The sequence below is a fragment of the Balaenoptera acutorostrata genome, chromosome 3, assembly GCF_949987535.1.
Source record: "Balaenoptera acutorostrata chromosome 3, mBalAcu1.1, whole genome shotgun sequence".
Classification (NCBI taxonomy): Eukaryota; Metazoa; Chordata; class Mammalia; order Artiodactyla; family Balaenopteridae; genus Balaenoptera; species Balaenoptera acutorostrata.
In genome coordinates, this window is record NC_080066.1 from 78752496 (window position 1) to 78824584 (window position 72089).

General features: G+C 40.5%; 1 protein-coding gene across 1 annotated transcript; it reads right to left on the reverse strand.

The window, feature by feature from the left end:
- Window positions 1-9831: 9831 nt before the first annotated feature.
- AQP9 (aquaporin 9) lies at window positions 9832-48569 on the reverse strand. Its single transcript, XM_007165942.3, has 6 exons — window positions 48247-48569; window positions 24623-24749; window positions 19272-19409; window positions 17777-17895; window positions 15778-15995; window positions 9832-10833 (listed from the first exon to the last, which is right to left on the reverse strand). The coding sequence occupies exons 1-6, from the start codon at window positions 48355-48357 to the stop codon at window positions 10659-10661; spliced, it is 888 nt and encodes a 295-aa protein (XP_007166004.1). The 5' UTR covers window positions 48358-48569; the 3' UTR covers window positions 9832-10658.
- Window positions 48570-72089: the final 23520 nt, after the last annotated feature.

Here is a 72089-nt window from a genome sequence, read left to right on the forward strand (position 1 = left end):
ATCAATCAATGTGATACACCATATTAACAAATTGAAGGAGAAAAACCATATGATCATCTCAATAGATGCAGAGAAAGCTTTTGACAAAATTCAACACCCATTTATGATAAAAGCCCTGCAGAAAGTAGGCATAGAGGGAACTTTCCTCAACATAATAAAGGCCATATATGACAAACCCACAGCCAACATTGTCCTCAATGGTGAAAAACTGAAACCATTTCCACTAAGATCAGGAACAAGACAAGGTTGCCCACTCTCACCACTATTATTCAACATAGTTCTGGAAGTCCTAGCCACAGCAATCAGAGAAGACAAAGAAATAAAAGGAATCCAAATCGGAAAAGAAGAAGTAAAGCTGTCACTATTTGCAGATGACATGATACTATACATAGAGAATCCTAAAGATGCTACCAGAAAACTCCTAGAGCTAATCAATGAATTTGGTAAAGTAGCAGGATACAAAATTAATGCACAGAAATCTCTTGCATTTCTATACACTAATGACGAAAAATCTGAAAGTGAAATTAAGAAAACACTCCCATTTACCATTGCAACAAAAAGAATAAAATATCTAGGAATAAACCTACCTAAGGAGACAAAAGACCTGTATGCAGAAAATTATAAGACACTGATGAAAGAAATTAAAGATGATACAAATAGATGGAGAGATATACCATGTTCCTGGATTGGAAGAATCAACATTGTGAAAATGTCTCTACTACCCAAAGCAATCTACAGATTCAATGCAATCCCTATCAAACTACCACTGGCATTTTTCACAGAACTAGAACAAAAAATTTCACAATTTGTATGGAAACACAAAAGACCCCGAATAGCCAAAGCAATCTTGAGAACGAAAAATGGAGCTGGGGGAATCAGGCTCCCTGACTTCAGACTATATTACAAAGCTTCAGTAATCAAGACAGTTTGGTATTGGCACAAAAACAGAAATATAGATCAATGGAACAGGATAGAAAGCCCAGAGATAAACCCACACACATATGGTCAACTTATCTTTGATAAAGGAGGCAAGCATATACAGTGGAGAAAAGACAGCCTCTTCAATAAGTGGTGCTGGGAAAATTGGACAGGAACATGTAAAAGTATGAAATTAGAACACTCCCTGACACCATGCACAAAAATAAACTCAAAATGGATTAAAGACCTAAGTGTAAGGGCAGACACTATCAAACTCTTAGAGGAAAACATAGGCAGAACACTCTATGACATACATCACAGCAAGATTCTTTCTGACCCAGCTCCCAGAGAAATGGAAATAAGAACACAAATAAACAAATGGGACCTAATGAAACTGAAAAGCTTTTGCACAGCAAAGGAAACCATAAACAAGACCAAAAGACAACCCTCAGAATGGGAGAAAATATTTGCAAATGAAGCAACTGACAAAGGATTAATCTCCAAGATTTACAAGCAGCTCATGCAGCTCAATAACAAAAAAACAAACAACCCAATCCAAAAATGGGCAGAAGATCTAAATAGACATTTCTCCAAAGAAGATATACAGATGGCCTACAGACACATGAAAGAATGCTCAACATCATTAATCATTAGAGAAATGCAAATCAAAACTACAATGAGATATCATCTCACACCGGTCAGAATGGCCATCATCAAAAAATCTAGAAACAATAAATGCTGGAGAGGGTGTGGAGGAAAGGGAACACTCTTGCACTGTTGGTGGGAATGTAAATTGATACAGCCACTATGGAGAACAGTATGGAGGTTCCTTAAAAAACTACAAATAGAACTACCATATGACCCAGCAATTCCACTACTGGGCATATACCCTGAGAAAACCATAGGTCAAAAAGAGTCATGTACCAAAATGTTCATTGCAGCTCTATTTACAATAGCCAGGACATGGAAGCAACCAAAGTGTCCATCGACAGATGAATGGATAAAGAAGATGTGGCACATATATACAATGGAATATTACTCAGCCATAAAAAGAAATGAAATGGAGGTATTTGTAATGAGGTGGATGGAGTTAGAGTCTGTCATACAGAGTGAAGTAAGTCAGAAAGAGAAAAACAAATACAGTATGCTAACACATATATATGGAATCTAAGGGAAAAAAAAAAAAAAAAAAAGGCCATGAAGAACCTAGTGGCAAGACGGGAATAAAGACACAGACCTACTAGAGAATGGACTTGAGGATATGGGGAGGGGGTGGGGTGAGATGTGACAGGGTAAGAGAGTGTCATGGGCATATATACACTACCAAATGTAAAATAGATAGCTAGTGGGAAGCAGCCGCATAGCACAGGGAGATCAGCTCGGTGCTTTGTGACCACCTAGAGGGGTGGGATGGGGAGGGTGGGAGGGAGGGAGATGCAAGAGGGAAGAGAAATGGGAACATATTGTATATGTATAACAGATTCACTTTGTTATAAAGCAGATGCTAACACACTATTGTAAGGCAATTATACTTCAATAAAGATGTTTGAAAAAAAACAAACAAACAAAAAAAAACATAAAATCAGAAACAAATTAGGTGCAGAAAGCCAACCCCAAGTCTACAGTTGCTCCCAATGTCCACTGCCTCAATTTTGGGATGATTCGTTGTCTATTCAGGTATTCCACAGATGCAGGGTACATCAAGTTGATCGTGGAGATTTAATCCGCTGCTCCTGAGGCTGCTAGGAGAGATTTCCCTTTCTCTTCTTTGTTCGCACAGCTCCTGGGGTTCAGCTTTGGATTTGGCCCCGCCTCCGAGTGTAGGTCGCCTGAGGGCGTCTGTTCTTCGCTCTGACAGGCCGGGGTTAAAGGAGCAGCTGAATCGGGGGCTCTGGCTCACTCAGGCCGAGGGGAGGGAGGGGTACAGAATGCAGGGCGAGCCTGCAGCAGCAGAGGCTGGCGTGACGTTGCAACAGCCTGAGGTGTGCTGTGTGTTCTCCCGGGGAAGTTGTCCCTGGATCACGGGACTCTGGCAGTGGCAGGCTGCACGGGCTCCCGAGAGGGAAAGTGTGGATAGTGACCTGTGCTTGCACACAGGCTTCTTGGTGGCTGCAGCAGCAGCCTTAGCGTCTCACGCCCGTCTCTGGGGTCCGTGCTGATAGCCGTGGCTCACACCCATCTCTGGAGCTCGTTTAGGCGGTGCTCTGAATCCCCTCTCCTCGTGCACCCCGAAACAACGGTCTCTTCTTGCCTTTTAGGCAGTTCTAGGCTTTTTCCTGGACTCCCTTCTGGCTAGCCGTGGTGCACTAGCCCCCTTCAGGCTGTGTTCACGCAGCCAACCCCAGTCCTCTCCCTGGGATCTGACCTCCGAAGCCGTAGCCTCAGCTCCCAGCTCCTGCCCGTCCCGGCGGGTGAGCAGACAAGCCTCTCATGCTGGTGAGTGCTGGTCGACACCTATCCTCTGTGCGGGAATTTCTCCGCTTTGCCCTCTGCACCCCTGTTGCTGCGCTCTCCTCCACTGCACCGAAGCTTCCCCGCCGCTATCCCCCATCTCTGCCAGTGAAGGGGCTTCCTAGTGTGTGGAAACTTTTCCTCCTTCACAGCTCCCTCCCAGAGGTGCAGGTCCCGTCCCTATTCTTTTGTGTCTGTTTTTTCTTTTTTCTTTTGCCCTACCCAGGTACGTGGGGAGTTTCTTGCCTTTTGGGAAGTCTGAGGCCTTCTGCCAGCGTTCAGTAGGTGTTCTGTAGGAGTTGTTCCACATGTAGATGTGTTTCTGATATATTTGTGGGGAGGAAGGTGATCTCTATGTCTTACTCCTCTGCCATCTTGAAGGCGCCCCCCTGCACATACATATTAGAACCAGCTTGTAAATTTCTACAAAAAAAACATGCTGAAACTTTGATGGGAATTGCATTAAATATGTAAATCATTTTTATTTTTGATAGATTTTTGGATAAATTTGGTAGCTCTATTAGGCAATTAAGTAATTTGGTTAGCTTCTTTATTGAAGCTAGACTCTGTAATTCATGAACTAAGCATGGCCCTGTGCAAGTTCTTTGCACCTGAGTATATGAAGAAAACTGTCAAATCTAAGTCAGTCACATGACTTGGATTATTTAAATATCAACAAATTTACACTCCTGGAGATTTTTCTGCAACTTTTTTTTATGTTAGCAAAGCAGATATACAGCTGAATTTGTAAATGTGAAATAGTAATAGAATCAGCTGACACTTATGAAGAGGAAAATAAATTCCAGGCTCTGTGTTAAATGTTTCACAGGCATTTTCTAAATACTTTCAACAACACATAGAAGGCGAGTGCTAGTATCATTCCCATTTTATGGATAAAGAGGCTGAGGTTTAGAGGGTCACACAGCTATTCAGCAGTGGATCAGAATTCAGTCTGGTTATCTGTAAAGCCTGACCTCTTGAGGACTAGCCACTCAGCCACCAACCTGTGTTTGCACAGACTCCTTCCATGGTCTTATTCCAGAGGTCTGTGATTCAGCAACAAAACATCTATTCCCTTCCCTTGGCCCCAGGCTAAGAGCAGGCTCCTGGATCATCCTCTGCGGTGCATGGTCCTCTTTGCTCCTTGATCCACAGAGGTCTTTTTGGCTATAAATATATCATCTATTAAATTAGAATCTAATTCTCTGTATATCAGCAGATGAGATCTGCCAGCTGAGGACCATCAGAACCGCCTTTGGTAGAGGTAATTTCCTTCAGGCAAAAGTTGGGAAGTATTGTGCCACTTTTTATTAGCTTTTATTTTTAAAGGTCTGAAGTCATTGGGCAAAAAGTATAAACAAAAACAAACAATAAACAGGAAGTATCAAATAAACACCACTACTCCAGGTGGAGAAGCTTCAGTCACAGTGACTCCCTTGCATAGGGCTGCATGGATGTTAAATATTTGGATTTCTTTCTACAGTGTGTTTTAGCTTTTAAAGTATAAGCAGTTTATGGAGTGTGCATTTTTTGATGTAACAATAGTCACTAAAGGCCTTTTCTGCAATTCAGGTAAATTCAAGACTTCCTCTCTTTCTAAAAATAATTTCACTCCTGGCAGATGGCTATTTTTAGTAATAGTAGACAAACACATTTTCCTTTTGGTATAAAAATGAAAATATTTTGCAAAAATCTTACAGAAGACTCCGATACAAGGGTACAGAACTGAGGTAAACTTGTGCTACAAACTGAGGTAAACTTGTGCCCCATGTTCTCCTGAACAATTAGATATCAGAGTAAATCCCCTCTTTTCAGTTTTCACAGATTCCACATTATTAACTGGGGTTGAAGGACAGTCTCACTAGAATTGTGAACTGTGACTGGATATTTGATGATATTAAGAAATTATTGATAATTATTTTTATGTGTGATAATGGTATTTTGTTTTTGTTTCTGTTTTTAAAAAGAATCCTTATCTTTTAGATATACATATTAAATATCCATGAATACAATTATATCATGTCTGGGATTTGCTTCAAAAAATAATCCTAGGGAGAGTAGTGAGAAACAGAGAGGAGGTATTGATGAAACCATGTTGACTTTGTGTTGGCAACTGTTGAAGCTGGTTGGGAGTCTGTTATACTATTGTACTAGCATGATACTATTTCCTACTATGGTATATTTAAAAAATCTTCCATAATAAAAAAAAAAATGAAGGCAATCCCACTGACTTCTGTTAGAGTGGACAATAAAACTGGATCGTTAAGTATTTGAAAGATAGTTTTTGGAAGATACATGTAACTGAGAATTATTAAACTACAGAGAGTAAGAGAAGAGCTTGTGACCAAATTCTGATTTCCTCACTCCATGTCATCAAACTACAGCACATTAGAATGCCATTAATAATAGTAACAATAGCTGCTGCTACAGCAGCAACAGTTCATATTCATTGAATACATACCTTGAGCCTGGAACTGTTTTAAGAACTTGGCATTGATTATCTCACTATTTTTAGCCCCACTTAATAGATGACTAAACTGAGGCTAAGTAACTCGGCTACTGTCCTAGTAGTAAAATCCTGAGAAACCAGGATTTGAACCCAAAGAGTCTCACTCTACAATCCATTCTTTCATTCCTTCTCCAAACACCTATTGAGCAGCTACCATGTTCCAGGCACTGGAGCAGCAGTGGTGAATAAAAGAGCAAGAAGTCCTGCAAGCATGGGGCTTCTATTCCAGTGGGAGGAGCAGGCAAAACCCAACATGCTTAATAAGGAATGTGTGTTTTATTTATTTATTTATTTATGTTTTAAAAATATATTTTTTTTAAATTTATTTTTTGGTTGCATTGGGTCTTTGTTGCTGTGCGCAGGCTTTCTTTAGTTGTGGTGAGCGGGGGTTACTCTTCGTTGTCGTGTGCGGGCTTCTCATTGCAGTGGCTTCTCTTGTTGCGGAGCGTGGGCTCTAGGTGCGCAGGCTTCAGCAGTTGTGGCACATGGGCTCAGTAGTTGTGGCTCGTGGGCTCTAGAGTGCAGGCTCAGTAGTTGTGCCTCACCAGCTTAGTTGCTCTGCAGCATGTGAGATCTTCCCAGACCAGGAATCGAACCCGTGTCCCCTGCATTGGCAGGTGGATTCTTAACCACTGCTCCACCAGGGAAGTCCAGGAATACGTGTGTTTTAGAGATGGTAGTAAGTGCTGTGGAAAAAGATTAAGAAGGAAAGAGAATAGGGAGTGACAGGGTTGTCAGAAATACCTGACAAATGTGGTGACATTTGAGCAGGCCTGAAGGAGGTGGTATAGGAAATTTCAGGCAAGAGAAACATCAAGTGCAAAGGTCCTGTGGCAGGAGCTTGTGTGGTGGGTTCAAGGATCAGGACAGAGGCTTGTATGGCTGCAGCTGAGGATAGACAAGGAGTACAATAATGGCAAGACCAGGGACACCCACATATTACAGGGTCTCTGGAGCTTATGGCGCCCCAGGACCTCCCTGGTTCCTTCTCAGAAGGTCAAGAAGGCCCTTTCCTGCTCAGTGCTTGAGAAGGAGAGAGAAGGGCCAAGATGTGGATGGTCCCCATGGCCTCAGGCCTCAGACCTGGCCTCCAGAGTATCCTCACAACTTCTAGGACTTCCAAGGCTCTCCTCTGTTTCCATCCTTCCTCTGACCTTGGCTGTGTTTCCTGAGACCCCACAGGCAGGGTGTTGAGGACCCCAAGGAGGAAGAGGCTGCTGTATGACTGAGCTCTGGGACATCAGGGGGCGTGCTAGAGCCCAGGATATTTTTAGCAGACCAGGAAAATGTTTTAGTGTCTTCTAACATGATATAAAACATAATAATATAGTCTAACTTGCCACCAGTGCAGTCACAAAACATAATTTAAGCAATAAAATTTTCTGTGAGGGAAGGGGCCCATGAAGGCAAACATGCCTAAAGTCTACAAAAGACATAATGTAGCCCTGGAGAGGTGATAGAGTCAAGCTATGCTTGGACAACATGTCCATCCTCACACAGTTCCGTGGATTCTCTCAGCTAACTCAGTTCACTTATTCATGTTCAGTTTTATGGGGGCCTTCCTTTATTTATCTTGAGACTACGTTTCTTGATAGAGCTATTCCATTTCCAGCAACAAGAAAGAAGTTGGGGCTTGGTGGATCAGTCTATCTACCTGTCTGTCTGTCTGTCTATCTATATCTATCTATCTATCTAAATATCATTTATCTATCTATATTTATCTATCATCAACTATGTACCTATTTATTTTTATAGAGACTTAGAGAGTCAGTAAACCTGACCAGGTCTACCACTGTTTCTCTCCATATACTGTGATAAGTAAACAAATCCTCAGTTTGAGAATTGATAAACAACTTGATATAAAAAATTTCTTTGTGGGTGATATTTGGTAGGTTGAGTAATTCTGTTTAACTTATCTAAATACACTTACTAAGAAGTCTTTGACAAATTACCTGAGATTGAACTAACATCGCTTTTTGTAGGTTCTATACTTGAAACTTTTATAAAAATTTTTAGTAACAACTTGTCCCAAATTCTTTATCAATGGTTTTCAAATGGTGTCCCCCACCACACACACAGAGTTTCTCTTCAGAGACCCTTCAGTGGCTGCATTGGGGGTGGTATGTGAGATGATATCACAGGCAGGATGAAACTCACATCCTCTTCCCTGCCCTCTTTCTATTTATAGCAGCTCTGGTTTACTTGTGGATACCATATAAGATTTTATTTGAACAGTAGGTTCTGTGGCTAAACAAAACTTGTAAACCATTCTCTATAACTGGAAGTTGTAATTATTTTTCCATGATGACATTTTTGAACACTGACATACCTTTAAATAAGGCAAGTGTGGGTGTGTAAGCAATTTAAAGGAAATAATAATTTATATCTTAAGGACTGGATTTTTATTTTTATTTTTATTTTTTTTTATTTATTTTTTTTTAATAGGAAATAGAATAAAATTTATTTAAGTAATATGCTGCATTCATGCAGGGTGTATTTGTGACATTTCAGTATGGTTCAATATTAGACACTATTAATTTAATTAAATATACTAGTAGGTTAGTGGAGGAAAACTATATGATCATCTTTTTTTTTTTTTTTTTTTTTCCACACACACACACTGTATTTTATTTTTACAAGAAATAGATAGACTGACACCAAGCATTGTACATGGATGACCACAACAAAAGCAACAATGATTGCAATTACCAAACATGAAACACACTTATACTATGTCATAACATTGACATTCAGTAAGGACTGGATTTTTAAATGTGACATTTTTACCCCACATATTCTGTTCAACAGCTGAGTATTAACTCTGGCTCTTAAAGGTTAGAAAAGTCCTACAACCCTTGGCATGCTCTGAGATCTCAACTGGTTGGGGAATCATAGAGAAATTCCATCTTTGACATTAAAATAAATGCTTCTATTACGTTTTGTGATTGACAAGGAAGAGAGGAGGAAAGATGTTGCATTTCTACCTCCTAAAGAATCTATTTTTTAAAGGTAGGTAGGCTCTAACTGACTTCTGACACATGTCATTCAACACTATAGAAACTCTCTTGGATAAGAACCTGACCCAGGCACACCCACTTGTAAACTGGGGAAGGGGGAGGATTTGAGTGTAAGCACCTTGAACCAGAGGACATTTTTTTTCCATTTAAAAAATCCTTCCTGGGGTTAATTTCCATAAGTGTACATTTCCTCTTCATAATTCTAGTCATTAATCACCAAGTAGAGTTTAAGAGCACCTGCGTGGATCACAGATTCCACAGTCCAACCTGAAAACTCGAATTTGGGATTACTTCTTGCTCTAAGAAGTATAATCCATCCCCAGGGTCTGCCCGCGACTCATCTGGCATCTCTGTTTTTGAAAGAACTTGGATCAGGGCACAGGATTTCAGTGTCTTCTCTTACTCCTCTTTTCTTGAATCCAGGGTCTCTTAACCTCTGCGCTGTAGACACTTGGGGATGGATACTTCTTTACTGCAGGGGAGGCTGTCCTGTGCGTGGTGGGATGGTTAGCAGCGTCTCTGACTTCTACCCACTAGGTGCTAGAAATGCTTCTGCCCCAGTTGTGACAACCAAAAATGTCCCCAGACATTGCCAAACGTCCCCTTGCAGAGGTAGTAGGTAGGACTGTGAAGGAGCAAACTGTCCCCTACTGAGAACCACTGCTCTCTGATCCCTGAGGATCCCAAAACTGAGGATCCTACCAGGAATTACCCGGTCACCACTAGACATGGTTCTCAAGGATACCCATGTACTTTAACCAAGTCAGTGTTCTCAACACTGGTTGCACATTAGAATCACCTGAGTTGTTTACCAATGACCAACTGAGCATTAGCATTTTTTTAAAAGCTCCCCAGAGATCTCAATTTGTAGACAGGACAGACAACCTCTGAACTAAGTGTACTTAGCAATCTTAATACTTATTAAAACTCCAAAAAAAAACCTCACCCCAAATTTATTTCAAATAGGAAATGCCAAGTAGTTTCAGAGAAATAAAAAATTCCATATATCAGTCTATTACAGTCTATTATAGGCCCCTGGAGACATTCACATGTGCTTTTTGTTGTTTTGTTATCATCACAAAGCAGTTGAGAAACTGGATAACTTTGGGAATTCTGAGCTTTATAACAGTTTGACTGAAGGTGCATCACTTGATGTAGAGCAATTTCTCTGGCTGGTGCTTGTAATTCACAGACTCTTTTGACCAAAGTGACAGGGAGGAGCCTGACCAAGAGGAAGTTCCTGGAATGTACAATGTTGGAATTGACAGGGAAGGAAGATCAAGACTTAGCAAGACTAAGCGTGGCCTAGGAAGGGAGGCCTCTGATAATGTTCTTCAGCAGATGAAAAATATGATCTAATGGCTACCTCTTTCCTTTGTTAGTGCTTCAGTAACAGTGGGAATAAAACCAGACAATGGCGGTCTTCGTAACTTAGGATCCAGAAGAATGATGCCCAGAAGGTGTACATGTTCTGGCAGCTGCCAGTCCCACTTCTGGCCGGCCAGGAGGGGCTGGCCAAGGTTTTCATCCAGTTATTAATCTTCTGAAAGGTATAGGATGCATTCAGTGATGTTCAGCTTTCCATGTGACCTTAGGCAACTCAACTTCCCTGAGGTTTTGTTTCCTTATTTGAAAGATGAGCAGCATGATATTTACCCCAGACAGTGACTATAAGGATTAAATTAGATAATGTGTGTGAAAGTGCTTTGTGAAATGTAAGGCCCAGTAGGTAGCCCATTGTAAACCCAGAACTGAGCGTGCTATTACATTATCACATTAAGTTCATGTTTCTCTGGTTTGTCCTCTGACTGTTCTTCCTCATAGTCTGGGTTAGGATCCGGGTGGTGGATTTCAATGACAAGAACATAGATGAGGCCTCCAATGATAGCACCAACAAAAGGGCCCACTACAGGAATCCACCAGAAGTTATTTCCAGCTCTGAAATCAAACAAAGAAATTAGTGATACACCACTTGGCCTTCTTCCTGGTATTACTGCTAGTTATTCACTAACCAGCTAGTCATTTCTCATGCTCATGACTCCCTTTTAAATCAGCAAGAGCTAAGTATAAGGGCACTCACTGTAGCTTGGCAACCATCATCCTAGATTTTGCAGTATACCTGATTTCAGATGATCTATTCCATTCTCCTATTAGTACTTGTGAGAGAAATGACCCATTTATTTTCCTTTCAGAAAATATAGTCCCCGAACCCATGGCTACAATTGAGGGCATTTAGGGAAAGTTCAGGTCGATTATTCAGGAGTTGCCTTCCCCTCAAACTGAAATAATGAGTCTTGGGAATTATGAATGGTTGGGAGATGTGGAGAGATTCCTGGACATGATTGGTATATGAGGGCAATTACAAAATAAACAATCAGGAAATATTTGCCAATAAGTGAATTTAAAAAAATCAAAGGTAGAGATATGAATTACCTACTAAATATAATTTAGTTCAGTACTTATATTTTGAGGTCACAGCTTACTTAAACGTACTCTCTGATAAGGACTTTCTGCCATGTTTCCCTCTCCCCTCCAGAAATCCTCAATGTCAACACATTGTATTGGAGGTATAGTTCTGAGAGAAAGCAGGTGCCTTTGCGAATTGTCACCATCTCTTTTGAGATAGAAAATCCATTTAAATAATTCCGTAGAAAGGACCATGAGTGGTCAGAAGCAAGTAAAACTATACAATATGTTGTTTAAGGATATGTGCATTTGAGATAAAACTTTTTAAAAGCAGGATAATTATGAACAAAAAATTCAGAGTAATGCAGAGGAGGCAGAGGAAACAAGAGGAACACAACTACGCATGGGAATTTCACAGTGTTCTATTTGGGGGAAGGACTCATGGCTGCTATTTTTATTTTTATTCCTAACAACTATACATATTTCCATGGGACCTTTTGTTTGTATCAGTTTTTTATTAGAAAGGATAATAAAGGAAATAAGCACAAAACAGGGGGCCTGTCCTAGAATTCATGAGATTTAGTTCTAATCTCAGGAGGGTCCAGAAGGTCTTTGGGCAAGTCACCTCATCTCTGAGCTTCGTTCTTCCATCTGAACAGTGGTCCCTTCCACCTGTATCATCCAAGCACTCTCTTAGATCCTGAATCTTATATCATCAATGCAGGCTCACAATAAGATAATAAATCTTAAGACCATAAACGCAGGCTCCGGGGAAGAGCACCGTGATTAAGCACAGTGGCCAGCAGATGTCACTCTTACTGCACTGGAAAGAGGTCACTGCACTCAGCTGTTCTCACAGCGCCCTTTCCCACGCCTCCAAATCCAGGCGGAATTTTCTATGAGAGGCACCTGGGCTTTAAAGAATTAGGAGGCTTCTCTTCAGGTAAGCACACGAAGCAAGTTTAAGCCACTTATTTGGTCCATCACTTCCTTTCTTCCATCACTGGTTTGTGGCAAATCTCTTACTGTCATTTAACAGATTAGGGTCCAAGATATCTGCCAGCACACATGTCCTCCTTTCACTGGCTGGACCCTCTTGAGCTGGATGTGTTGCACGAGGGTCACAAGGCTTAAATGGAGGAGCTCTGATGCGGTTCCCTGCCTGGCCTCACAGGTAAACAAGGTCATTTGCACACTGTGATTTGGGGGATGCCAGAAATATGTCTGTGTTAATTGCTTACGGTACCGTCATCAGGGATTCATTCCTTTGGTTAAACTATTTTAAAAATTAACAATACCCCTGAGATCCTTCATCCACTAAGTTATCAACACTTTAGAGTGAATTAGTGAAGACCACTTGCTTACATCCTAATACTTAAGGGAAAAGCAAGAGTCAGCCAGGGTCTGTCTTGCCCTTGTCAGACCTGCTGGAGCCCCGCTCCCGCTGTCATCCTCACTCCGTGCCCTGCAGGGGTAAGTGAGGATCCAAGGCAGTCTCGGTTTTATCTGAGACCTTGAGTGTGGATCCAAACTAGAAAGTCCCCTGAGATGCTTAGCTTGGATGTAGAACCCTGAAAGGATGGGACACTTTAGGGACACTTTGGAGTCCTGTTATCCCTCAAAGGTTTCCTTGGGAACTTTTTGGTTGAGGATTATCAGTCAGTCTAGCTATTTCCTAACTGGTTTCTGCTGCCTCTACTCATTTTTAATCTGTTCTATATAATAATGTTGGATCAATTTTGCTAAATTGAAGTTCTAAACATGTCAAACTTCTGCCCTAAATCCTTTGTTGCTCCCTATAACCTACAGAAGAGGGAGCAGCAAAAAACCCAAAGTCTCGTTCTGGGAATCTAGGTCCTCTAATGGTCTGAAACAATTGCCCTTCCAAGCTTCTTCACGCACCCTTCCAACTAAACTAGATCATGTGTTATTTTAACATTCTGTCTTGGGATACAGAATCCTCTCTGCCTGAAATATCCTCTCTGTCCCCTGTTTAAGCATGTCCAAATACTACAAAATGCCCCTACTTCCACCCCAATAATTCTCAAATTTGGAGCTACAAACCTTCTCTCAACTGTTGGAGTTAATTAGTCAAATCTCTTTAATGGCACTTGACAGCTTCAACCTGTGTAAGAGCCTATGCTCACTACTCTGAAATAGAATGTAAATAAAGCAGTGAAGGGCAACAACAGTGAAGGGCATCTTTAGCACAGGGCCTTGAATAAGAAATCAGGTAGCTGTATGGATGAATTAATGCATGAATGAGGGGAAAAGACCCTGATGCTAACAAGGGACATGGTGCTCAGAGTTTGGCATTAGGTGATTTCAGCATTCTCCCACAGACATGGTCTCCTGCCGTATACTCAACAAAGCAAAGAAAACAGGCAAGATCTCTACCTCTTTAGAACCACCATCACTCTTAGAACTTTGGGTGAATCACCAAGCAGGGCTCAAATAGAGGTCACATCACTATGGGGCACCTTTGTTCTCGGTGTCTGTGTGAAGCTCACAGAGGTGTCTTGATGGTGCGGGCAGTGGTCTCCTGGAGTGAACCTCAGGAAATTGGGATTAAAGGAAACTCATGGGCCAATTCTGGGCTTTGGAAATAAGGAGATCTTTAACGTATGCTTTTGACAGTCCATTGGAAGAATACAAATGATCCTTCCTAGTTGTCATTTTGTTCAACCTTTTCACGTTCGAGTATGATCATTCTGGAAGAGAGCTCCTCAACTGTGGCACTCTTAACATTTTTGGCTGAGTAATTCTTAGTTGTGGCGATCTGTCCTGGATACTGTAAGATGCTTAGCAGTATCCCTCTACTGGCCTCTACCACTAGATGCTGGTGACATCTGCCCCCACCCTCCCCAGTCGTGACAACCCAAAGTGTCTCCAGGCATTGCCAAATGTCCCTAGGGGCAATATCACCTCTGGCTGAGAACCACTGCTCTAGAAAATTCACTGCATTGTTCGTTTCTTAAAGATAGGAAATGTTTCTTGATTCTTTTTTATCCCTCATCTCCTAGGACATGTGTGTCACATAGCATTTATCCATACTTTTATTCAATAACTTTTATTGAGGCTTTCTATGCGCCAGGCCCCATCCTAGTCACAGTGGACACAGCAGTGAAAACATGGTCAAGGGCTCTGTCCTCATGATGCTTACACTATAGCGTGCTGTCTGTGGTGGTGATCAGAATGGTGTCAGTGATTTCAGTAGCTTGTGTTTCATGATGGTGAAGGCAACCCAAACTCTTAAATAAAGTCATCACTTTTGTACAACTATATACAGGTCAGCATTAGGGACACTCAAGTGTTTTGTTCTCACAGCAGACATTAAACTAAAATTTGCTCACACATGTTTTCCCTGCTTCTCTTTCTCCATGTTAGAGCCCTGTTTCCTGGGGAACAAAGGTGGGTGGCTTTCCTAGAGAGAGATGTGATGAGTGGATGAGGACTGGCCACCATGACTTTAGTGGGGGGACAGTGGGAAGGAATTAACGGGCAAAGTTTGTCTTGGGAGCTTGGTACCAGCAGTTGGCATATTTCATCAGCACATTCTGAGGTGTAAGGCACGGGGTCTTGCCACTTCCTGTGCACAGGCTCTCTTTGATGCCTGTTCCGCCAGGAATTTCTTATGCTTCAAGAATTCAAGAACCAGTGATTAGGACTCCGCACTTTCACTGCCGAGGGCAAGGGTTCGATCCCTGATCGGGGAACTAAGACTCCGCAAGCCACATGGCATGGCCAAAAAAAAAAAAAAAAGAATAAGCTCAGCACTCACTTATTCTGTGGTGCCTCCCCCAACTTCCCTGGGCAGAGCTAGTCACTCCCTCATCTGTGTTCCCTTAGCACTTTGTTTCAAGGGTTACCAGAGCACTTGTTACATTGCTCAAGGCCAGTGTCTTATCTGATTTTGAAATTTCCTTGCCTGGCACAGTGACCACAGCCTAGGTGGTGATCAAGGAGGATCTGTTGAATGAATGAATGAAGCGAAGCTAGCATGACCCACTAGAAAGAGCCCTATAGTAGTATCAGAAGATAGAAATTCTACCCCTTTGTCACAAAGTGAATATGTAGACAAGTTCTACATCCAAAATAGTCACATAAAACCATATACCAATTGAGAAATTATTATTATTATTATATAGGACAAACCTATCTCTTTGAATCTATCTAGAGCCTCTCTATCTTTCTCTGTCTCTTTGTCTCTCTCTCTGTCTCTTATTATGTCTCTGTGTCTCTTTGTCTCCCTCCCCCTTCTCTCTCTCTCTCTCTCTCTCTCTCTCTCTCTCTCACACACACACACACACACACCGTATCATAAATCACCAGTGATATGTTCCACACTTATGATGAGGATGCCCTTAACCTCACCCTCCCATCTGCACTCTCTTGGATCTCCAGGTCAAAGCACAGCCCTCCCCATTGAGGCACAGTGTGAATCTTCCTCCCTCCTCCCTGACCGTTGTTACTTACGTGAAGACCTCAAACCCCCAACCTGCCAAGGCAGTGAAAAGTCTGGGACTCAGGTCTCGAGCTGGGTTCATGGCACAGCCACTGTTCATTCCCAGAGAGGAAGAAATGACAACAATCAGGAAGCCAATGACAATGGGCTGTAGGCCTTTGGGGACTCCCAAGTTTCTTGAGTCAAAAATGGCAAAGATGACAATGAGGAGGAACATGGTGGCCACTACCTGGGGAGGGAGAAAATATACAAGGGATTTAGCTTATATTCTTCCCCCTTGCCCACCTCAAAATGCACCCACTCTCATTAAAAACAAACCTAGTAATAAGTAACATACGCTGGGTGAGCACTCTGTGCCAGACCCTTATTGCAGCAATCCTAGACATGGGTGCTGATATCATTCTCCTTTACAGATTAGTTACCTGCCCAAGGTGACACAGTCAGTGACAGTCAGGTGTGGATCCAGAGAGTTCAGCTCTAGAGACTGTTATCTTTACTACACTATCCTGCTGAGCTACTACCAGCTAAATGGAGAGCAAGCTACAGGCTGGAAAAATGAACAAAGGGGCTCATTCAAATTGGTGAGAAAAACAATGTGAGACATCAATAGATGAATGAGCAAAGGAAATGAAAAGAAATTCATAAAAGAAAAATAGATTTAAGAAACAAATAAGAGGGAAAAACTGATTCACAGTGAAAAAAAGTGCAAACAATACCAAGTGTTAGGGAACTGATACCACTTCTCTCAGGCTTTCCTAATTAAACTAAGCACATACTACACTTTTGAAAGACAATTCATCAGTAATTTAGCAACATGCATTTAAAAAAATCCATAAGATTATGTACTGAATTTGACCCAGTTAGATATTTTGAGAACCACATCATGGAAATAATCTAACATATGGAAACATCATAAAGCAAATATGCAAATAAATAATTAAGCATCATTTATAGTATTGAAAAACTGGAGTCCACATCAATAGGGAAAGGGCTAACTATATTATGAAGTGCCCATTCTATAGTCTATTATACAGCCATTAAAAACAAATATAAGAGCTATCTGGTAACATTTTTAAATGCTTATGATATTAAGAAAAATATGTGCATTATATTTTATACTTGAAAACAACATAAAAACAAGTTGTAAGAGATTATACAAACAATGACAGCAGGTATTCTGAAGTGGTGTGGTACAGTGGGTATTTTCCCCACTCTCTAGTTTCTAAAATTTCCAAACTGTTATTTTACTTTAACAGCTAAATGATAGCTTTATTTACCAGACACTTATTATGTGCCAGGTACTTCATATGCTTTTTCTCATTAGAACTTCACACCAATCGGTGAGATAAATCCTGTTTATTCACAGTTTACAGGTGAGGAAATGTAGATAGAAAGAGGTTAAGAAACTTGCCCAAAGGCACACAGCTCATAAGCAGAAGAATCAGGATAAGAACGAGGCAAGTGATTTTAGACCAGAATAGTTGTGCTATTGGCTACACGACAGATGCTTGGATGCAGCTTGTTTAAATGTCATTAAGGCAGAGACACTTCTAGCTGCCTAGAGAGTCGGGATAAACCTATGCACGTGGGGAGACACAGAAGACCTGTGATACTCTTAAGCTCAACTACTACACTTCACAGTCCTTGAACTGAGATCACAATGTCTTTTCTTGAGGCCTCTACGTTTAGATCATGTGCACAAAAGAGACAGTTAGGTGGAACAAACCCCATTTGCCCCTACAGGGGTTGAAATGTCCAGTCATGCACTTTTCTCTGAAACTTGACTGATGTGGAACAAGTGTATGTATTAAAGAGGAGGCAGGAAACCCTTAGTGGTATCAACTTTGGCAAGGGCAGGAATTTGTCAACAAAGCTTGGGTTATGCGTAGGGACCTCTGACTTTGGAAACACAGCCTTTCCTTTCTGATAGGCCTATAATGTTCCTATGCATCCCCCTTATTAGATTATGTCTTTTCACCAAAGTTAGGTCTTTGTTGAATGTACACTTACTTGGTCTGCAAGTGCATTCACCAGAGACAGATACGGAGCTGGGTATGTTGCGAAAATGTGTGCTGTTGCGTTTTCTCCCACGACGAGCAGTTTTCCACCAGCAAAAGACAGAAATGCATCTATGGAAGACAGAGCTCTGGCGTGTTAGTGTCCTCTGGGCAGAGGGGAGGTAGGCCTATGCCAGGTCTTGTGCTGAACAAGTACAGGAGAACCCTCAGGTTCAGCTAGGCAGATCCATATCATTTGCCTCTTTTCACTTCACAGTATGGTAGCTTTAGAGATACCCAGAGAACTCCCAGGATAGCTGAGAAAGTCCCGGCTGCCTTTGATGGTTCACTCCACGTTTGAGCCAAATCTTTATCCAGTGGGTCTTGGGAACCATTTTTCTTTGAGGGGAATTCTTGGAATTTTCAAGATTGACTAAAAGCCAAAGTGAAGCTTGGACTTGCTCTAGGCAGAGTTCATGATTCCCAGAGGGTTCTCAGTAACCCCTAATAGCAGTCCAGAATTTGAGGGCATCAAGGTACAGTGAAGATGCCCTTAGAACAAGGAATACAGCAGTCCCCGACACAGCCAGTACCACCCCAGGTCTCTCTGGCCACAGCAGCTGGTTCTCTAGGTTTCTGGTCTGGTCTTGAGTAATTCTTTAGTCTTCTTGCACTCTAATTCTTAGGATACTCTGTGGGAGTACATTTCCACAATGTACCCCTCAGGCTTGGCTCATAAATTCTAGTTCCTAAGGGCTTCAGTTTGAGAGTCATAAAGTATTAAGACTCACCTTGGGTTAGATAGAAGGAACTACTTTAACACTTGATTTTATGGAACTCCAAGATTTTTTAGTTTGAAGGGCCTAAGAAGTCATCTAGTTCAATTCCTTTATTTTCCAGAGGAGGAAACTGAGACCAATAAGGTCAGATGACTTACTGAAGTCACACAGCCTCGTACTTAGTTCACATGGAACTAAAGTCTGGGTCTTTGATCATCAGTACTCTGTTTCCCCCAGGACTGTTGCAGAATGGAAGTCCTGGCTATTGGATGGAAGGGAGAAGAGGTTCCCCACCCAGCCCATTTCTCTGCTATGCCTCTTCCTTCAAAGACTTTATTCCAGATTCCTTCTTTAAATACTTACTCATCATTCTCCTTGCCACAAGTCAACGGCTCCCTTCCCAGCCAAATCAGAGAAAGCCATGGAGAAGCCAGTGGCCTATTGCTTACTTTGGCATTGTTCACACTGTAGTGCTGGTTAGGTCTAAAAATATACTTCCTTTAAGTTCTGCCCTCCATTTAAGTTGTGACCATTTTCATTAAGAGGCTTCCTGAATGTGCCCTGATGATAATGTTGGCCCCATTATTTAGAACTTAGGACTCTTAGAACTGCCTGTCAAGTGTAAAACGTTTCCTGTTCTTACCTCATCTCACCTCTTCCTACAAGTAATTCTGACTTTCAACTTATAACCAGCTCTCCCTAATCTCTGGACTCAGGGGCCCTACTCACCATAATAAATGCCAAAGAGGGTTGCAGCCCCTACAAAGGCTCCCAAGAGCTGGGCCCCCACATAGAAGGGGAATTTGAACCACTTCATCCGTCCAAAAAGACACATTGCAAAAGTCACAGCTGGGTTGATGTGGCCACCTGCAAGGAATATAAGGTGATAGGAAAGTCAGAGGGCAGGCCAGCCAGGGAGAATTATTGTGAAGAAAACCTTATCTAGGGACTGCAGGCAGAATTCAGCCTTCTAGGTGAGGAACTGTATGTGAGGAGACAGAGGGGTGTGTGTGTGTGTGTGTGTCTGTGTCTGTGTGTGTGTCTGTGTGTGTGTTTGAGTGGAGAGGAAGAGAGGACTAATAATCCCCATGGCATCATTAGACGCTGTTTAGGAATTTTAGCTTTCTCAAAAGAAAGTCAAATATATAAAGAAACTTGTACTCAAGTGGCTCATTTTCTCTCTCTCTCTCTCTCTCTCTCTCTCTATCTATATCTATCTACTGGGTTTTGCCTAACTATAAAGCAATAACCCCAAAGAGATTGATATAAACCGTTAACTTCAGTATATGTTTAAGTCAATATACTTATATACTTGTAAGATTTAAATCTATATCTAGTCCTCTCTAAGTCCATGTCCAGAGGATACAGAAACAATCTTAGGACTGAAAAGAGATATCTCTTTAAGGGGAAATGGCCCTTCCTTTGTGGGCTGTGCCCCTCACTGAGGTAAGGGGCTCAGTTTATTTTGAGGTAGTCACAGTGTCTGAGTGGATTTTCTGTAGTTTCTCTGCATAAATGATGTATATCTCACACACAGAAATGGAGCAACACTTCCTCCACTCCAGCCTGAACTCTGACTAGAGAAATCAGCTTCTTTGATTCTAACCCAGTTGCAAGGTCAGGTAGAGGGCTTGCTCTGGGGTAGGTTACTGATATCCCCAGCTGGCTTTGCTAGTAACAACAATAAAAACAATGCCTATTGAACACTTGCCAGATGCTGTCATTGGGGTATTACATGCACTTGATCCTCCTAAGAACCCAATGAGGTGGGTACTAGTCCAGTTAACTGCTGAGGAAACTGAGGCACAGAAGTAAAGTAACATTTTAAGGTCACATGGCTAATAAGTGGTAGGTCTAGGATTCAAATTCAGGTTTATTTGAACTCTTGGGCCTATGTTCTTTTCTAGACCTTCTTCACCAAGTTTATAAAGGTTTCTCTGCCTTAGAAGGCAGGGAAAAATTTTTCAAAGATCATCTTTGAGCATATGGGCTTGATTCCTAGGGATGAAGGACACTCATATGAAGCATGCCAATGACATTTAGTGTGGAGGGGGGGATTAGTGTAACTGTCAGTGTGACCACACTGAAATGTGGACCTCTGGGTTGTGGAAATAGTTGTAAACAAAGGAGTGATGATGATGATGATGACACTTTGCCATTTGACCCCCCACAGAACCTATTGGTGAGCTTGTTTTGGGAAGCCTTCCCCCCTCTCCCCTGTCCGTGAAGAAAGCTATGCTTTTCCTGAGTCTCTAAGCCAAAGTGGGCTTGAAATGGGGAGGGGTTCTGACTGCTGACTACACCGTGAGGGTCCTTTCTTCACCTGCCTCTGCCACTCTGGGGCTAATATGAACAAGAAAATGCCAATATATCAAAGCACAGGTGACTTCCTGAAGCCTTACACACACATCACCTGTTTTGTTTTACTTTTAAATCTAAGAGAGTCATAATTCTGGAGACTGGCAGGAGTACAGCTTACTAGGGAAGCTGGAAACAGGGGTTAGAAGAGGGGAGCACCCAGGGCAGTGGAAAGTTCCTGGAGCCAGCCCTGTTCCTCTTCTCCCAGAGCTGGTTGGAGGGTAGCCGCCCCCCAGCCAGCCTGGAGGAACTCATTGTGAAAGGACAAGGGGATGTAAGAAGTCACCTCCAATCAAAAATGTCTCCCCTCAGATGAGTCCACCAATGGGAGAGTTACTGTTTAGCAAGCTCCTCTTCCAAAATAAGACTTGCTGTAGGTAGGTCTTATTTAGCCCCTCAAAAGCACCCTGAGGCAGAAACTGTTGTTCACCTTGACCTTGACATGCTGCAAGGCATTCAGTAGGTTTTCAAGATATGAAAGTTGATATATGTGGAATCTAAAATATGGCACAAATGAACCTATCTACAAAGCAGAAACAGACTCATAGACCTAGAGAACAGACTGGTGGTTGCCAAGGGGGAGGTGGGGAGGGAGAGGGATGGACTGGGAGTTTGGGGCCGGTAAGATGCCAACTATTACATTCAGAATGAATGAACAACAAGTCCTAATGTATAGCATGGGGAACTATATCCAGTCTCCTGAGATAAACCATAATGGAAAAGAATATAAAAAAAGAATGTCTATATGTGTATAACTGAGTCACTTTGCTGTGCCGCAGAGACTGGCACAACATTGTAAATCAACTGCACTTCAATTTTAAAAATTGAAGGAAAAAAAAGATATGAAAGTTGAAGAAATAGAAGTCTTTATTCAGATAGCTCAGACTACAAAGATCTACAGAGGGAAGGTTGTTTGGGGGTCAGAGAGGCTGTGCCGGGAGGGTGCTTTGCAAAGCAACGAGGAGAGTTTCTCCTTGCAGAGATGCGTGATCACTTGGCTTACCTGAAGGACAAAGCAGAGCAGTGTAGTGGAAAGAACATGAGTGCTAGAGTCAGGGAAGGCCACACTCACATCTCGGCCCTGCCAAGGTGGTTGTGATGATCAGATTATTCACATAAAGAGCCCAGGGGGATAGCTGGATTCCCCGAGGCCTGAGATGAAAGTCTTACGTGAGCAAGGTGAACTCTTTCAAGGTTCTGTCCTAGACGAGTCTCCTCCCCACCTCCCACAGACAACTCTGTGATAGAGATCATCTTAATATTTTATTTGTCATTAAGCAAAGCTATTTTGATTTTTCAGTGAATTTTTATTGCTTATAAAAAAACTACATCAAAAACAACTGCCATAGTCTAGGTACAAGCTGGCAGTGTAAACACTTCGTGGGGGATGGTGCATAATTAGGGCATTATGAGTTCTGATTGGCCAGATTGGATTGCCAGACTATTGGCAAGTTCACGAGGGAGCAGGGTGTGGTAACTGCCATGCAGTAAGGTAATGCTTTATGTTCCACAACCAGATGTCAGCTGACCTTACCAGTTTGGACCACAAAGTGGGATCCCATTTATGTTTATGCCTAATATACATTGGTTATTTTTGGAATTCCCAAAGAGGGCCTCACCTATGCCCACAAACCAGCATGTTAGCTGCAGCCACTGTGAGAAAGTCACCTCCCCTATACAGTCTTCCTCTCCTGTTCCTGGCCTGCTGAAGCCAATACTGAGTCTGCACTGATGTCATCAGTGGGCCAGTGTGTTGTCTGTGCATGTTCCCCCCAGTTCTCAGGGAGCCTGAATATCAGTTCCAAACAGAGATGGGGAGATAAGCTCCTTTTCCAACTCAATGCTACCTTATATCAGCCAGGCTCAGAAACTGCTCTCCTTGCATTTTGAGATCTCACAGTCTCTCGTAAACAACTTGGACAGCTCCCGAGCCTCGCCCAGAAACAGCCTCTAGTGCAAACAGTCCCATCAATTGTGGCCCTTACTCCTCTGAGCGCAGGGGCTTAATCCCAGTCTAAAGGCCGGATGGGAAGACTCCACACCATCCTTTACTCCCTCTTCCCCTTCCTGCTGGTCCCTGTCACTTCCCCTCCTATCGTGACTCGAAATATACCAATGGATGCAAACAGACATTGACAGCGCTGGTGGTAAAGGGTGTTAGCTACATTGGTAGGGTCTGGGACCAATTTATCCTAAGTAAATATTTGATGAAGTTTAATTCAGGGTGTTATGCAGGTGAAATACTGCAAAACCACATCTCCACCTTAAAAAAAAATCACTGAAAATATACCTACATTTATATTGAATGGTTTGTGGAAACAACACCTGTGTGAATGTAGTTGGGAGCGTGAGGGGAGGCAGTGGAGCATCCTGCATGCTTATTTGAAGCCAGGAGTGTGTTCTGTGTCTGGTGTGAAGGCCTGCAGCTGTAATTAAGCCTTGGCACATTCAGGGTGTTCCCCTGGTTATTCTTGTGTCTTAGGTAGGCAGTACAGTGCTGGGATCACACCAAAGGCTCGGCAAGAGTTTGAACAGAAACACTGCTCATGCCAAACAAACCACATGTATGGGAATCTGTAACCTGGTCTGCTCCAGGATCTGAGTCCGCCTGTGATATGGAAAGGCTGACAGCTAGCAAATGACTGTTCCAAGTGCCCAGCCCGTGGATGCTCTGTGGGGGTCTGGACAATCATTCTTTAGTGCTCCAATGGCAGTACTTGTCACCAGTCCAGCCAGCTCAACTGCAGGATCCTCCAGCTGGACCGTACTGCCCATAGGCCCTGCCTGTACTGTCCTTCCCATAGTAGACCACTGGAAATGTTGTATAATAATGGGGATCTGTGCTTTGCTGTCGTATAGACCTGGGTCAAATCTTTGATCTGTCTCTTTGCCAGCTGTGGGACTTCTGGCAATTTACTCAATCCCTTGGAGCTCCAGTTTTCTCTGTAGAATGAACAATAATACTGGCCTCAGAGTGCTGCTATAGAAGTAAGAGGAGATAAAGTATGTACAGCACCCAATACAGTGCCCAGCATGCAGGGGGTCCCTTCTTCCGTTATCACCAGCAGTCTTGCCTTAGTTCTCTGAGCCCCCAAACAAGGCTGCTGAGGATTCTGCAAGCCTTTGGGAAGTGGATCATTTCCACAGTTCCTTCCTAAGGTCCCAGGCTGTATTAAATATCATTTCATTTTGCTTCTCAGAACCTTGAGAATGGCTTCTAATTAGCCTACCACTCAGGACAGAATTGGACCAAGACCTTCTGACTAGCCCTGTACCTCCATGAACACACTAGCTATTTTGCAAATGACCTAGGCTCTCTCTGATTGCTGTGGATAAAGGTCCAGGGAATTGCCTCTGTTGGAGTGATATTCACTGGGCTACTCACAGCATATCTGGGAAGTGGTTTCCAAGTGTGGCGTAGAGCTAGTAAAAGATTCTATTGATAGATGAAGAATACTATTCAGTAGCCAGATTTAGGAATCAGTCAGTTCTGAGTTCCAACCTCATCTCTGTCTTTTGCTAAATGTTGCCTTTGTGCCAGTCACTTGCCACTTGCTGGCCATTTAAATTTTGTCATCTATAAAAATAGAATCAAATACATATTCTTGCAGGACTGTTGAGATCTAGAAAAATTAAGGTCTGTAAAGTACCCAGAACTGCGCTAGTATATTGGAATGGTTGAGTTAATAGTAGCTATTATTATTATTATTTCTATTACTTACCAGAGACGCCTCCAGCAACATAAATGGCCATTACTATTGCCAGTGAAAATCCAGTATTGATAGTGATGATTCCTCCATGACGTCCTCGACTGAGGACAGCTTGGGCAACAGAGCCACATCCAAGGACCTGGAATGAAAGGGAACTCAACAAGTAAGTGAAGATGGCCACTATCAAAGACAATGGAAAGTCAGAGTAACAAGAAGCATTTTTCAAGCACACTCATGGATTGGACTGCCATAGGCCTCGTACAAATCAAATTATAATCTTCCAGCTGTGCACAGATAGCAAAATGATGGTCCCAAGGCTGCATCTGGCTTATGGATGAGTTTTGTTAAGACTGCACAGTGTTAAAATTTTGTATGAATTTATAAACCAAGTAATTTGGTAATCATTTCATAATATATATAAATATCAAATCATTATGTTGTAAAACTGAAACTAAGATAATGGTGTATGTCAATTATACCTCAAAAGGAAGGAATGAAGGAAGAAAGGGCAGGAGGAAGGAAGGGGGGAAGAAAGGAACATTTGGTGAGGGAGGGTTATTGGGAAAGATGAAACAGTCACATACAAGCTTGGTAGGAAAACAACAGGACAACGAATGACCATCAGCCTTTGTCACTCTGTGGTTTAAAGAGCCAGTGTGGTCCTGGAGGAATAAGTTCTAGGCTGCAGTATCATTAGATCATTGCTCTTAGATGTCAAATAGCCACAACTTTTTCTAGAATACAGGTTCTATTTTGGGTTTTATAACTAAAGAAGAGCAACCAACTGGAGGGAGGGCTCAGCATCAAGTAATGGATATTATTTAAGGGCATATGAAGAAAGGTTTCAGAAACAAACGTATTTAAGGAACAAGAGATTAAGAATGTGAAGACTTCTTATCTGGAAGATAATAACCAGCTCTTGTGTCTCTTCACAAAAGGATGAGAAAGGAAGTCTGAACCTGAAATACGAGAGGTTGCACATAAACCATTTCCTGATAGTGATGAATTAATTCTAAATAGCTCCCTTGGGACTCATTTGTGGAGTCCTTCAGAGAAATACAATTTACAAACAATGGATATTTAATACATATAGAATGATTTTGGTTTGCTCCTCCCTAAAGGCAGAGAAATTACCTAGATGATCTTTTAACATCCCCTCCAGTCCCTGATTCTAAGATATATTGATTTAGCTCTACCTGCTAGACAGTAGGGAGAAGTAGGACTTGACATCTCAAGGGAAGCACAGGGGCTGCATATCACACGCACAGGGCTGTCTTTGACGTTAATCACAGACTCCAGACCCTGCACTGAGAGCTAAATAAAGTTGCAGCAGGAACATGTTCCCTTTTCCCTTTTCAAAAAACAAAAAAATCCCCTGGGTTCATTTCACAGCCTACCAATTTCACCTAGGCTTGACATTATTTTTTTCTAGGATCCCTATCTGTTATAATAACTGTCAGAATTAAAACCACACTGCTGTCTTTCTTTTTAATTTGCAGCCAGTTAAATGCACCTGGCACAACTTCCAAGCTAGCTGGCATTTTGGTAACATCTTCTGAAAAAAGGAAAAAAAATTCCTGACAGCTGAGATGACCTGATTTAGACAACCAGGGGTAAGAAGAGACACATCCAGACACTCGCCAGTCCTGAGCTATTACTACTTTTCCACATAAGCTTCTTCCCTCTTTTATGATCTGATGTGCACGCACTTGTGATTGTCTACAGGGGGCATAAAAGCTTTAAATGGCCTGAGTGGACCTGGGGAAGCTTCTGTCCTGTCAAACTTCATTGTGATTAATACTCTCCTCTTATACCCTAGATGTTGAAATTGCTTTTTTGTTCTTTTCTAGAGAGGATAACTGATGCTGTGCACTGCAAGAAAGGAGCAGAAGGAGAAATGAACAAGGTAAGGACTTTAGTTACCCTAGTCAGAAATTGTTACTCAGAAGATTTCAGCCCAACTTCACATCATTGCTTCTTAATTTTTGAATACATTCATACAGCCTGAAAATCAATGAGGAAGACAGGTAATTGCCTGCTAGTATCTTTCCTTGCCTGCTTCATCCCACCTGCATTCAGAGCACCAGGGAAGCAGATCTGGGATATTCTAATGTAATCATGGTCTGATTGCTAGGGAATTGGTCACCCACTCTGGTTTCCTTCTTCTGTGTGCCCACTGTAATTTTTTTTCCTTAAAAAAATGAGAGAACTGTTGTTTATGGTATTACTGATGGAATTTCCAGCATGATTCCATGCTCTAACCTTTAAGAACTGCCATACTTTCCCCCTTCTTAGACACAGAAAGAGCCAACCTGTCTCAGTTTTTCTGGTCTCCCTATCTAGAAATCTTTTTTTGGACCCATCACCCTTGCTTCTCACTAAACCTAACCTCTTTTCTCTGAAATTCACTTGTACTGTCCATACTGAACAATTAATACTTAGTTGTTTTCCAGATGCCTGATCTTGATTTCCTTATCTAGAAAACAATCTCTAAGGTTCCTTTACATACCAACAGGCAATAATATGCTAGTTTATCCTGTTTTATTCTGTTTCCTTGGGTGTTGTGTTTCCCAAGTACACCACCCATATGCATGCCATCCACAGACCTCCAAGGTCTCTTCCACCTTCTTGCCAAGATCCAGCACCTACCTTCTCCAGGTAGGTAAAAAAAATCACAAAACCATGTAGGGGAGGGAAGGTATTACAAAGCCATGGATCTTGTCTTCACTGTGCCCCCAAAAGTCTTCGTTCATTTCTCATTCATATTCTCCCAATAGTTTCATCGAGCCTTCTCTTCTCTCATTAGCCCAAGACACCTGAGCCCCTTTCTGCAAATAATATCTCCTTCTACTTGACTCAGTACCTGTAAGTGGCCTTGAAGATCAATGGCAATTCAGAAGATCACATAAACATTGTGTTCCGGTTATTCAGTGCTATGTAACTAACTACTCCCAAACTTAGTGGTTTAAAATGGTAACATTTATTTTGCTTGTGAATCTGTCATTTGGGCAAGGTTTGGTAGAGCATCTTACCTCTGCTCCATTTGATATCAAATGTGATGGTTCAAAACTTGAAAGACTGGAATTATCTGAAGGCTCACATAGTCACATGTCTAGTGGTTGATGTCAGCTGTCAGCTGATGCCTCAGCTGGTGGGTTGGCCAACACACCTACAAATGGTCTCTGTGTGGCTTGGCTGAGTTCCAAGGGTGAGCAATGTACAGCCTTCAGAGCCTGCGTTCTTAAACCCTGCATCATGCTACCTCTCAGCCATAGCACTACTTTGGTTCTGAACTCAATAGCACACAAATTACAACATCCTTAATAGGCATTAACTTGGCCCATGTTGGTTACCTTTAGGAATAGGGAGCTCATTACCACATCAGGTAGCTTGTTCTAAATATTCTTGGTGTTCCAGTGGTTTGGGAGTCCTCCCTTATATGAAGTTGGAGTCCTTTTTTCCTGTAACTTCTGTTCATTAGCTCCTGGCTTACTCTTGGGACCTCAGAGAAGAAGCCTCTTTTATACACCAGACACTCCGTTAAGTAGAGGGAGCAAAAAGTCCTCCCTGAGTTCTTTTCTGCTGGATGTTTGTCCCTTCACCTTTGATCCCTAGGGCTCCTCAGATTCCCAGTGAGTCTCACCTGGATAAGCTCTAGGTTGTTAGCACCCCTTTTAAGCACGGAGCCCAGGAATGGACACAATCCTCCCTTATTTTTTTTAAGCTTTTAAAAATGTTTATTATTTAAGACCAAAAATCCTGTGCAGGCTCCTTAGAGAGAATATGAGGAATATATAAAAATATAAAGAAAAAAAAACCCAATCACAATGCCTTTACCTATGAACAGACATTATAAACATTTTGGCTTATTTCTCCCTAGTAATTTTTAAAATATTTATTTATTTATTAAAGTATAATTGACCTAAAACACAATGATTCACTATTTTCATACATTACAAAATGATCACCACAAGTCTAGTTACCATCTGTCACCATACAAACTTATTACAGTATTACTATGTTCCCCATGCTGTACTTTTCATCCCTGTGACTCATTTTGTAACTAGAAGTTTGTACCTCTTAATTTCCCTCACCTATTTCACTCATCCCTCTACCGCCCTTCCCTTTGGCAACCACCTGTTTATTCTCTGTATCTATGAGTCTGTTTCTGTTTGTTATATTTGTTTATGTATTTTGATTTTAGATTCTCTGACTTATTTTACCTAGCATAATACCCTCGAGGTCCATCCATATTGTCACAAATGGCAAGATTTCATTCTTTTTATGGTTGAGTAGTATTCCATTGTATATACATACCACATCTTCTTTATCCATTATTCTATTGATGGACTCTTAGGTTGCTTCCATGTCTTGGCTATTGTAAATAATGCTGCAGTGAACATAGGGATGCATATAACTTTTCAAATTAGTGTTTTTATTTTCTTTGGATAAATACCCAGAAATGGAATTGCTGGATCATGTGGTAGTTTTATTTTTAATTTTTGGGGAAACCTCCATCCTGTTTTCTATAGTGGCTGCACCAGTTTACATTCCCACCAACAGTGCATGAAAGTTCCCTTTTCTCCACATCCTTGCCAACACTTGTTATTTGTTGTCTTTTTGATGATAGCCATTCTAACAGGTGTGCGGTGACACCTCAATGTGGTTTTGATTTGCATTTCTTTGATGATTAGTGTTGTTGAGCATCTTTTCATGTGTCTGCTGACCATCTGTATGTCTTCTTTGGAAAAATGTCTGTTCAGGTCCTATACACATTTGTTTTTTTGATGTTGAGTTATATGAGTTCTCTGCATATTTGGGATATTAACCCCTTATCAGATACATCGTTTGCAAATGTCTTCTATTTTATAGGCAGTCCTCCCTTATTTGTGCATCACAGTATGACATGGTAATTAATCATGTACCTTCTGCTCCTTGCTTCTATTGCTATCTAGTGGAGCACTTAACCACAGGATGTAATTCAACTGTTCACATATTAATGCCTGGTTTTCGCAATTTTGTAAGATGCTTAAGATTGTGTAATAAACTTCTTTGCCTTTTAACAGCATCTAGGATATTGGAAGTAATTAAATAACCAGATCCTACATGTTATTTCTAGTTATGACACTTGGTGTCTGTGTAAATGAACATGTTATTTCTCAGCCTCAGCTTGCTCATTTATTAAAAAATAATACCTGCCAGACTTGTTTCATAGGATTCAGTAAAGGTTCAAATGGGATAACCTTAATGAAGGCAATATTTAAACAGCAAAGGACAGTAATAGGTGCAGGATATTATTGCCTTTGGTATAAACTCAAAAGGAAAACCCCAATTCAGGGTGAATAAATTAAAACAAAGGGACTCATGAACTTAACCACTAATGCACTGCCTGGCAATAAAAATGGGGGCAAAAACACATCTATGACAGATATTAGAAATAGCTACTATTTCATTCCAAACATGAGATCAAAATTTTGGGGGAGAGGGGAAGTGAGAAACTGACAAGAACTTCAAGGTGTTTTGCATATTTGTGATTACTCTTGAAAGATAGGTCGTTGCATAGATGGCAGTATTTTAGTGCTTTTGGTGGTAAAGCAACACTAGAAAAGAGGAGGGGGTAAATACTGTTGTTATCAGGTTCCTTGCATGGCAGGAGTGGGAGAAAGAATTTCAGTAGAAAAGGAAGAAAGACATTTGAAAGGCAGAACTCCTATAAAAGATTGATTGGTGAGTGAGGTACCCCCAGTCATTCCCAGTCACCCAGGCCATACATTCTGGAATCTTTTGGTATTCCTTCCTCTTCTCTCTCTTGGCTACCCATAGTCAATCATTCCCAAATCTTTGGAGTCTTCTTCTGTGGCCTCTGACAAGTGTCCCCACTTCCAGTGTCTCCCTACTCAGTGACCATGCCAGATGAAGCACAACATACATACTCTCCCACCCCCATTGCTCAGGAATTGCCAGCATAAGGAATCGCCCCTTAACCTGGTACTCAGGGCCTTGCCTCACAATCCCCAGCTACTTTCTGCCCAGGGTTCTTCAGCATAAGTCTCTGCATCAGCCAGTCACTTTGAGTCCTTTGAACTCATGACACTCATTTCCACCTCTGCACACCCGCTCATGCTATACCTTCCAGCAGAATATCTTTTCTGCATTTTTCCCAATCAAAACCGATCTATTCTTAACACTGAGCTAAAATGCTACCTTTTTCCTAGGGCTTTCTCTGGCAACTGAAGCCCTCAAAGTTCTCTTCTGCTTATTTTGCCATGTCTTTACAACGTCATTTCATTTTATTTCACCTTGCCTTGTGGCACCCCACCAAGGCTGTAATGTTCACAAGGGCACTCATGCTTCTTTGTATTCCATGCTCAAACAATACTTATGAAAAAAATTAAAATATCTGAACAAGCAGGAAAAAATCCTGCATAAAATGCCTTTTCAAGAGAAAAAGTTAATTTGAGGGTAAGATGTAAAAAGTGGGAGGTGTAATTTCTAAGACATACCACTTGGGACTGATGGGTAGTTCCCAACTGAGCCATGAGCCCTATGACAGGCTGATTAATGGATACAATGAAATGCTGGAAATGAGGAGAGAGAAAAATGAGTCCACAGATTTTATTTCATTTGAGCCTTCTCAAATCCCCTTTGCATATACTACCTCCTTTAAACTGAAAGCCAAGATGTTCTGAGCACAGAACACAGTGCAAAACAGGCACTCAAAATATTTGTTCAGTGAGTGTGTAAAAACTGAGCCCTTTCAGAAAAGCAGTTAGCGAAGGTTAGGGATTACTTAGCAAAATGTTGGCAAATGCATGCACCCTGGAGCCAGGGATCACCTGGGAACCTTCTAATTATTGCAAGAGGTCTGTGATTCCCTGTGCACATCAACGTTATCCAAAGAAGGAAAAAATTAACATGTCTTGTATCTACCTTTCTGTTTCAGTATTTTCAGAATTAATGGATACTAAAAGAACAGTTTCTATCCTATAAAGCTCCTGAAAAAATTTTAAAGTCGAAAGGAGCTCCTTGGGAAACATTGTCATAGACTTTGGAATAAAGGTTGTATGAAATGTTGACTATCTTTACTCATCTGTTTAGGGTAATGTGAGTAAAGGAATACAAATACCAGCTACCATCTATTTGGTGTGTGCTTTGTGCCAACTTCCATGCTAAGTGCTTTACCTGTATTACTTCATCATTATCCCATTAACTTGTGATCACCCTGAAGGGGAAGTATTATTATCTCCATTTTATGGATGAGGAAATTGAGGCTGGGAAAGGCCAAGCAATTTTCCCAATGTTACATAGTAAAAATAAAGTAGACAGAACCAGGATTTGATCCCAGGTCTTAGTCAGAGGACTGTGCTCCTAACCATGACATATTGGACAGAGCAAGAGGTCATCAGAACCAACCAGTGCCCCCAAGAATTCATGGAAGTTTTCAGGGAGGACACTGGGTTTTCCACAGGAAGTGAGATGGGGCACCATTTTTCCTATCTGCGTACTGAGAGTAAAGGCTGTCTGGGAATGTTGAAGGATTTGGAGAGCCCAGGCAGCAACCATCTGTTACCGTCCACCCAGTATAAAAGGCCTCCCTGTAGACCAGATACAGTCTGAGGAAAAAAGACTGAGGTTGAAGCTCATTTGGAAGCCTCCTTGTAGACCCTGCTCTTTGTGCCAGGACAAGTGGCTTTTCTGCTGACAACATATGTGATCACTCTAGTTCAGAAAAATACCCAACACTTGTACTTTTTCTCTAAAGCTTCCCATGACCTAGAGAAAAATTCTTTTCAGCCCCATTTCCCTTCCTTTCTCAGAGATCAAAGAGACATGTTGGTGATTAAGTGCAACTTTTTAGTTTATGCAAAACTTTTTTTATGGATTTCTACTTGCTTGATTTCTAGCTCCCCTTGCAGAGACAACTTCCACTAGATGACCAAGTGCTCACCGGGGAAAACTAGACCTGAAGGCAGAGTTAAACCTTTTCCTCTCTTGTTCTCTTTTGCTTGTATTCTTTCCTCATAGTGTCTCCCAATCTTGTAGTCATCAGCAGAAATCACACTCCTCCCCCTATGCTGACAAAACCTGCCTACTCCTGGGAGTCAGTGGGCTGAGAGAATGGTGGGGTAGGCCTTTTCTACACTTACAAACCACACCCACGAGCCATGTGGATTTCCTGTGGAGCTGGCCAAAATTTAGGGCACTTATTTAGCATTCAACCTATTCACAACATCAAGACTCAAGAAGTCAACCAATTCCACCTCTCCCTGTCCGCCCCAAGTGCCCCGTTAGTACATTTTACTGAAAAAGAGCCAAAGAACTAACTCAGGTGGCCATTCTAAACTGCTCCAGTACCTCCAAAGCACACCTGGCTAGTGTTTATTTACTATTGTTCTTTTAAAAATGTATCTAGGAAGCCAATATCCTCCTTTAATCCAGTAATGTCAGTTTGGGTCATGTTTGCTATGTGCCTTGTGGGCAGCAACAATGTGACCCAAGACATGAACCATGTATGACTATTTACCTTATGTTGCTGCAGGTCTTCTTGGAAATAGGTAAGGAATATATTTTGAATGAAAAGTATTCTTCAGTAGATAATTTGTCATTAAATGATGTAAATATTCATAAAACAGAAGTCAGCATTAAAAGGTCATATCTGTGGCAACACTTATATTTTAAATAAACTGAGTTGTATTATGTGTAGGTGGGTGAGTGTATATGTATACACATACCCACCCACCCACATATATATATAGATATATATATGTTATAAATAATCTCATTTAGTCCCAATAATAACCTAAGGGGGAGGAAAACTCTGCTGTTTTCATCTAAAGAAAACTTAGGTCAAAGAAATTAAGTAATTTGGCTGAGGACTATAGCTAGTGAGAAGATCATTTTGAACCTAAAATTAACATTTCCGTCCAAAGTTCATGTTCCTTCACTTACATAAACAGCCCTCAAGTGTACCTGAGCCAAATAAGTCATTTGTCCAGATTTGTACTTCAGAAGCCTGTCTTTCAAAAAATCAAATTGTGGAAAATGAAGATCTCCAAATCTACAAATACCTCTCACTGGGACTTGGCATTCACTTTTCTTCTTCCATTCCTCCCTGTTCATGTACATAAAAAAATTCTAAGTGCCATGCACAGTGCCCAGTGTCACAGGGATGCAAAAAACCAGACACAGGGCCTCCAAAGTTCACAGACCAGTAGGAGAGGTAGGAGCTGGGAACTGGTAAGAATCACAAGAACAGTATGAAGTGATTCCCTGTCGTTTTTATGTTATAATCCTGTTATTCGTGAATGGTTTAAGTATTTACGCCTAGGGAACGTGTGCATGGGGATGTGGTTTTATAATTCAGCCTTACTAACTAGATGATGGAAATTTTGACATTTAAGTCTCCCCAAATTCTTGAATTACTTGATTAATACCCAAAATTATTGAGCCACCTGACAATACTATTAAATCCAAGATATATTAATATATCACATGAGTGTATAACAGATTGGCCTCATGAGGAACTTGACTACGATAATATAAGATGAAGATTTATCTTCTGATATTGCCAGAAATAAAATTGTTTTCACCCTATTGCCTCAACCAATTTTACCAGGGGGTAGGATGGGAAAAGGAAAGGACCACAATCTTGCATGTAGACTTTAGATTTCTAATAGCCAGGCCTCCTGTAAACAAATGATATCGGACAGTAGCCCTCACAATCTCTCCATTTGCGCTTTTCTGGTGAAAATATTTTGTCTTTGTAGAATGTGGTTAAGGACACCTTCAGGGCAGAGTCACAAACTGGTGGTCCATGGCTAAAGACAGCCTATGAGTAGGATTGACTCAAAGATGTGTTTTGTTTTGCCCACATGGTGATTTTTTCTAATTTTAGAAATTGTTACCAGTATTTAAAAATAGAAAAATTGGGCTTCCCTGGTGGTGCAGTGGGTAAGAATCCGCCTGCCAATGCAGGGGACATGGGTTCGAGCCCTGGTCCGGGAAGATCCCACATGCCGCGGAGCAACTAAACCCGTGCACCACAACTACTGAGCCTGTACCCCAGAGCCCACGAGTCACAACTACTGAAGCCCGCGTGCCTAGAGCCCGTGCTCCACAACAAGAGAAGCCACCGCAATGAGAAGCTTGCGCACCACAACAAAGAGTAGTCCCTGCTCGCCACAGCTAGAGAAAGCCCGCGCGCAGCAGCGAAGACCCAACACAGCCAAAAATAAATAAATAAATTTACTAAAAAAATAGAAAAATTACACATAGAACTCTGGATTACTGACCATTCTCGAAAAACTGGAATATCTGATAAAGCCTTACCCCATTCCTGCTTAGCCACAGTGGAGACGGTCTGGGTGGCAGATGCCCCCCCGAGACATGGCATACACTGTCCACTTCCTCCCTAACTCCACCATGCCCATGTCACTCAGATATCTTACCTGACTGGTCTCAATAAGCTTTGGGGCTACTGAGTACCATCTTAAGTCCTAGAAAGTGAAACCCATTTAGATCTTGGGGCCAGTGACTTCCTGGCCCCACAGATACCATGGGTATAACCTACCTGGGCTGAGACGCAGGACAGCCTCCCAGTTCCTGGAGGAAGGATTGTTGGCTACCTTCAAATGAAGGAATAACTATGGGCAAAGCTTTATCTAGGGAGGTAGTAACAGGGAGACCGAAAATACAGTCCTATTCTTGAGAAGAAAGTCATTTTGGGGCCTGCCACAGGCTCTCCTCTCCCTGTAAGTGTTGTGTCTTTTGTAACTGGAGAGGAAGAACAAATCCCAACCTGTCAGTACACTGGTCTCTGCAAACCTTGTCCCTCCGGCCCGTGCTGTAGGTATGTGTTACCAGAAGTCCCACCTCCTACTCCATCTGTCTATATATACCTATTTAGTTTATGTAACTGTGTCCATTGGAACATGTAATGATAATAGTAACAACAAGAACAACAATAACAGATACTACTTATTGAGTATAATAGCATACATTAGCCCATTAATCCTCACAAAGACCCTATGAGTCAAGTCCTCTTAACTGTCTCTGCTTTACGTATCAGGAAACAAAGCTTAGAGAGGTTAAGAGGTCAAGAGAATTCCTCACATACACACAGGCAGTAAGTGATAAAGCCCAGGTTTGATTGCACATAATTTTGGCCGCTGGGTGGATGAATGAGCAAACATTTACAGCCTGTATACCGTGGGCCAAGCATGCTCACTTCTATTACTTCCGTTATTCCTCCCAACACTTAATCCTCATTTAAAAAATGAAAGACTGGATGGCTTAACAAAAAATCCTATAGCTAATAAGTGGCAGAATCTGAATCGGGAGCCAGGTTCTCTGATTCCCAGTCCTGTGTTTCTCCTGAGACAACTTCTGCTACCTTGGTGGGGCTACTTGGTTTCTTTATTAGGACAGAATGCCTCTTCAGGCACGGCTTTCCAGTCAGTTAGTTTTCCAACTGGAAAATAAAACTTTCTCAATCATAACAAAAATGGTCACAAAGAACCAAGACTGAAATCTGGACATTCCAGTTAAAAATAAAGCATTGAGTGGCATGTAGCCTGAGATAATATCAGAATGCGATCAGTCACCTCTCAAGAACCAGCTGTACTTCAAAAGAGATGATGTTAAGGCAGGTTCATCAAAAGAGAGGAATCTGAGATTTGAGAAACAGGTGAATGGGCAAATGGCCAATTTTATAGGTCTCCAAATAGAAAAGAGTACCAAGAACCAACACAGACCTTAGAAATGAGAGGACTAAACTCCACTCTTTCCACTAGGCTGAAAAGAATAGTGCTCTCCTTTTCTGATCTACACCAGGCATTCACTCCTCCCTGAGCTCATCCCAAATAATGCTAGCTTGGACAAGAGCTTGATCATGATCCCAGGGCCAGAATAAGAAACTATAATTATTGATTAAGGTGTGTGTGTTCATATCAGGATAACCATGGGGCTGAGTGTGCTGGGTGTGGATGGGGGGTTGCTGAGGGCAATTCTCTCTTTATTCAGAGTGGCCCAACAAAGTCAAATATACCTCGGGTCACTCTCAATCTGGAAGATCACTGAAGATGGAGGAGTTTGGGGCACTGATTTGTTTCTTAGGTTCATTCCAGGGCTTGCAGTTCCCAAAGTGTGTTCCACAGTTTATCAGTTCTGTGAGGTGCTCCTCAAAAAAAGTGGCTTGTGGTCAAGTAAGTCTGGGGACAACTGTATATTCTAGTCCCCTCTTAGAAATTTACAGTGAAGATTAAAGGCCTGATAACTCCTACAGTTAAGAAAACTACTTAGCTTGGTTTAACCCAGTGTTTCCAAAGCATATCTGGGAAGGACAGCATATTTTCTTTCATGTAGTTCTTGTCTGCATTTCACAGAACTAGTGTTCTTCAGAACACAGTTTGAGCATCTCCCTAAATCACTTGGAAGGGATAAATTCTGCTGAGTGAGCTCTTTTGTGGGGAGCAGAGAGGTGAAGAAAATATACATGAACATTAAAAAATTTTCAGTTACAAAGGGTATATGATAAAATACAAGAATTCGTGGGACTTCCCTGGTGGTCCAGTGGGTAAGACTCCATGCTCCCAATGCAGGGCACCCAGGTTTGATCCCTGGTCCGGGAACTAGATCCCACATGCATGCCGCAACTAAAAGTTCGCATGCCGCAACTAAGAGTACACATGCCACAACTAAAAATCCCACATGCCGCAACTAAAGATCCTGCATGCTGCAACAAAGATCCCACGTGCTGCAACTAAGACACAGCACAGCCAAAATAAATAAATAAGTAAATATTAAAAAAACAAGAATCCGTGTCCTTCCCACCCCAGATTTCATATTTTATCCTCTGTAGGTAACTAATATCAATACTTTCTGGTGTATTCTGTTAAACGTGTGTATATGTGTGTGTGTTTATACAAATGGGAATTTTTATACATAACATTTTCTGCCTGCTTTTTCACTTTAAAAGCTTAGCGAGTCTTTCTATATCAGCATTTAAAGGTTGGCCCCATTATCTTTAATGGCTGCATAAGAGTCCATTGCAGCAATGCACCCAAATTTCTTTAACCAATTACCTGTTGATAGGTTTTGAGGGGAGGTTTCCTGCTAAGAAAGTTTTACACAGAGTCTAAGCCATGTGGGCCAATTCTAGGATGAGAGGGACTAAGCCCTTGGGTCCTTTTTGGTCTTCGCTGACCATCCCAGACCTGTACCTTAGAGCATATCAGCCAATCTATCAAGATGGCTGAGGGGGGGGGGGCGGTGCATATTTTGCTGGCATATTTTCTTTTAAAGCATTTGCTTTGCTTTGCAGGGTCAGTGAACGTAGCAGTCCTACCTCAGATGTGAAATAAGGTGCCCACTAGATGCATGGAGTCACTGCTGGGCTCTTTCAGCATCTTGATATGTTCTGTGGGTTGTCTCACTTCTGTGAGGCTTCCCTTCCTCGGAGGCCTCACTTTTTGCCATATCTACATCACAAGGCTGATGAGTAAGGAGGAGCCAGCTTCTGCTTTCATCCCATGTTCTCCTTTCTTGTCAAGTAATGAGAACATGTTGCAGAAAACTTGGTCATTAAAGAAAAGCTAAGCGACTCCACTTCTGGAAAGTACAAAACAAAAATACTTCCCCTACTGCTATTTCAAACAAGGGGGCAAGTCAGGAGTGAAAAAAGGGTTTCACAGACACGTATCAGGATTAGGGGAAACTGGGTGTGGGCTGCGCAGGAACTCTCTGTATTATCTTTCCAACTTTTCTGTAAATCGAAAGCCAGCCTAAAATGTAAAGTCTCCTTTAAAATAATAAATAAATACACAAATGAAAAAAAAAAAATACTTCCCCTTTGAAAGTAATGAAAATAGCAAGTTTTCTGGGTCAAAATTAAAACTCAGGGATCACAAGCACAGTTTTGTTTGGCAGAATCAAATTTGGCTTTATGAGTCTGCAGCCCTTAGATCAGTGACTCAGAACAGACTTTTGTCCCCAGGTTCTTTGGAACTCTGAAATTTCCCAAGTTAGTCTGGCCCTTCATGTTCACTGACGATAAGGGGAAGCCCGCAGGAAAAATCCTTCCTTCAACCAATACTGACTCAGGGTCTCAGGACTTGAAGAGGATCAGCCTCATTTAGAGAAAGCATGGGGTTTCCTAGTCACTCATGGTCACACATCCCATGTGGGAGAAAGGGAGCAGAGAGCTGTTCTTTAGAGTGAGTGCTCTTTACCACCACACCCACATTCTTCAGTCTTCTTTTTTGTCAGTTTTCCACCTCACAGTCATCATTTCTGGTTGGTGATATACCTGGACACCCTAGCAAAAGCAAATGCAAACCTGTTCTGGAAGAGCAACTCCACAGTTCAGGCCGTACAGATTTCCCACACTGAATAATAAACCTTCCTGAAAAGCTTACAATACAAATTTACAAAACACTAAAGGAAATGATCCTTTGTGAATGAGACAGTGGATAAAATAAGCAGGATGATTAGCAACTCCAAAACTTGAGATGATGGAAATAAAATATAAAATACTGTAAATATGTTAGGCTTTAGTAAGTTAAGCAGATTAAAAATAAACCCATAAGGAGGGAAAAGAAAAGCAATTAAGTACAAGAACCAAATAGAACTTCTAGAAATGAAAACATATTAATGAAACTGAAGACTTAATGAATGTATTAAACAGAAGACTAGATATAACTGAATAGGAAATTAGTGAATCAGAAGACAGATTTGAGAACACTACAGAAAATTCATCATAGAGAGGTTGAGATAGATTTATGAAAGAATGGTTAAGAGACATATAGAAAAAAGTGAGAGGGTCAAGCATATATACAAATATAATAGGAATTCTAAAAGGAGAAAATAGTCTGGAGGAGAGGAAAGGTGATAAGCTGAGAATTTTCTAGAATTGGTGAAAATTGCAAATCTTTACATTGAAGATGAACAATGAATCCTGAGCACTACAAAGATTCATTCCTAGTCATAGTGAAGTTTCAGGAAAAAAAAGAAACTTGTAATAGTAGGCAGAGAAATGCAGGTTATTAAGGACAAAAATTAGACCAGTAACAGACTTGTCAATAGCAATAATAAAGACATTGGGATGACACCTGCAAAATGATAAACAAAACCAATCATCAACCTAAAATTTATCAACTAATTTATCATTGAACCTTGAGAATGAAATAAAGACATAGGCAAACAAAGACTGAGAAAGTTTATCCCTCACACACCCTTCCTGAAAAATTTCCTTAAGAAAGTTTATTTTATTGCACAAAGAAAATTGCACCTGAAAGAAAGTAATGAATGGATGCAGTAATGATTAGCAAGTAAACCGGTAAATGATAGTAAATTTAAATAAGTATTCACTCTTAAAAACACTAATATTAAGAAAAATGAGAGTAGAATATTGATAACAATGGCATAAGAAGGAGTGGTTGATTACAATGAGGCTTTTAAAAAGTTTTTGTGTTGTTCAGAAGGAAAGAGATATAAATTCACTTTAAAGTTTGTGAATGCAATATTACATTTTTTTTTAATGTAAGGATAAATACTTAAAGAATAGTGTAAGCAGAGGAGAAAAGGGAGAAACAAAGAAAGCTGATCAACTCAATGGGAGAATACAAGAAAGGTCAAAGCAGAAACTACTAAGTGGAAAACAAAGAAACCACATTAAAAATTAAAGAAAGGGCATCACCACAGGTACAGAAGAGATTTTTAAAAGCTGTAAGCAAATACTATGAAAAATCTTCTCAGAATTACTGCTTTCACTATATTAATTTTGAAAGTATTAACAATTTTGAAAAACTACATTTGAAAACAAATGAAGTACAGTTCCCTAGGAAAAAAATAAATTGCCAAAATGGAATTAAGAATAGAAAATCTAAATGAGACATAGCTTTAGAGAAACCTTCTCTCACACATGTCTCTCTCTTTTTCTCTCTCTTTCTCCCTTTTTCAGTTCACATGCTAAGTAATCTTTAAGAAACATAATCCTCATTTTATACAAAATGTTCCAGAAAACATAAAAAGGGAAAAATTCCAAAACATTTCATGAAGCTAATATAACCTTGGTAATAAAACTAGACAAGGGCAATATAATAATAAATGAAATTATAGTCCAGATCCTTAGTAAGACACTGCAAACTAAATTCTGCATGAGTAGGTGAGAATTAATCTCAGGAATGTAATGATGATTTAACCCAAAAATATTTATCAATGTAATTTTCTTTATCAACAGATAAGAAAAGAAGCCCTTGTGCTTATTTTAATAGATGTAGAAAGGTATTTTTTAAAAATTCAACAATCTTTCCTAATGAGAGTTTTAGTAAATAAGGAACAGACAGGACTTTCCTTTCTCAAATCAAGAATGTCTACCAAAAACCTACAGAAACTATCATGTTTCATGGTAAAATACCAGAAGCAGATTTTTGAAAGTTGGGAATAGAACAAGAATGCCGGAATTATAGCTTCTAATAACATTGAACAAGAGGTTTTAACCACTATAATAAGATAAGAAGAAATTAACAATTTAAGGACTAAAAAGAAAGAAAATAAAAACTCTCATATTCTCAGAAAAAAGTATTATCTGTGTCAGCACAGTCCAATAGTGCATTTTTCAATGAGAGAAAAGTTCTATATCTGTGTTGTCCAATATGGTAGTCAGTAGTCATATATGGCTCTTGAGCACATGAAGTGGAACTAGGAAAACTGAGGAACTAAATTTTTAATTTTATTTAAGATTAATTTTAAATAGACACATATGGCTAGTGGCACTCAAGTTTGATGGCCTTGATCTATACAGAATAGCCAAGATAATCTATAAACTTATTTGAATTAATAAGAGAATTACCAAGTTTGCTGAATGTAAAATCAATATACAAAAATCAATATTGTTCTTAAACCCTAGTAATAACCAATTAGAAAATATAATTTTTAAAAGGTACTATTCACAATAGTGATAATAACCATAAAGTAGCTAAGAATATATCAAACAAAAATATATATGACTAATACCAAGTAAATTATAAAACTCTGGAAAGAAATATAAAAGCAGACCTATGAATGAGGAACTATTCATGGGTGAGAAGATTCAATATTTTAAAATGTCAGTTCTATCCAGAATACTATAAATTCAATGCAATTCCAGTCAATTAATCTTTTATTTGAGATTAATTTCCAGAGGAGAAAAATCTTAAGGTTCAGTAAACATGAAAAGATCAACTGCACTAGGAATTCATTAAAACTGCTAGTGAACTTCTATTTCCTACATATCAAATGGACAAAAATATAGAAGTTGGATCGTATCAAGGGTTGGTGAAATGTATGGAGATGGGGACTCTTATGTTGCTGCCTGTAGTATAAATTTGAAACCACTTTGGAGAGCAATGTTACAATGCACATAAAGGTGAAGGTAGACATGTCCTAAGCCACAAAACTCACTTCTAAGGATGTACTCAAGAGGAACTCATGTACCGGGAGACCTGTACAGGATGTTCATAACAGCAGGGTTGGTAATTGTAGCACATTGCAAACAACATAACAGTTCACGAGGCGAATGGATATATACACCTGCCGTACTACACAACAGTTAAAATGAATTACCTACATCTACATGTCCCCAAGTAGATTAATCTCAAAAAACGTCTTTGACATTTGTATACCTTCAAATTGTAGAAGGTATACAAGTTATGAAGCCACGCATGTAAGTTTGTAAAACATCCGAAACAGTAGCATAGATTGTCATGGGCGGCAGTAATAAAAGTTCAAAAGCATGCACAAGAATGAAGAGAAACCAGAGAGGTTTGATTCTAAATCCAGCTCCACCACACATTTGCCTGTGGGCAAGATGTTCCATCATACTAAGCCTTAATTTCCTCACCTGTAAAATAAGAACAATTTCCTTATCTCACTAGATTTTTCCAAGATTAAATTGAGTGTTAATGCTCTTCACCATCTTTTGTCCTCATCACATAACTGTATTTGGAGTGAGAGAACCTTCCGCTTCAGGCCCCTCTACGCTCCATTGAAGGCACAGGGCAAGAACCCACATAAGAGCTCGTGTTTGGTTCTTTCACAGTTCAGATTTAGAAACTTGGACTTTCTTAATGTGACAGAACACCCAGATGCAGAAGTACAGATCCATGAAAGGCAGAGTACTGGACATAAATCATAAGTAAATAAAAGAAGCAGGTAGGGTTGGCCATGGATGTTCTCTCTGATGTCCTGCTGTGGTAGAAAGAGCTTTTGACAGAATTCTGTGAGCAAGCGTGTGGGTCTCTGTTTCCTCATCTGAAAGATGCAGGGGCCAGACAACAGAGACTACTTCATCCCAGTGTGTGAGGGCCCGAGGACAGAGCATCCCTCCATGTCTCTGGCAGACAAGCCATCCGAGACCAGCAGAGGCTTCTGGCCTATCATCAGTCAGCAAACCTACAGCTCCAGCTCCGTGGGACCCTCAGTCATGGACGTCCCAGGCTTGGAGTGGGGCACAGCTTTGCAAAACCATAAGCTAGAACCAAGCAGATAGAAGACAGATAGAGGGCAGGGGGCTGTCGAGACAGAAAGTGAGAGAGAAGAGTTACCAAGTCTCTTGAGGGCCACTTCCCTTTAGGTCCTTTGCTCTGAGTCACAGACTGGTCTCATGGAGTATCTAGAAAATACAGAAGTATTAAGGGAAAAACACAGTGCTTTCCATGGCCAACGTGTTCATTAGAGCCATGAAGAGATGGCTGAACCACCTCAGAATCCTGGTGTTACAGGAGGTTTGCACGTGTTTGTAGGTGGTGAAGAGGTCCAAAAACTTCATGCTAATAGATCTTCTGTAAAATTTTCCTGTCATAATTGTGTCTGTTCTATATAATAATCTTCTGACACTCTACTGTCTAATGTATTTTAGGCTATAAAATTAGTAAAGTTCTCTTGGACTTTCACATGAAATGAGTTAATTTTCATTAAATACTGGTATATTAGGAATGACTGAACTCAAGATATCAAGCCTAGCTCTTGTGTTCATGGGCTGGGTGACCTTGGGTGAACCTCTTGATTGTGTTACATCTGTTTTCCCATCTGCCGATACAGAGTTGATCACCTCTCTCTCTCTCTCTCCCTCTCTCTCCCTCTCTCTCTCTCTCTCTCTCTCTCTCTCTCTCTCTCTCTCTCTCTCTCTCTCTCTCTCTCTCTCTCTCTCTCTCTCTCTCTCTATATATATATATATATATATATATATATATATATCCAAGGAGAGTTATATAAGTAAGCAACAGTCCAGATGAAAAAACACTCTATGTCTCTTAGAGGAAAAGCACAGTGGAAACCCAAGGCCATGTACGTGCATGAGGCATGACAACTGGGCTCCATATTGACTCCTAGGACACATGACTGCATCAGCCCATGCCTCAGCTTCCCCATCAGTGAGATGGGCCAAGGACATTCACCTCACTCTTATCTCATAGTTGTCCTACCAGTCTCTGGGAACTCCAGATAAATAATGTAGTAGACCAGAATTGTCTTGAATTACACCCTGCAAAGCAGACTTATTTTAAGAACTGGCTAATTTTAAGAACTCTAAGTGCTAACCATATATTCTTTTCTTTTTCTTTAACATCTTTATTGGAGTATAATTGCTTTACAATGTTGTGTTAGTTTCTGCTGTATAACAAAGTGAATCAGCTATACATATACATATATCCCCATATCCCCTCCCTCTTGAATCTCCCTCCCAACCTCCCTATCCCACCCCTCTAGGTAGACACAAAGCACCGAGCTGATCTCCCAGTGCTATGTGGCTGCTTCCCACTAGCTATCTATTTTACATGTGGTAGTGTATATTTGTCAGCGCTACTCTCTCACTTCGTCCCAGCTTACCCTATATTCTTTTGTTTCAAAAGCTCCCTAGTATGGAATAGACCTATTCCAAGATCTGAGGACACTTTGTAACAATCATTTTAAAGCCCCAGAATTTCTACAGCCAGCATATCTGAAAACCGTTCCAGAAACAGAGTGACGAACTTGGTGACTCTGTCAAAGAGAGAAGTTTGGTCATAAAGTCATGAAGGCAGGATCACATGTGGGAAACATGGTGGGGTCTGAAATTTCTCCATCCATCTCATTTCCTCCCTCCCTCCTGCAATGCCCACTCCCCTCTGCCCTCCAAATCCTGTGTCCCAGGCCTCTGCCCTTTCTATTTCTCTTCAGGGCACAGATCAAAGGTGTTACTTTTAGCAAAAGTACTTGCATTATTTCATTCTTAGATATGCCAAAAGATAGGTTGTCTAATGTACAAGCTTGATGGGGTGAGAAAAAAAATGTAGGATCTTTCACAATACACAAGTAGATGCTACCTACTCATAAGTCCAGGCCTGGAAGGATGCCCTTCCACCACAAGAGGAAATATGGCTGCTTGCTGGGCTGTTCACCTCAGCATCCTCAACAGGATGAGCTCTGTATCAAAGAATCCTGAGGGCTTCCCTGGTGGCGCAGTGGTTGAGAATCTGCCTGCCAATGCAGGGGACACGGGTTCGAGCCCTGGTCTGGGAAGATCCCACATGCCGCGGAGCAGCTGGGCCCGTGAGCCACAATTACTGAGCCTGCGCGTCTGGAGCCTGTGCTCCGCAACAAGGGAGGCCGCGATAGTGAGAGGCCCGCGCACCGTGATGAAGAGTGGCCCCCACTTGCCGCAACTGGAGAAAGCCCTCGCACAGAAACGAAGACCCAACACAGCCATAAATAAATAAATAAATAAAATTAAAAAAAAGAATCCTGAAATGTTTGGAGAGAGAAGAGGGTACACAAAAAAGCGACGAGTGAACATAGCTCCTTTGAAAAATGATGAGAGATCTTGGGAAGTTCAGCCCCTAAAAGGAATTATTTAATTCAACACACATTGACGGGGTCCCATATATGTATGGGCAGAGTTCCGTAGTCCGTGCTAGGGAAAGGCATGGGCACGATGCCCAGGAGGGGACAAAGCAGCTGTTTTTAAATACTACAAAGACGCTCAAGTAAAAGCAGAAGGATCGAGGGGTAAGGGAGCTAGCATGTAATGAGCATCCTATGTTAGGAATTTTACATGTAGTGGATATTTAATCTGCAACTTGAAACCCGCACACCATGGGCCCACGTGCAGGGGGCTGAGAAGTGTGTTTTCTGCCTTCACCTCAAACCCTCCATCTGAGTTGAGTAGTCTTTTCTGCTTAGTGGCACAACTAATGGTCTGGTCTCATCAGGTGCTCATCAATTAAACTCCCATGCCCACAGTACTAACTCAAGGCTCCAATCTGTGGAAATATTAAAGCAGAGTCTGATTTACTATCTATCTATCAAGGACATTGCCAAAGGAATTCCAGCAATGGGTGGAAGTACGTGGAAAGCGTAGCCTCTAGAATTAGAAAGAATCCCAGTTCACTGCTTTCCCAGTTTTGGCCAGTTACTTCATCTGTTTGAGCCCTCACTTCTCCAGCTGTTTATGGGTGATAATAAAGTCTTCGTAATGCAGCTACCATAAGGATTAAACAAATGTAGGTAAAGAAGCTAACAAATGGTAGGTACTTAACACATACTCCCTACCTTTGCAGCTCAACGCTTCTAAACCTCTTCTGTGATGGGGAAGATGCATTGCAAACTTTCTCCCTGGCACTAGCAAAGGCATAAAGGCCTACCTATCCCAATGTCTAAAAGGCCAAATTAGAGCTAGTTTTTTAGCTTATGACTTAATTATTGTTGTTTTTAGTTGTAGTCTACAGAGAATTTTTCATGGACTTGCTCTTTCCTTAGTGCTACCAGTAGCCCTTATTAGTCATTTATACCACAGTGCGAATGAGCTTGAGATGCTTCCCTTAAGAGCAGTTTTCGAGAAGAGGGAGGCAAATGGCATCAGACTCCCAGTGTCTGGGGGAAAACTAATTTTACATATGAAAGACCAGTGAGTCCTGCATATACTCTGTCATCTTTTCAGTGCTCCCTTTGCTCCATGCCCTGTCAACATGCAAAGCTTTTTACTAGAGAAAGTAAGGCAAAATGCACATTTTCTAATAAAGCAGAAACAATTACTTTGAATTACCTTTGAGAAAAACCATGTAGATTTATTAAAAATTAAATTTTTAATTTACATGTATATTAAAAATTGTGTTTTTGCAGAAGTTTCTTGTTTACACATCCCCACAAGCCTCAACAAAATTGAAGATTATACTCACCATGAAAGATTTCATCAGGGTTTGTTTTAGAACAGTATAAATAGAAATCAAACCTTTCAGGAAATTATTGGCTTTAGCCAGAAGATACAAAGTTTAACTTTTCAGCATACAGTATTAAGATATTATTTCTTTAGCTCCCACCTTGAATAGTAGGGGAAGACACAATACTATTTGCATGAGTAGAATAGTGAATGGCTAAAAGCCACTTTCCATTACTTAGACAGGATGGGATCATGAAATAGGTTCTTGTTAAGAAATAGGGTTTTGGGGCTTCCCTGGTGGCGCAGTGGTTAAGAATCTGCCTGCCAATGCAGGGGACACGGGTTCGAGCCCTGCTCTGGGAAGATCCCACATGCCGCGGAGCAACTAAGCCCGTGAGCCACAACTACTGAGCCTGCGCGTCTGGAGCCTGTGATCCGCAACAAGAGAGGCCGTGATAGTGAGAGGCCCGCGCACCGCGATGAAGAGTGGCCCCCGCTTGCCGCAACTAGAGAAAGCCCTCGCACAGAAACGAAGACCCAACACAGCCAAAAGTAAAAATAAATAAATAAATTTAAAAAAAAAAAAAAAGAAATAGGGTTTTAACTTTTTTGGTTACAAAATACATAGATGTTTAGTTCACTTCCTCTTCTGTATTGTTTGCAGAGCACTTAGAATTGTAAGTGAATTTGCCTCACTTCTCTGTACCACAGGTCACCTTGAGGACGGAAGTTAGGCCTGGGGCAGCAACCACTCTCCCCTTTGGGACCAAATTGTCAAGTAACATGACCCCAGGGTTTCTGTCTCCCTGAGGGCGATTTTCCAGTAAAGAGTGATGAGAATCAGAAGAATCTTGGACTTTTATTTTCTCTCTCTTTTCCTTCCAATGCCCTTCTCCCCCACACTACCCCCGCCTAACAAGTCACCATAGATGAGGGGTGAGGATGGTCAAGAGGGAATGTAGGAAATTGTCCATAACACCTTGAAAATACTTGAACAAATCAGGTACAAAGAGGTTTTCAGAGACCAGAAAACGTATTGCTCTCTCTTATTTTACACTAGTTCCATTTTTTGAATTCACATTTGTTTCTCAGTGTTGGCTTAGTCTCCTAAAGTATTATGTATTTACCCAATGCAAAGAACTTTAAAAAAAATTAGGTATAATTAGCATATAACAATTTATTAGTTTCAGGTGTACAACATACTAATTCAATATTTGTTTATATAATGAAATGAACACCACAATAAGTCTAGTTAATATCCATCACCATACATAGTTACACATTTTTTTATCTTGTGATGAGAACTTTTAAGATATACTCTCTTAGCAATTTTCATATATGTAATATGATATTATTAACTGTAGTCACCATGCTGTACATTACCAAAGAACTTTTAATGTACAAAGTTTATGGACAAAAATAACTTTTTGTTATTTTTTTATAACAGAAATCAGAAAATACTCACAATCATTATAAATGTGCCCAAGAACTCGGAGAGCATTTCTTTAGCTAAGCTGCTCTTCAAGACCAGTCTCTGCTTCAAGCTTTTTTTCTTTTGTTCCATCTCAGGCTGCATCTTGGGGCTTCTACAAGGACCACTCTTTTCACCAATACCTGCTTCTTCTGGTCCCTACTTCACTGGCACATGGAAGTTTTAACAACTGCTCACAGATTCCTGGAGATGCCTGATTAGATAATATGGCTGTACAAATCCAGTCCCAATTAGAGCCTGTGGCTTAATCCTCTTCTGGTGAAATTGTCATTCCCTGTTTGCTGCTGTTTATTTGAAATGGCGTATTAGAACCTGAAATCCTGAAAACAGTCCTTTTTGTACCTGATGGATTAATCATTACCTTTATTTTCAAGGTATTTTTTTTTCTCTGTTGGGTTTTTTTTTCAAGAGATGAGAAGAGAGATGTTTTGGTTGCGTTGCCAAACCACAGCGATGGGCTCCAGTCCAGGAGAGATTTACATGTTGCACAATTGCAAGCTTCTGATTTTTTTTTCCTATTCAGAATTGGTTGGTTGAGGTGTAGTTTGGAATTGTCAGATCAGGTATATACACATCTAATGTAAACATTCTTTTCTGAAGGAGCTTTCATGCAAATTGGAGAACAAGAAGAAAAATAAGACATGTTGTTCAACAAGATTAATCACTCTTTTTTTCTTCCAGTAACATTTCAGTGATTTAATTACACCTCCCTGAGGGTGTTAAGAACCACTGCATTCCTTCTAGAGATGAAGAAATTAACGTACAGAGAGACCATTCCAAGTCTCACATGGCAAGTCTGTAGGACAGGATGGGATCTCCTCGGTTACTGTAGCTGGGGTTCATCTACTGAGGATAGCTTGGGATCAAGAATCAGAAAGATGGAGAAGCCAACTTCTTAAGAAGCATTCTAGTTTGAAAACCAAGTTACTCTCCTTCATTTACCATGAAATATTTAAGCAAAATACGTAGCAAGTAAACAATAGTAACTTGAAAGTCTATACTGCTTGGAGATCACTAAGCCAGAAGGAGATCAATCTGAGTATATGTCACCCCAATTAAACAAGAAAGGGAGTAAAGATGCCTAAACAAGGCTCCTAGATTGTATCTTTTAAGTTTGATGAATTAACATCCTTACAGGCAACAAACTGTGTTCAGGACTAGCTTCTCATCATGTCAAATATTCAAGCCTTGTTTTTCAAAACTAGTTTGTGAGAAGAAGTAGAATCCAGCAGTTGTTTCTGAATACCAAGGCAGTCCCATGAAATTAGTACCCTTGCTGTGTGCTTCCTCCCAGTCCTCCCACAGAAAAGCCTGCTCTGTTTCAGACCCTCCCCTATCTTTGCAGGAGGCCCACAGTCATTCCCAGTTGAGGCAGCAGGCCGGAAGAGGGGCCTGGAAAAAACAGCTGTAGAGATTTCAAGGACAGAAGACGTACCTAGTCTGTAGGTGAAATCAAGAGTTAAGGCCTAAAGAGATTATAACTTGCCTGAGGGCATGCCATTGCAGAGCCAAAACAGGAATGAGCATTTTGACTGTAACTCCTGGTTAAGTTATGGATACCATCCCACTACTGGGCATATACCCTGAGAAAACCATAATTCAGAAGGAGTCAGGTACCACAATGTTCATTGCAGCTCTATTTACAATAGCCAGGACATGGAAGCAACCTAAGTGTCCATCAACAGATGAGTGGATAAAGAAGATGTGGCACATATATACAATGAAATATTACTCAGCCATGAAAAGAAATGAAATTGAGTTATTTATAGTGAGGTGGATGGACCTAGAGTCTGTCATACAGAATGAAGTAAGTCAGAAAGAGAAAAACAAATACTGTATGCTAACAGATATATATGGAATCTAAAAAAAAAAATTGTTCTGAAGAAACTAGGGGCAGGACAGGAATAAAGATGCAGATGTAGAGGAATTGACTTGAGGACACAGGGAAGGGGAAGGGGAAGCTGGGATGAGGTGAGAGAGTAGCATTGACAGATATACACTACCAAATGTAAAATAGATAGCTAGTGGGAAGCAGCTGCATAGCATAGGGAGATCAGCTTGGTGCTTTGTGACCACCTAGAGGGGTGGGATAGGGAGGGTGGGAGGGAGACGTAAGAGGGAGGGGATATGGGGATATATGTATGCATATAGCTGACTCACTTTGTTACAAAGCAGAAACTAACACACCATTGTAAAGCAATTATACTCCAAGAGTTATTTATGACCATGCTATTCCCAGGTCCCAGTGGATGGACCAGAGAGACAGGACTTTATTGTGATTACAACTAATACCACACAAGGGTGTTCTGTGGTCTCTCCATTCCCTCACCTAACAAGTATTTATGGCATACTCATTATGTGCCAAACACTGTACTTAACAAAAGCACATGGGGTTCTTGCCCCTTACAGAGCTTAGAGTCTCATGAGGGAGAGAGACGTGAGTGAACTAATCATACACACAGAAATATGAAATTACAACAGAGATGTATGCTCTGAAGATAGAGGACATATTTCTGTAAGCAGATGTAAGAGGGAGATTTCATCTTGCCAGAGATCTCTGATAGCTTTTCCAAGGACATCATGTCTGAGCTGAGATCAGAAACAAGTGTAGTGGGGAATGTCTTGTGGGGGGTGGGGGATGGGAACAGTATGATGCGTATCCAAGAATGAAAGAGAGGCAGCAAAGGAGCACAGTGCGGAATGAACCTGGAGCCGTAGGCAGGGATCGGACCATAGTGAGGCTTGTAAATCAAGTTTAGGGTAAGAGCAGTAATAAGTCACTGAAGTGGTTTAAGCAGGAGCAGGACACCATCAGATTTGAGTTTTAAAACTCATGTCCATGGCACATAATGTTTGAATAAACATATGTTGAGGTAGGGAGTGAGGAGAACCCTCATCCTAGCTGTGAGGTGGAGAGGGGATTGGTGGGGGCCTAAGGTGGGCATATGTAGACATTGGGGGATATGCCAGAATTCCAGGACTAGGTGGTGGCTTTCACAATGGAGAGAAATGGAAGGACTCAAGAGTTCTTTATATCTTAAAATTGGAAGGACTTGATGGATTGGATATGAAGGATGAGGAAAAGAAACTCAAGTTTGATGGCTGTATTCCTGGCTTGTTGGGGAAGGAGGTGCTAAGCCTCCAGAGAGGAAATGCTGGAAGAGGACCAGGACTGCAAGGGAAGGTCATGAATTCTGCTTGTGCAGGTTGAGACCTTGGGGGCTCTCTCGTGCTTCTGAGAGAAGATGTCAAGTAGGAAATGATATGGTCTGTATTCAGAGGGAAGCTTTTTGTGCTCATCGAGGGGATAACTGAAGCCATGAATAAAGACGAGGTTACCTAAAATTAAATTAAATTAAATTTTTAAAAAAGATAAGGTTGGGGCTTCCCTGGTGGCGCAGTGGTTGAGAATCTGCCTGCTAATGCAGGGGACACGGGTTCGAGCCCTGGTCTGGGAAGATCCCACATGCCACGGAGCAGCTGGGCCCGTGAGCCACAATTGCTGAGCCTGCGCGTCTGGAGCCTGTGCCCCGCGACGGGAGGGGCCGCGATAGAGAAAGGCCCGCGCACCGCGATGAAGAGCGGTCCCCGCACCGCGATGAAGAGTGGCCCCCGCTTGCCGCAACTGGAGAAAGCCCTCGCACGAACCGAAGACCCAACACAGCCAAAAATAAATAAATAAATAAATAAATAAATAAATAAATAAATAAATAAGAAAATCCTTTAAAAAAAAAAAAAAAAAAAAAAAGATAAGGTTACCTGAGGGGAGAGTTTAAAGAAAGCAGAGGTTAAGCTTGTGGTACTGAACATTTCAGGCTTAAGTGGAGGAGATGAAATATTTATCATTTCTTTCAGTCTACCTTCAGAGGACAGTTACACTTTTTACCTGCATCACCATGAATTCATCATCAGACCTAACTCACTCACACCCCCCTTTGCAAAGCACCCTCATGCCAAAGTTCCTGTTAGAAATATGGGGCTGCTTAGTTTCATTCATTCAGAAAAACCTTTTATTATTTACCATATGTCAGGCACAGCATTAAGCAGTAGGGATTCAAAAATAAGGAATACAAATCTCTACTTCTAAGGAGTTATATAGTCTAAGTGACAAATACCTCCAAATGAACACATCATATGGTAAAATAGAAGCATGTGCAAAGTACTGAACCAAAAGTCCAGTTATCACTGCATGGGTATCCTAGAGGTTACCGTGCATTGCCAACATATTGACTCATCCTGCCACCAACAGTCCTAAAATTGTGCTTACCTAGACACAGTGCCATGCTGAACCTATGGAGCTAGCCTACCCAGCTCTTTTATTTCTCCCTGACTGTCCCTCCCCGACCCCGACATTCTCTTCTCCGCTTTTGCCTTGAGAAGAGAAACCATCTTTGCCTCCATCATGGGATTCAACAAATCTGTTTTTCGTAAGGGTAATCATCTCACACTCTGCTCTTACTCCCCCAACCTCTTCTACTTTTGCCAAATTTATCCCCACTATATCCTGTTGTTCAGAAGCCCCTTTCATGGCCATTGTTGGAACTGTGTCACCATCTCCTCTCTCAAAATCTTTCATACCAAGACACATCCCACTGACTAAAACTTCTAGTTTCCGCCTTTCACCCACTCTCTTTCACAAATCTGCTTTACATCCTCTTCATAGATTACAGTTTCTCAACTCCTCCCTCTCCACCCAGCTCTTACCTCACTGTCACCCAGGTTAATGATGCACTTAACGTCTCTGGTTCCATTGACCCCTTGACTTTCTTCTACACCCACATTGCCAAAGCCCAACTCTGAGTAAATCCAGTGATCGATTTTTCTCAAATGCTCTCTTCCCACACTGTGAATAATGCTGGAAAAATTATATAAATGTATCGATTGACCCTAGAGATAGTTGCGATCTAGCATCAGCAGTGGCCCCATATCCTTAGTTGACCTTTTATTTCAAAGGTTCCAGACTTTAGGGTGCATTCGGATCACGCAACTTCAGAGGGTATGATTTGGTAGATCCGGGATGGAGCTCAGGAATCTGACACATATACCTGATAGTCCAGATACCGTGCACGATTTCATTCTCTGCAGCAGTAATATACCTCTTCCATGCCCCTCCAGTTCCCTGTCCCAATCCTCCTACTCAGCTGATGACCTTTTCTCCCAATCTACTGGGAAAACAAATGGGTTCATTAGCTATAATACTTTTGTACCCCTTCTCCTCAAAAAGTTGCCCTAATGTTATTTATACTGTCCTTCTTTCCCTTCAAGTTAGCCCTGATGCTGGTGTACTGTCCTGGCCCCTCTGAGACCCTGGCTGATTAACATTCTCCTCACCCTCTCAATCTCTTCCCCCCATTGGCTTCTTTCCTGGGGCCTAAAAACAAGCTCAAGTCTTGACTATCCTGAAAAACGTTCCTTCAGAATTGTTTCACCTCAAATTCCACAGTCTTAGTCAATCTGGGCTACTATATCAAGACCCGTAAACTAGGTGCTTAAGCAACAAACTTTTATTTCTCACAGTTCTGGAGGCTGGAAGTCTGAGAGTAGGATACCAGTAAGGTTGGGAGAGGGTGAGAGCTCCTTTCCTGGGTATAGACAGCCACCTTCTTGTTGCATCCTCACATGGCTGAGAGTTCTAGTCTTTTTATCCTCTTTTAAGGGTACCAATCCCCCCATGGAGACTCTACCTCCATAACTTCATTCAAAACCAGTTTCCCCCAAAGTCCCCCCACTCCAAACACCACCGCATTTGGAAATTAGGGCCTCAATGTATGAGGACACGAACATTCAATTCATAGCAACCATTTCACGTCTCATCTGCTTTTTTTCTTTTCTAGTTGGGGTAAAAAATAACCACGTTACCTTGAGCAAAAAATCATACTAAGCTGAAAAAAAAAATTCAAAAGTATTTAAATTAAAACAAAAATCTCTCATAATCCCAGCCCTCATAGATAACCACTGTTAACAGACTGAAATATAACCCTCCAGAATCTTTTTCAGTAGATCTATATAAATATTCTTTTTCTAAAAGTGGGATTATATTATACATACTAGATTAATGTGTTTTCTCTTCAAAATTTCTGTCTTCTTTCTATGCCAATGTATAACTCATCTTTTTAATGACTGTAATATTCAATTGTACAAATGCACCATAATTTAAACAACTTCCTTTCAATAGACAATTGGTTGTTGCTATTTTCCCCCCATTAAATGAACATCCTAGTGTATATAATTATCTATCTATCACTTAGCACAATGGCCTAGAAGTTGAATTACTGGTCAAAGAATATGCATATATTCTGGGTTTTAAAAGTACCTATTTCTCCGGGACTTCCCTGGCGGTCCAGTGGTTAAGACTCTTTGCTTCCACCACAGGGGGCACAGGTTCGATCCGATTCTGCATGCCTTGTGGTGCGGCCAAGCGGGGAAAAAGTACCTATTTCTCCCATTCTCTTTAATATTGGTTAATGTAAATTCTTCCTAATTCTTTTCCGACTATAGCAGTTAAAAAATTATATTGTTTTTGTAGGCATTTCTTTGGTTAACAGTGAGTTTGGGCATCTTTCATGTGTTAGCTATTTGTGTTTATTCTTTTATACATTTTAAATTTATATCCTCTACCCCTTTTTCATCCGTTTCATTTTTTATTTATTAATTTTTGTCACTCTTTATAAGAATATAAATCTTTTATCTGTTATATTTGGCAAATCATTTTCTGCTTAATCTTTTATCTTTAATTTATAATGATGATGTGTGGCTGCCATAGAGAAATTTATAAAATTTGTGTACTCAAGTCTATAAATATTTTTCTGTATGGTTACCAAATTTGGTAGTTATGCTAAAAAGACCTACTCTATCCCCCAATTACAAAAATATTAAACTTTGTCTTATGTTTTATTCCAATATTTTCATGATTTTACTTTTCACACTTAAATTTTTAATTTTTTTAGAATATATTATGTACAGTATAAGGTAGGATTCTAATATATTTCCAAAATATTTTGACAAGTTTTGCAACACTATTTGGTTTGAAATTCCATCTACGCTATATAAAAAATTCCTGGAAGTAAAATTGTAATTCTTTTTTAACATCTTTATTGGAGTATAATTGCTTTACAATGGTGTGTTAGTTTCTGCTTTATAACAAAGTGAATCAGCTATATATATACGTATATCCCCATATCTCCTCCCTCTTGCGTCTCGCTCCCACCCTCCCTATCCCACCCCTCTAGGTGGTCACAAAGCACCAAGCTAATCTCCCTGTGCTTTGCGGCTGCTTCCCACTAGCTATCTATTTTACGTGTGGTAGTGTGTATATGTCCATGCCACTCTCTCACTTTGTCACAGCTTACCCTTCCCCCTCCCCATATCCTCAAGTACATTCTCTAGTAGATCTGTGTCCTTATTCCCGTCTTGCCCCTAGGCTCTTCATGACCTTTTTTCTTTCCTTTCTTTTAGATTCCATATATATCTGTTAGCATACAGTATTTGTTTTTCTCTTTCTGACTTACTTCACTCTGTATGACAGACTCTAGGTCCATCCACCTCACTACAAATAACTCAATTTCATTTCTTTTTATGGCTGAGTAATATTCCATTGTATATATGTGCCACATCTTCTTTATCCATTCATCTGTCGATGGACACTTAGGTTGCTTCCATGTCCTGGCTATTGTAAATAGAGCTGCAATGAACGTTTTGGTATATGACTCTTTTTAAATTATGGTTTTCTCAGGGTATATGCCCAGTAGTGGGATTGCTGGGTCATATGGTAGTTCTACTTTTAGTTTTTTAAGGAACCTCCATACTGTTCTCCATAGTGGCTGTATCAATTTACATTCCCACCAACAGTGCAAGAGGGTCCCCTTTTCTCCACACCCTCTCCAGCATTTATTGTTTGTAGACTTTTTGATGATGGCCATTCTGACTGGTGTGAGATGATATCTCATTGTAGTTTTGATTTGCATTTCTCTAATGATTAATGATGTTGAGCATTCTTTCATGTGTTTGTTGACAATCTGTATATCTTCTTTGGAGAAATGTCTATTTAGGTATTCTGCCCATTTTTGGATTGGGTTCCTTGTTTTTTTGATGTTGAACTGCATGAGCTGCTTATAAATTTTGGAGATTAATCCTTTGTCAGCTGCTTCATTTGCAAATATTTTCTCCCATTCTGAGGGTTGTCTTTTCATCTTGTTTATGGTTTCCTTTGCTGTGCAAAAGCTTTTAAGTTTCATTAGGTCCAATTTGTTTATTTTTGTTTTTATTTCCATTTCTCTAGGACGTGGGTCAAAACGGATCTTGCTGTGATTTATGTCATTTATGTTCTGCCTATGTTTTCCTCTAAGAGTTTGATAGTGTCTGGCCTTACATTTAGTTCTTTAATCCATTTTGAGTTTATTTTTGTGTATGGTGTTAGGGAGTGTTCTAAATTCATACTTTTACATGTAGCTGTCCAGTTTTCCCAGCACCACTTATTGAAGAGACTGTCTTTTCTCCACTGTATATTCCTGCCTCCTTTATCGAAGATAAGGTGACCATAGGTGCATGGGTTTATCTCTTGGCTTTCTATCCTGTTCCATTGATCTATATTTCTTTTTTTGTGCCAGTACCATACTGTCTTGATTACTGTAGCTTTGTAGTGTAGTCTGAAGTCAGGGAGCCTGATTCCTCCAGCTCCGTTTTTCTTTCTCAAGATTGCTTTGGCTATTCGAGATCTTTTGTGTTTCCATACAAATTGTGAAATTTTTTGTTCTAGTTTTGTGAAAAATGCCAGTGGTAGTTTGATAGTGATTGCATTGAATCTGTAGATTGCTTTGGGTAGTAGAGTCATTTTCACAATGTTGATTCTTCCAATCCAAGAACATGGTATATCTCTCCATCTGTTTGTATCATCTTTAGTTTCTTTCATCAGTGTCTTATAATTTTCTGCATACAGGCATTTTGTCTCCTTAGGTAGGTTTATTCTTAGATATTTTATTCTTTTTGTTGCAGTGGTAAATGGGAGTGTTTTCTTAATTTCACTTTCAGATTTTTCATCATTAGTGTTTAGGAATGCTACAGATTTCTGTGCATTAATTTTGTATCCTGCCCCTTTACCAAATTCATTGATTAGTTCTAGTAGTTTTCTGGTAGCATCTTTAGGATTCTCTATTTATAGCATCATGTCATCTGCAAACAGTGACAGCTTTACTTCTTCTTTTCTGATTTCGATTCCTTTTATTTCTTTCTCTTCTTTGATTGCTGTGGCTAAAACTTCCAAAAGTATGTTGAATAATAGTGGTGAGACTGGGCAACCTTGTCTTGTTCCTGATCTTAGTGGAAATGGTTTCAGTTTTTCACCATTGAGGACGATGTTGGCTGTGGGTTTGTCATATATGGCCTTTATTATGTTGAGGAAAGTTCCCTCTATGCCTACTTTCTGGAGGTTTTTAATCATAAATGGTGTTGAATTTTGCCAAAAGCTTTCTCTGCATCTTTTGAGATGATCATATGGTTTTTCTCCTTCAATTTTTTAATGTGGTGTATTGTATTGATTGATTTGCATATATTGAAGAATCCTTGCATTCCTGGGATAAACCCCACTTGATCATGGTGTATGATACTTTTAATGTGCTGTTGGATTCTGTTTACCAGTATTTTGTTGAGGATTTTGCATCTATGTTCATCAGTGAGACTGGTCTTTAGTTTTCTTTCTTTGTGACATCTTTGTCTGGTTTTGGTATCAGGGTGATGGTGGCCTCGTAGAATGAGTTTGGGAGTGTTCCTCCCTCTGCAATATTTCGGAAGAGTTTGAGAAGGATAGGTGTTAGCTCTTCTCTAAATGTTTGATAGAATTCGCCTGTGAAGCCATCTGGTCCTGGGCTTTTGTGTGTTGGAAGATTTTTAATCACAGTTTCAATTTCAGTGCTTGTGATTGGTCTGTTCATATTTTCTATTTCTTCCTGCTTCAATCTTGGAAGGTTGTGCATTTCTAAGAATTTGTCCATTTCTTCCAGGTTGTCCATTTTATTGGCATAGAGTTGCTTGTAGTAATCTCTCATGATCCTTTGTATTTCTGCAGTGTCAGCGGTTACTTCTCCTTTTTCAATTCTAATTCTATTGATTTGAGTCTTCTCCCTTTTTTTCTTGATGAGTCTGGCTAATGGTTTATCAATTTTGTTTATCTTCTCAAACATAGTTTATTGATCTTTAGTTTTAGTTTTATTGATCTTTGCTATCATTTCCTTCATTTCATTTTCATTTATTTCTGATCTGATCTTTATGATTTCTTTCCTTCTGCTAACTTTGGGATTTTTTTGTTCTTCTTTCTCTAATTGCATTAGGTATAAGGTTAGGTTATTTATTTGAGATGTTTCTTGTTTCTTAAGGTAGCATTGTATTGCTATAAACTTCCCTCTTAGAACTGCTTTTGCTGCATCCCATAGGTTTTGGGTCGTCGCATTTTCATTGTCATTTGTTTCTAGGTATTTTTTGATCTCCTCTTTGATTTCTTCAGTGATCTCTTGGTTATTAAGTAATGTATTGTTTAGCCTCCATGTGTTTGTATTTTTTACAGATTTTTTCCTGTAATTGATATCTAGTCTCATAGCGTTGTGCTCGGAAAAGATACTTGATATGATTTCAATTTTCTTAAATTTACCAAGGCTTGATTTGTGACCCAAGATGTAGTCTGTCCTGGAGAATGTTCCATGAGCACTTGAGAGGAATGTGTATTTCATTGTTTTTGGATGGAATGTCCTATAAATATCAATTAAGTCCCTCTTGTTTAATGTATCATTTAAAGCTTGTGTTTCCTTATTTATTTTCACTTTGGATGATCTGTCCATTGGTGAAAGGGGGGTGTTAAAATCCCCTACTATGATTGTGTTACTGTTGATTTCCCCTTTTATGGCTGTTAGTATTTGCCTTATGTATTGAGGTGCTCCTATTTTGGGGGCATAAATATTTACAATTGTTCTATCTTCTTCTTGGATTGATCCCTTGATCATTATGTAGTGTCCTTCTTTGTCTCTTGTAATCATCTTTATTTTAAAGTCTATTTTGTCTGATATGAGAATTGCTACTCCAGCTTTCTTTTGATTCCCATTTGCATGGAATATCTTTTTCCATACCCTCGCTTTCAGCCTGTATGTGTCCCTAGGTCTGAAGTGGGTCTCTTGTAGACAGCATATATACAGGTCTTGTTTTTGTATCCATTCAGCCAGTCTATGTCTTTTGGTTGGAGCATTTAATCCATTTACATTTAAGGTAATTATTGATATGTATGTTCCTATTACCATTTTCTTAATTGTTTTGGGTTTGTTATTGTAGGTCTTTTCCTTCTCTTGTGTTTCCTGCCTAGGGAAGTTCCTTTAGCATTTGTTGTAAAGCTGGTTTGATAGTGCTGAATTCCCTTAGCTTTCACTTGTCTGTAAAGGTTTTAATTTCTCCATCAAATCTGAATGAGATCCTTGCTGGATAGAGTAATCTTGGTTGTAGGTTTTTCTCCTTCATCACTTTAAATATGTCCTGCCACTCCCTTCTGGCTTGCAGAGTTTCTGCTGAAAGATCAGCTGTTAACCTTATGGGGATTCCCTTGTGTGTTATTTGTTGTTTTTCCCTTGCTGCTTTTAATATTTTTTCTTTGTATTTAATTTTTGATAGTTTGATTAATATGTGTCTTGGTGTGTTTCTCCTTGGATTTATCCTGTATGGGCCTCTCTGTGCTTCCTGAACTTAATTATTTCCTTTCCCGTATCAGGGAAGTTTTCAACTATAATGTCTTCTAATATTTTCTCAGTCCCTTTCTTTTTCTCTTCTTCTTCTGGGACCCCTATAATTTGAATGTTGGTATGTTTAATGTTGTCCCAGAGGTCTCTGAGACTGTCCTCAATTCTTTTCATTCTTTTTTCTTTATTCTGCTCTGCAGTAGTAATTTCCACTATTTTATCTTCCAGGTCACTTATCTGTTCTTCTGCCTCAGTTATTCTGCTATTGATCCCTTCTAGAGAATTTTCAATTTCATTTATTGTTTTGTTCATCACTGTTTGTTTGCTCTTTAGTTCTTCTAGGTCCTTGTTACATGTTTCTTGTATTTTCTGTATTCTATTTACAAGATTTTGGATCATCTTTACTATCATTTTTCTGAATTCTTTTTCAGGTAGACTGCCTATTTCCTCTTCATTTGTTAGGTTTGGTGAGGTTTTGCCTTGCTCATTCATCTGCTGTGTGTTTTTCTGTCTTCTCATTTTGCTTAACTTACTGTGTTTGGGGTCTCCTTTTTGCAGGCTGCAGGTTCGTAGTTCCTGTTGGTTTTGGTGTCTGTCCCCAGTGGCTAAGGTTGGTTCAGTGGGTTGTATAGGCTTCCTGATGGAGGGGACTAGTGCCTGTGTTCTGGTGGATGAGGCTGGATCTTGTCTTTCTTGTGGGCAGGTCCATGTCTGGTGGTGTATTTTGGGGTGTCTGTGGCCTTATTATGATTTTAGGCAGCCTCTCTGCTAATCGATGGGGTTGTATTCCTGTCTTGCTAGTTGTTTGGCATAGGGTGTCCAGCACTATAGCTTGCTGGTCGTTGAGTTAAGCTGGGTCTTGGCGTTGAGATGGAGATCTCTGGGAGATTTTCGCTGTTTGATATTACGTGGAGCTGGGAGGTCTCTTGTGGTCCAGTGTCCTGAATTTGGCTCTCCCACCTCAGAGACACAGCCCTGATGCCTGGCTGGAGCACCAAGTGCCTTTCATCCACATGGCTCAGAATAAAAGGGAGAAAAGAAAGAGAGAGAGAGGGAGGGAGGGAGGGAGGAAGAAAGAAAAGATAAAATAAAATAAAGTAAAATAAAATAAAGTTATTAATATAAAAAATAAAAAATAATTATTAAGAAAAAAATTTTGGAAAGTAAAAAAAAAAAAAAAAAAACGGACGGACAGAACCCTAGGACAAATGGTAAAAGCAAAGCTATACAGACAAAATTACACACAGAAGCATACACGTACACACTCACACAAAGAGAAAAGGGGAAAATATATATATATCTTTGCTCCCAAAGTCCACCTCCTCAATTTGGGATGATTCGTTGTCTATTCAGGTATTCCACAGATGCAGGGTACAGCGAGTTGATTGTGGAGATTTAATCCGCTGCTCCTGAGGCTGCTGGGAGAAATTTCCCTTTCTCTTCTTTGTCCACACAGCTCCCGGGGTTCCGCTTTGGATTTGGGCCCGCCTCTGCGTGTAGGTCACCTGAGGGCGTCTGTTCTTCGCTCAGACAGGACAGGGTTAAAGGAGCAGCTGATTCGGGGGCTCTGGCTCATTCAGGCCAGGGGCAGGGAGGGGTACGGAGTGTGGGGCAAGCCTGTGGTGGCAGAGGATGGCGTGACGTTGCAACAGCCTGAGGTGCGCTGTGTGTTCTCCCGGGGAAGTTGTCTCTGGATCACGGGACCCTGGCAGTGGTGGGCTGCATAGGCTCCCGGGAGAGGAGGTGTGGATAGTGACCTGTGCTTGCACACAGGCTTCTTGGTGGCTGCAGCAGCAGCCTTAGTGTCCCATGCCCGTCTCTGGGGTCTGCGCTGATAGTGGCGGCTTGCGCCCGTCTCTGGAGCTCCTTTAAGCAGTGCTGTTAATCTCCTCTCCTCGCGCACCAGGAAACAAAGAGGCAAGAAATAGTCTCTTGCCTCTTCGGCAGGTCCAGACTTTTTCCCAGACTCCCTCCTGGTTGGCTGTGGCGCACTAGCCACTTCAGGCTGTGTTCACGCCACCAACCCCAGTCCTCTCCCTGGTATCCGACCGAAGCCTGAGCCTCAGCTCCCAGCCCCCGCCCACCCTGGCGGGTGAGCAGACAAGCCTCTCGGGCTGGTGAGTGCTGGTCGGCACCGATCCTCTGTGCGGGAATCTCTGCGCTTTGCCCTCCGCACCCCTGTGGCTGCGCTCTCCTCCGTGGCTCCAAAGCTTCCCCCCTCTGCCACCCGCAGTCTCTGCCCACGAAGGGGCTTCCTAGTGTGTGGAAACCTTTCCTCCTTCACAGCTCCCTCCCAGACGTGCAGGTCCCGTCCCTATTCTTTTGTCTCTGTTTTTCCTTTTTTCTTTTGCCCTACCCCGGTACGTGGGGCGTTTCTTGCCTTTTGGGAGGTCTGAGGTCTTCTGCCAGTGTTCAGTAGGTGTTCTATAGGAGCTGTTCCACATGTAGATGTATTTCTGATGTATTTGTGGGGAGGAAGGTGATCTCCACGTCTTACTCTTCCGCCATCTTGAAGCTCCTCCTGTGTAATTTTAATTACTCTAGTCTTGCTCTACTTTTTGATGTGTTTTTGGTAGTGTAGGACCCTCCTAATTACTGTTTTCAAATATTTATTATGTAGGTGAACTTTAAAATCATTTTTAAACTTTCATATCCTCCCAACTCTAATTAATGAAAAATCATTAACTTTATGGATAAAGTTATAATGTTGAATTTTCCCTTCAAAAATATAATTCTCATCTCTCCATTTATTCAAGCCTTTTTTATGTTCTCAAGTAAGGTTACATTGTTTTCTCCACTGGGTCTTGTAAATTCTTAAATTTATTTCTAGGCATTTGATATTTAGTTGTCTTTATTTTTGGAGTTAAGATGAGATCTCCGTTTTAATTCTGTTTTCTGACTGACCATTATAAGCAAATTTCGGCATGTATATCTTTTATGTGCCCATCCTAATGAAAGTTCTTATAGTTTTAAATAGGTTTCTAGTTGACATTGTAGTGAACAGCATTAGTTGCCTACTTGGAATCTCTTAAGCCCCCTTTCTAATAGGACCAGATTTTTATTTGGATATCCACCTTTTTTTCTAGGCAACTGTAGGCTTTGGGTGGAACACTGAGTAAGGGTAAATACAGGTTTAAGGTTTAAGGGTAAAAACAGATTAGTCTAACCTATGAGAACCATTTTTCCGCCCTTGAAACAATGCCTGGTTCAGAAATAATAATGTGGTTTAATTTGGGCCAATGAAATTTGAGAAGAAACTTTCTGAGGCTTTAGAAAGGAATTCTTCAACTCTCTGAAAGCTATAAGAACCCAATTCTCTGTCATTCCCTGGACATGAACAAGGAAGCTTACAGCCCCAACTACTGTAGACACCCATCCTATAACTTTAAGGGAAACTAGCCTTTCAATTAAGCTGACACAGGGACCAGGACATGAAGGCAGAATGCAGCTGAGTCCTTGATAATATCACTGAATTACTGGATCGGTCAACCCTGAGGCCCATGCCATTTCTGGGCTTTCAGTTATGTAAACCAATAATGTTTAATATTTTCAAAACCAGTTTGAATGGGATTTCTGTTAATTTCAATGTTAAAGAGCCCTAACTTGTTTGGTATCTTAAATTTTTGAGATAGAATATAATATGAACTATAAATAATCATCATTTACTCTCTTTTTTTCTTCTTAATCCTTATATTTATTTCTTTTTCTTCTCTTATTATATGGGCAGAAATCGTTATAAAAATACTGAGTCATAATAATAAAAACAGGCATCCTTGTATTGTTCCTTAATTTACTGACAATGTCTTTAGTGGGCCATTCATTAAGTTTCTTGTTTCCTGTTTCTCATGATAAGACTTTTTTAAAAAAAATTTAAGCAATGTGATGTTAAAAACAGGAATGAGTTTGGATTTTATCAAATGTCTTTTGAATATTTAATGAGAATATTGCATTTCAAAAAATTCTTCTGTTTCTTGTTATGTTATTATTTAATTATATTATATTTTAAATGTTCTACTGTTGAGCTAACCTTGTATTCCTGAAAAGACCCTTATTTAGTCATGATACACATATTCATATACTGCTAGATTTAATTTTCCAGTATTTAGTTTTTGATTTCTTTTTGGCTTGGAAATTATAAGTACGTGATTTGTGTTTTATTTGTCAGACTTTGATATCAAACTAATACTATTCATGAACAAAAGAACTGGAAAGATTTCCATATTTCTCTAGCCTGTGGAACAATTTAAATAACCCAAGAATGATCTGTTCCTTAAAAATAATGTGTTCCATTTATATACAAATATGAGCTAACCTCCTCTTTGGTTAGCAGATCTTGGAGAAGGTTTTAATATCTACTATAGTTATTGTTGTTTATATGTCTTAAGTGATTTTTGATCAGTTATGCTTTTCTAGAAATTCTTTTATTTGATGTAGATTTTTAAAATAGTAATACTGATGTAGCATATAATTTTAAAGCATCCTTTTTAATTTCAAAAATTATTTACTTATATTTTCCTCTCTTTTTTCCTTGGTCTCAATTGCTAGAGGTGTATCTGTTTTCATAGTTATTTTTGAAGAACGATGCCTTGATTTTTGTCAGTTAGTTTTGTTTTATTTAAAATCAACTAGTTTCTTATTTTTCTTAATATATTTCCCCTGATTTAGTTTAATTTCTTTCATTGTTCTTATTTATTTCTTTAAGTTTACTGATTTTAATTTATATTTTTCCTTGTAGAAGTAATTCAGGTTTTGAGTTTTCCTCTGAGAACTGCTTTGGTTGTATAAATATATTTTGGTATATTGTGTTTAATTGTTGTTAATTCTTAGAAAAATCTGTCATTTCTGTTTGATTTCCCTTAGACCAAATAGTTATTTGTCAGTGTGATTTTTTAATATAGTATCCAAGGAAGTTTTATTATTAGTATCTAACTTTATTATAGAATATTCAGAGAATGTGTGCTAAGATTTCAAATTTGTGGAATATATTGTAAATGTCTTTGTGGCCTAATATACAATAAAAGTTTTTAACAGTCTGTAAGCTTTTGAAGAATATCTTTGCATTGTACAAAGTTATATATTTATATAATCAAGATGAAAGCTTATTTAAATTTGTTACTTTATTATACTTATTATATTAGTTTTCTATTATTGCATAACAAATTATCACAAACCTAGCATCTTAATACAACACAAATTTATTATCTTACAGATTGTATGGGCCAAGATGGCATTGACGGTTCCTCTGCTCAAACCTCACAAGGCTAAAATCAAGCTGTTGGCCAGCCATCAGCCAGTGTCCTTATCTGGAGGCTCGACTAGAGAAAGCCATGCTAAGTACCTCAGGTTTTTGGTAGAATTCTTTTCCTTTTGGTTGAAAGAATGTTTCCATTGTGTTGCTAGTTGTTGGTTGGGAGCTGCTTTCAGACCCTAGGGTTGCTTTCAGGTCCTTGCCATATAACCCCCTCCATAAGCCCTCTCTGACTTCCAAATTTCTTAGTTTGGGAACAGCCTTGTCCATTTTAAGGGTTCCCCTAATTAGATCTAGCTCACCCAGGATAACCTCCCTTTTGTTTAGCTCAAAGTCAACTGATTAGGGATATAAATTATAGTTGCAAAATCCCTTCAGCCATTAACATAACACAATCACAGGAGTGATATCCCATTGTATTCAAGCCTGGCCCATGCTCAAGGAGAGTGGACTATAGAGAGTGTATATACCAGTGGTGGGAAACTTGGGGACCAACTAAGAATTCTGTCTGCCACACTTAACCTATCAAATCCTGAGGAAACTATGTTCAAATCTTCGGCCATGATAATGGTTTTAATAAATTCCTGTGTTATTGGAAGGTTTTACTTAATCTATGTCTATATTATGCTTTGTTGTTTGTTGGGTGGCTTTGCATTGTATCAGCATGGCTGGGCTCAATGCATCTCCCCGAATTCCCTTTTCTGTATATTTCTGGTTGGGGTGGAGCCACCAGAGAGATTCTCACATAGGTTGTGGAGGACAGAATTAAACGAGTAGGCATTTTGTAGCTCACACGTGTTGCTGCTTGTCTGCTGGTTCACCTTGTGGGTGGGAGGCAACAGCCAGATTGCACCCACTTCACCTCCCCTGGCTCCTCCTTCAGCTTCTCTGATTCCTGCACTAGGGGTGTATGTGTGTGTGATTCCATGATGAAGTGTCTCAGCTTCTGTAGGACATCCAAACCACCAAGGTCAGGGACAATAAGGGCTAAGAGTTTTCAGCAGTTGTCAGTCTGTCCTTGTGGACTCCTGATTGTGCTGGTAGTTTCCAGCTTGTTCTTGTTCTCCCTTACTTTTCATCCATCTTCCCTTTCTGACTGCCTGCCCTATGGACCTCAGATATGCTCCCCTGCGCTAGTAACTGAACAAATGCAAATTAAAACCCCAATAAGATAACAATTCATACCAATCAGATTGGCAAAACCAAAAAATGTTATAGTATCCAGGGTAGGCCAGGATTTAGATCCACTGCAACACCTGTACATTGCTGGTAGCAGTATAAATTGATATAAACCATTATGAGACAACACCTAGTTTGGCATTATCTAATAAATTTGAAGGTGTGGGTACCCAATGGCCCAGCAATTCCACACCAAGAAATACACCCTGGGAAAATGATTGCATAAATGTACCTAGAGAAATGTACAAGATGGTTCCTAGCAGCACTATTTCTAATAGTAAAATAATTAGAAACAACAATTAGATGCTAAACAATAGTTAAGTAGACAAATAAACTGAGTAAATTTTTATAACGGGATACCATAAAGCAGTTGAAATTAATGAATTACAGTTACAAAAAACAACATAAGTGAATCTCAGAAATAGAATGTTGACCCAAAAAAAGCATGTTGCAGAAGAATTCATAAAGAACAACTCTTTTTACATTAAGGAAAAAACATAGAAAATTGTCCAACAATTTTTAGGAACAAAGTCTACATGGTAAATCTATGAAGAAATGCAAAGTGACGCTAAAAATAAAGCTCAGGATTATCAGGGGTTACGTCTCAGGAGAGGGGGAGAAGAAGGGGATTTGAGGGACCAGGCAGGGGAAGGTAAGGTAATAGTCCTATTGCTCATCATAAGCTGGGAGATGGGCTCAGAGGTGTTCATTGTATCATGAATTTTTATACCTTCCATTTGTTTTATTAATAAAGAGAAAAAGTAAAACATTGAAAAAGTAACAGAAGAAATGAGCTCTCTGCTTCCCTCTGCTCACTGATTCACCCTGTATGTCTTTGAGAGGGAAGTCTTTTTTTTTTTTTTTTTTGGCTGCGCTGCATGGCTTTCAGCATCTCAGTTTCTCCACCAGAGATTGAACCCAGGCCACGGCAGTGACAGCACTGAATCCTAACCACTAGGCCATCAGGGAACTCCAAGAGAAATCTTTTAAAAACATGATTTAGTTACAATTTTCCCTTTCCTATAGCTCAGTGATTCCCCATTCTTTAAAGAGTGAAGTCCAAACTCCCTAGACAGATATTCAAGGTCTTTCACAAATCTGGCTCCTCCAGACCTGCCCAAATATGTATGTCAATATCCCCCCAAATTAAACACTCCATTTCTTCTGGAAGGGCCCATAAGGGTCCCACAAAGTGCCTTGCTCATTTCTGCCCACAGGTTCTTCCTTGTGCTCTATCCATTCACCTCAAATGCCCTTCCTCTGCCTCTCTTCCCATTCAAACCCTACTCACCTTATCTCCCTAAGGCCATGACTACTTGCTAACTCATTTATGAAGCCTTTCCTCTCAATTCCACTGAACAGTGAAATCTCTCACAGTCAAATGCCTATCCCATTCATGGCATGAATTACTCACTTATCCCTTAATTATATACAGCTTCTTACCTCTTCTTGTCTGTGTGTGTTTATATATGTACACATGTGTTCTTTTATCCCCAAATAGATGATAAACTCTTCAAAAATAAGAATTATGCTTTATATTTCTTGGTATGGCCTAAAGGGCTTAGCACAGCAAACATTTGTCATAAATAAAGAAGCTTTCTCAGAGACCTTCAAGATGGCAGAGGAGTAAGACGTGGAAATCACCTTTCTCCCCACAGATACATCAGAAATACATCTACACGTGGAACAACTCCAACAGAACACCTACTGAATGCTGGCAGAAGACCTCAGACTTCCCAAAAGGCAAGAAACTCCCTCCCTAACCCACCTGGGTAGGGCAAAAGAAAAAAGAAAAAACAGAAACAAAAGAATAGGCATGGGACTTGCACCTTGGGGAGGGAGCTGTGAAGGAGGAAAAGTTTCCACACACTAGGAAGGCCCTTCACTGGCGGAGACAGGGGGTTGGCAGGGGAGGGGGAAGCTTCGGAGCCACAGAGGAGAGTGCAGCAACAGCGGTGCAGAGGGCAAAGCGGAGAGATTCCTGCACAGGGGATCGGTGCCAACCAGCACTCACCAGCCCCAGAGGCTTGTTGGCTCACCCGCCGGGGCGGGTGGGGGCTGGGAGGTGAGGCTCGGGTTTCAGAGATCGGATCCCAGGGAGAGGACTGGGGTTGGCTGCATGAACACAGCCTGAAGGGGGCTACTGCACCACAGCTAGCCGGGAGGGAGTCCAGGAAAAACTCTGGACCTGCCAAAGAGGCAAGAGACCATTGTTTCAGTGTGCGTGAAGAGAGGGGATTCAGAGCACCACCTAAACCAGCTCCAGAGATGGGCGCGAGCTGTGGCTATCAGCGTGGACCCCAGAGACGGGCATGAAACGCTAAGGCTGCTGCTGCAGCCACCAAGCAGCCTGTGTGCAAGCATAGGTCACTATCCACACCTCCCCTCCCAGGAGCCCGTGCAGCCTGCCACTGCCATGGTCCTGTGATCCAGGGACAACTTCCCTGGGAGAACACACGGCGTGCCTCAGGCTGTTGCAACGTCATGTTGGCCTCTGCAGCCACAGGCTCAGCCCGCATTCCATACCCATCCCTTTCACCAGCCTGAGTGAGCAAGAGCCCCCTAATCACCTGCTACTTTAACCCCGTGCTGTCTGAGCAGGAACAGACGCCCTCAGGTGACCTACACCCAGAGGCGGGGCCAAATCCAAAGCTGAACCCCAGGAGCTGTGCGAACAAAGAAGAGAAAGGGAAATCTCTCCCAGCAGCCTCAGGAGCAGTGGATTAAATCTCCACAATCTACTTGATGTACCCTGAAACTCTGGAATACCTGAATAGACAACAAATCATCCCAGAATTGAGGCAGTGGACTTTGGGAGCAACTGTAGAGTTGGGGTTTGCTTTCTACATCTAATTTGTTTCTGGTTTTATGTTTATCTTAATTTAGTATTTAGTTTGTTATCATTGGTAGATTTGTTTATTGATTTGGTTGCTCTGTTCCTCCGATTCTTTTTTTTTATATATAGATAAATTTTTTTTCCTTTTTCTCTTTTTGTGAGTGTATGTATATGCTTCTTTGTGTGTTTTGTCTGTACAGCTTTACTTTTACCATTTGTCCTAGGGTTCTCTCTGTCCATTTTTTTGTTTGTTTGTCTGTTTGTTTTTAAGTAGAGTTTTTAGCACTTGTCATCACTGGGAGATTTCTTTTTTGATTTGAGCTCTCTTCTTTCTTTCTTTCTTTTTTTTATTACTTTTTACTTTTTTTTATACTTAATGATTTTTTTATTTTTTATTTTAATAACTTTATTTTATTTTACTTTTTTCTTTCTTTCTTTCTTTTTTCTCCCTTTTCTTCTGAGCCATGTGGCTGACAGGGTCTTGGTGCTCCGGCTGGGTGTCACGCCTGAGCCTCTGAGGTGGGAGAGCCGAGTTCAGGACATTGGTCCACCAGAGGCCTCCTGGCTCCATGTAAAATCAAATGGTGAAAGCTCTCCTGGAGATCTCCCCTCAATGCTAAGGCCTAGCTCCAGTCAACAACCAGCAAGCTACAGCACTGGACACCCTATGCCAAACAACTAGCACGACAGGAACACAACCCCACCCATTAACAGAGAGCCTGCCTAAAATTCTAATAAGGTCACAGGCACCCCAGAACACACCACCGGACGTAGTCCTGCCCAACAGAAAGACAAAATCCAGCCTCATTCACCAGAAAACAGGCACCAGACCCATCCACCAGGAGGACTACATAATCCACTGAAACAACCCTAGCCACTGGGGACAGACACCAAAAACAACAGGAACTATGAACCTGCAGCCTGCAAAAAGGAGACCCCAAACACAGTAAGTTAAGGAAAATGAGAAGAGAGAGAAATACACAGCAGATGAAGGAGCAAGGTAAAAACCCACCAGACCAAACAAATGAACAAGAAATAGGCAGGCTACCTGAAAAAGAATTCAGAGTAATGATAGTAAAGATGATCCAAAATCTTGGAAATAGAATGGAAAAAATACAAGAAATGTTTAACAAGGATCTAGAAGAACTAAAGAGCAAACAATGATGAACAACACAGTAAAGGAAATTAAAAACTCTCTAGAAGGAATCAATAGCAGATTAACTGAGGCAGAAGAACGGATAAGTGACCTGGAAGATAATATAGTGGAAATAACTACCACAGAGCAGAATAAAGAAAAAAGAATGAAAAGAATTGAGGACAGTCTCAGAGACCTCTGGGACAACATTAAACACACCAACATTCGAATTATAGGGATCCCAGAAGAAGAAGAGAAAAAGAAAGGAACTGAGAAAATATTAGAAGACATTATAGTTGAAAACTTCCCTAATATGGGAAAGGAAATAGTCAATCAAGTCCAGGAAGCGCAGAGAGGCCCATACAGGATAAATCCAAGGAGAAACACGCCAAGACACATATTAATCAAACTATCAAAAATTAAATACAAAGAAAAAATATTAAAAGCAGCAAGGGAAAAACAACAAATAACATACAAGGGAATCCCCATAAAGTTAACAGCTGATCTTTCAGCAGAAACTCTGCAAGCCAGAAGGGAGTGGCAGGACATATTTAAAGTGATGAAAGGGAAAAACCTCCAACCAAGATTACCCAGCAAGGATCTCATTTAGATTCGACGGAGAAATTTTGCTTTACAGATGAGCAAAAGCTAAGAGGATTCAGCACCACTAAACCAGCTTTATAACAAATGCTAAAGGAACTTCTCTAAGCAGGAAGCACAAGAGAAGTAAAAGACCTACAATAACAAACCCAAAACAATTAAGAAAATGGTAATAGGAACATACATAACAATAATTACCTTAAATGTAAATGGATTAAATGCTCCACCCAAAAGACATAGACCAGCTGAATGGATACAAAAACAAGACCCATATATATGTTGTCTACAAGAGACCCACTTCAGACCTAGGGACACATACAGACTGAAAGTGAGGGAATGGAAAAAGATATTCCATGCAAATGGAAATCAAACGAAAGCTGGAGTAGCAATACTCATATCAAACAAAATAGACTTTAAATACTGTTACAAGAGACAAAGAAGGACACTACATGATGATCAACAGGTCAATCCAAAAAAGAAGATATAACAATTGTAAATATTTATGCACCCAACATAGGAGCACCTCAGTACATAAGGCAAATGCTAACAACCATAAAAGGGGAAATCGACAGTAACACAGTCATAGTAGGGGACTTTAACACCACACTTTCACCAATGGACAGATCATCCAAAATGATAATGAATAACAAAAGCTTTAAGTGATACATTAAACAAGATGGATTTAATTGATATTTCTAGGACAGTCCATCCAAAAACAACAGAGTATACTTTCTTCTCAAGTGCTCATGGAACATTCTCCAGGATAGATCATATCTTGGGTCACAAATCAAGCTTTGGTAAATTGAAGAAAATTGAAATCATATCAAGTATATTTTCCGACCACAATGCTATGAGACTAGATATCAATTACAGGAAATAAATCTGTAAAAAATACAAACACATGGAGGCTAAACAATACAGAACTAAATAACCAAGAAATCACTGAGGAAATCAAAGAGGAAATCAAAAAATACTTAGAAACAAATGACAATGAAAACATGATGACCCAAAACCTATGGGATGCAGCAAAAGCAGTTATAAGAGGGAATTTTATAGCAATACAGTCCTACCTCAAGAAACAAGAAACATCTCAAATAAACAACCTAACCT

Coding starts and splice junctions, on each gene's coding strand:
- AQP9 (XM_007165942.3), bottom strand. CDS start 48,357: ATGCAGCCTGAGATGGAACAAAAGAAAAAAAGCTTGAAGCAGAGACTG. Junction 24,750..48,246: donor TGGGCACATTTATAATGATT/GTGAGTATTTTC, acceptor CTTTCATTCCAG/GTCCTTGGATGTGGCTCTGT. Junction 17,896..19,271: donor CCTCTTTGGCATTTATTATG/GTGAGTAGGGCC, acceptor TGTCTTCCATAG/ATGCATTTCTGTCTTTTGCT.